This window comes from Panthera tigris, chromosome A3 (genome assembly GCF_018350195.1).
Source record: "Panthera tigris isolate Pti1 chromosome A3, P.tigris_Pti1_mat1.1, whole genome shotgun sequence".
Classification (NCBI taxonomy): Eukaryota; Metazoa; Chordata; class Mammalia; order Carnivora; family Felidae; genus Panthera; species Panthera tigris.
The window spans coordinates 95910777-95971724 of NC_056662.1; the positions used below are offsets into that span (position 1 = coordinate 95910777).

General features: G+C 34.8%; 2 long non-coding RNA genes across 2 annotated transcripts; both read right to left on the bottom strand.

Annotated features, from left to right (window-relative positions):
- Positions 1 to 25810: 25810 nt before the first annotated feature.
- Positions 25811 to 31006, bottom strand: LOC122237043. Its single transcript, XR_006215242.1, has 3 exons — positions 30876 to 31006; positions 28255 to 28393; positions 25811 to 25828 (listed from the first exon to the last, which is right to left on the bottom strand). It is a non-coding gene; the product is annotated as an uncharacterized LOC122237043 (long non-coding RNA).
- A 20323-nt stretch (positions 31007 to 51329) lies between these two features.
- LOC122237042 lies at positions 51330 to 60684 on the bottom strand. The gene is made up of 3 exons (XR_006215241.1): positions 60565 to 60684; positions 53765 to 53790; positions 51330 to 51640 (listed from the first exon to the last, which is right to left on the bottom strand). It is a non-coding gene; the product is annotated as an uncharacterized LOC122237042 (long non-coding RNA).
- Positions 60685 to 60948: the final 264 nt, after the last annotated feature.

A 60948-nucleotide genomic window follows, 5' to 3' on the forward strand; every position in this document is an offset into this window, starting at 1 on the left:
AGTGTTCAATTTTAACAACACCAAATTATTGCATAAAAAGACTTAATGGTAATACCATCAGACTCTTCCATTTATTTTTCTTTACAAGTTTTATTTTGAGTTTTTATTTAAGAAGTCGTTCTCTACCCTTAGCTTTTCCAGCTTCTAGAGTCTAACTGATTTTCTTGTTCATTGCTCCTTCTTTATACAAAGCACAGTACTCCAATATGTGTTTCCATCTTCAACTCTTTTTCTGAAATTGGCTCCCTGTGTCCCTCTTATGAGAAGCCTTTCAATTACATTTGACTGATGTGAATAATCCAGAATTATCTCTGAAATTCAGGATGCTTAACTAATTAAATCTGCACCATCACAAAGTAAGGTATCATATTCATAGGTTCTAGATGATAGGACAGAGTCACCTTCTCAGTACCATTATTCAGCCTACCACTCATTTGAAGTAAAAGATTGCAAAAAGGTCTACTATAAAATGCCTAATCATAAGAAAGCTTAAGTCAATATCTTAATATTATAAAGGAGACTTCAGGAGAATAAATATTACTAGGGAGAAACAAATTAAATAATAGAACATTCAATTTATGAAAAATATATAGTCCAAATGTATATGCACCCAATAGAGATTTACAAACACATGGAATAAGTGCTGACCAAAAAGAAATTGGAAAGAAGCAAATTACCAATTATATTTGGACATTTCAATATTTACTTCTAAGTAATTGGCATTACAATTACACAAATTTAAATTAATAAGGTAATTTAAGGGATGGTTAATTTATATTTACAATTACTAAAAATTTTTCTTATTAATTTAATTACAACAAAAATTAATTAGGAAAAGTATACTTGAAAAATAATATCCACCAACTTACCCTAATTGATATTTATAGAACATCCCCCTTCAAAAAAATCAAGATCAGGTAGGAAATTCATTAAGAAATTTAAGGCTTGGGAACATTCCAAATAAAGTTAAAAGTATATTTAACTAAAACAAAGAAAAATATAATTATTTCATGCAATAAAGGTAAAGTAGTGATTAGAGGGAAATTTATAGCTTTAAAGCTTTTATTAGGAAAAATGTAAGGAATACACACAGTGATTTATATTTGTACCTTAAGAAACTAGAAAGATGAAATTAAATTAAAACTGAAGGACTATATTTAAGGAGGTTATAAAGATAAAAACAGAAATCAATTAAAACAGAAGCATTAAAGGGAATCAGTGGTTCAAGAATTAGTTCTTCAAAAATATCAGTACAATTTATAAACCCTAGCCAAGCTGACGAAGAAAAAAAAAGAGAAGACACAAATCACCAATACTAGAAAAGAAAGAAGACATCAATACCAGTCTTATAAATACTACAATGATAATAAAGGAATATTAATAACTTAATATTGAAAAATTTAATAAACATATATAAAATGAAGAATTTCTGAAAAAAAATAACATCAAAGCTTCTAAAAATAAATAGATATTATGAAGAAAAAATAGATAATAGAAAATAGGCAATGCCTTATATGCATTAAAACAATTGTATTTGAAATTTTATTTTTTTAAGCACCCAAAGTAAAATTCAGAATGAGTCAATTTCAGGGGTGAATTCTACCAGTGTTTAAAAAATTAATTAAAAAAATAATTTTATACTAAATTTTTCAGAAACTGGAGGACAAAGATAAATTCCATTCATTTTATGAGGTCAGCATTTCTCTGAATCCAAAATCAAAGAAAATACAAGAAAAATCAGGTAGACACATAAGATAACAAACCAACAAAACTTCATGACAATATATTTTAAATAATTTTTGTAAAGTTAGGAAATATATATCAGTTTCCTGGTTACTAGCTCTTCCATTTATACCAGTATTTTAATTTGTCTTATTCTACATAATTAAAAAAAAATTTCCTGTTGACATACATAGCCATAATTTCCTCCACTGACTGAGCCAGCCAGGTGCCCCACGTAGCCACAATTCTTTTTTTTTTTTTTTAATTTTTTTAATGTTTATTTATTATTGAGAGACAGGGCGACATAGTATGAGCAGGGGAGGGGCCGAGAGATGGAGAGACACAGAATCTGAAGCAAGCTCCAGGCTCTGAGCTGTCAGCACAGAGCCCGACATGGGGCTGGAACTCACAAACCACGAGACCATGACCTGAGCCGAAGTTGGATGCTCAACCGACTGAGTCACCCAGGCGCCCCTAGCCACAATTCTATATTTTGCCCATCTATGAAATTCTATTTTGTACATATACAACAATAAAGCCATTTTTATTTCTCAAAAAAATAATAAAGTTAGGAAATATAATCCAGCAACATAAGAGATAATAATACACCATAACCAAATGTTGTTTATTCCAGGAATGGAAATTAGTCTGTAATGTGTTATTGCTACAATTCACAAGAATGGCTAAAATGAAAGATTTACATTTCCAAATACTATTAATGAAGGTACAATCACTTTGTAAAATATTTTCACACTCTATTGTGAAATGAAATAGCATTCATATGAGGTGATATCATTGCAGTTTTGAGTGGCTTTTCCCTGATGATTAGTGGTGTTGATCTTTTCTGTTGTCTGTTGGCTATTTGTATGTCTTCTTCAGAAAAATGTTTATTCAAGTCCTCTGACTGCTTTTTAATCAGGTTGCTTATTTTTTGATAAAAGTTGTATAAGTACTTTATATATTTTGGATGTTAATCCCTAACCAAATGTATGATTTGCAAATATCTTCTTACACTTGTTAGATTGGCTATTATCAAAAAGACAAAAAATGACAAGTGTTGGTGAGGATGTAGACAAAAGAGAACCCTTATACACTGTTAGTTGGAATGTAAGTTGATGCAGTTACTATGGAAAACAGTAGGGAGTTTCCTGAAAAAGTTAAAAATAGAACTACCATATGCTTTAGCAATTCCACTTCTGGGTTTTGTCTAAAGAGAACAAAAACACCAATTTGGGGAGATAAATGCACCCCTATGTTCAATGCAGCATTATTTACAAAACCAAGGTATGGAAGCAATCCGAAGTGTCCATTGTAGATGAATGTGTAAAGAAGATGTGTATATATTCAATGGAATATTATTCAGCCATAAAAAGAACAAAATCTTGCCATTTGTGACAACATGGATAGCCTCAAAGTGTATCGTTAAGTGAAATAAATCAGGCAGAGAAAAACAAATACTGTATGATTTCATTTGTATGTACAGTATAAAAAGCAAAATGAATGAACAAACAAAACAAAACAGAAACATACTCATAGATACAGGGAAAAAAAAAAACAACAAAAAACTGTTGATTACCAGAGCAGGGCCTGAGCAAAATAGATGAAGGGGATTAAGAGGCAAAAAATTCTGTTATAAAGTAAATAAGCCATGGGGATGTAATGTACAGCAGAGAGAACACAGTCAATAATATTGTAATAACTATATGGTGACAGAAGGTAACTAGACTTACCATGGGGTCATTTGGTAATGTAAAAAAATCCAGTTACTATGATGTACACCTGACATTAATAGAATATGGCATATCAATTATACTTCAGTTAAAAAAAATACAATATCACTTATACGATCTAGCAAATCTATTTTATATATTTAAACAAGATAAATAAAAAAGCAATCACACAAAAACTTGGACATTAATGTCCACAGAATATTTATTTTAAATTACCATAAACTAAAAAAAAATCGAAAAGCATAGGTGAATGGATAAACAAATTTTAGTATATCTGTGCAACAGAATAGTACAGCAATAAAAATGAGTGATATCCTGACACTCCAAAGCATATGGATGAATATCAAAACCATTATTCTGAGGAAGCAAAGGTAGATATTAAAGAGTAAACACTATATATTTTCATTTATATGAAACTCTAGAAATGAGAAGCCTAAAAAATAGTGGAAGAAAACATATCAAATGTTGACTTGGGCCATAAGTAGAAAAGTATTGACTGGAAAGGGCACGAGGGAGTTATTTTTGGATGGATGGAAATATTGAACACAACTTTGGTAATGTTGATAGTCACAAAGGTGTATACATTTGCTAAAACTGACCAATCTAAAGAGTGCATTTTATGTAAGTTTTATCTCAAAAAAAGTTTATTGTTAATAAAAGATAACATTTTTTCCACTTATAGTGTTCCTTTTTTTCATACAGGTTTTTGGCCCATTTAGGCTTTATATGTTTTGCTTAGGTGTGCATTTTGTTTAGGTTAGATTCAATTTGATTTTCTTCTATACAGTTCTTTTATATACTTCGTTGAGAATTTCCCTATTGCAATTGCAATATGTTGATTTGCAATTATTTGAAAACATACATTTTTTGTATACTGTCTAATTGCTTTTGTACAAAATTGAGTAATCTAAGTAAACCTTATTCAGCAGTCTTTTAGTTTATTTATTTATTTTGAGAAAGAGGGAGAGACAGCGTGAATGAGGTAGAGGCAGAGAGAGAGGATCCACACTGTCAGCATGGAGACCGACATGGGGCTCTAATGCATGAACCATGAGATCATGACCTAAATCGAAATCAAGAGCTGGACGCTTAACCAACTGAGCCACCCACGTGCCCTAAGCAATTTTGTTGAATTTGGACAAATGTATTAAAACATGTTTTAGTTTTCTATTGCTGATATAAAAATCATCACAACTCATTGGCTTAAAACAACATGAGTTTAACTAACTTATAGATGTCAAAAATGGCTTAGTGGCCTGCATTCCTTGTGAAGAATTAATTTCCTTATCATTCCCAGGTTCTGGAAGCTGCCTGCATTCCTTGGCTTAAGGCCTTTTCTTCCATCTTCAAAGCTAGCAACATAACATCTTCTTCCCCTCTGACCTTTGCTTTCTTCTTTACATCATCTCTTTCAGGCTCTGAACAGGATCACCCGCCCCTCCCTTTGACAAGGACCCTTATTAAATTGAGCATACTCAATTTAATACTCCCCGTCTTCATATGACGCATCTTCCCCCATCTTCATATGATTAACTTGATTCCACCTTCAAAGTTGCTTTACCATGTACAGTAGGATATTCACAGGTTTTCTGAGATTCAGAGTTGGACATCTTTGTGGGGGCATTATTCATCTTACCACATTTGCCTTGTACTTTTCAGTAAAAATGGAGTTCCCTTAAATACTGAGTATAATGGACAGTTATTGAGCAACTAACAATCACTATAGTTGGCTGTGATCCTAAAGCAGTATTTGCTAAACACACTCTTTGCCCACCAGCCCATGGTGACACACCTGAGTTTTAGTAAATCCACGTGTTCTGTTTAGTAAAAAGGTGTTCTGCAAGTCACGAAAATAGTTACTTTCTTCCAATTCAAAAAATATTTTGAATTCATGTGTTATGTAACTACAGAGAAAGCTTTGCATCTAATTCTTTTTTTGATGTAAGCATTCAGAAACCTCAGTTCTTTGTAATCAGTGACTACTTTGTCTAAAATAGGACCATCACTTTCACATATTTTAGTTCCGTGACACTGAGGTTGCTAAATGTGTCATCCTTTCTTACTCAGTTCTCCATTTACATCCTCTCCATGCTTAAAGCATCCAGAACTTGTGCACCATAAGAAACAAAAAATATGTCAGAAAACATTTAAACTAGACTTTGGAAGGTTTTGACTACTACACTGCTAATTTATAGTCTGTATTTGTGCAAATCATATAATACCTATGATTTTCAGTTTCTTCACTGTGAAATTAGGATAATGATACTATTATGCTACCTCTTAGCATATATAAGAGGATCAATACATGATAATAATTTACAAATTACAAAGTGCTCTACAAATGCGAATTACTACTAATATAAAAATGAGCTTCTAGGCACATTTATACTTCTGGGGAAACATGTACACTGGTAAAACTTCATGGAGAAATATTTGATACTTCCCTTTTTGGCCACATCGTTTTAGTAATAAGAATTTATTTTACAGATATCACAAGACTACACTAAAAGATTTATGAAAACTATACTTATCAGAGGAAACAATGAAAACATATAAAAATAAGTCATGGCACATCTATATGATAGAAAAATATGCAGTAATTTAAGTTCACAATTATCGGGGCACGTGGGTGGCTCATTTGGTTAAGCGTCTGACTCTTGATTTTGGCTCAGGTCATGGTCTCAGGGTCATGAGATCGAGCCCAGTGTGGGGATTTGTGTTCAGCGTTACAGCTTACTTAAGATTCTTTCTCTCTGCACCTGCCTCGACTCGCATACACGCACATGCACATACACATGCTCTCTCTTTGTCTTTGTCTCTAAAAAATAAATAAATAAAAATTAAAAAAAATTAAATCACAATGATCATAACTGTTACCATGGTGCCTATGTTCACATAATAAAGTTAGGTGAGGCTACTATAAACAGTCAAATCCAAACTTTGTTGCACACATACACATACAGGCAAACATAATAATGGACCACATTAAACTGCTGAATATTATTTTGCCTGAGTATGTTAGATTATGTATGTTTTAAAACTTTATTTTTTTTGGCATTTATAATTGTCTTCAATAAATGTTTGACTTAAAATATAGAGGGAAGAAATATATCCTTTAAAAAGTGGTTTCCATACAATCTCTTCAACACTAGTTAAGAAATTCACTAAACAAATGGATTTCTACTGTCCTCAACAATCAAAAACCCCAGCAAGTCCCGGGAAAGGGAAATATGACTTCCAGAGTTTCCATAATATATTGTTTAAATGTCTAGTTTTCAACCAAAAAATTATAAACCGTAAAAAAGAAGAAAGTATGACCATTCAAAGAAGTAAATTAAATTATCAGGAACTATCCTGAGGAAACCCAGGCATTAAACTTAAGGGAAAAAATTTTTTTAAATTGCCTTAAATAGACTTAAAGAGTTAAGGGAAAATATGAGCAAAAACCCCCACATGCAATTAGGAAAATAAGTATGAACAAAAGGAGTATATCAATAAAGAGATAGAAATTATACAAAGAAGTCAACTGGAAATTTGGATTGAAAGGAACAAAAACTGACATGAAAAATTCAGTACAGGGGTTCAAGAGCATATTAAGCAGGCAGAAGACAGAGTCATCAAACTAAGTAGATAAGAAATGAAATCATTGTGTCTAAGAAGCAGAGAGAAGAAAGAAAAATGAACAGGACCTAAGGATCATGTGGGACACCATCAGGTAACCAAGATAATTTTTATAGAGGTCCCAGAAGGAGAAGAGGTGATAGTAGGAAGGGAGTGGAAGGGAGAGAAACAGCTGAATCTGACACAGGGCTCAATTTCACAAATCCTGAGATCATGACCTGGGCTGAAATCAAGAGCCAGACTCTTAACCCGCTAAGTCACCCAGGTGCCCAGAAGGAGACTCACTTTAGATCCAAATCCACAAGTAACTTGAAAGTGAAAAGGTGAACAAAGACAGTCTATGCAAACAGTAACCAAAAGAGATCTGGTTAGCTATACTAATATTAGGAAACATAGGCTTTATGTAAAAACTGTTATATGAGACAATATGAATCATATGGGTCAATAAATCATGAAGATATATTAATTATGAATATATATGCATAAAACAGAGCCAAAATATGTTTAAAAATTGACAGAAGTAAAAGGAGAAATAGATAGTTCTATACTAATAGTTTGAAGACTTCAATATACCACTTTGAATAATGGATAGAATACCTAGGGTGAAGATCTTGAGGAAATAGAGAAGTTGCACAAACACCGTAAACCAAACAGACATAAAAGACTTACATATAGCACCCTATCTCACAAAAGAATCATATTTTTCTCAAGTGAAAATAGATCATTACCATAATAGATTATTTGTTAGTTCAGAAATCAGCCTCAATAAACGTCAAAGGTTTGAAATGATACAAAGTACATTCTCTGACCACAATGGAATGAAGCTTGAAATGCATAACAGAGGAAAATTAGAAAGTGACACATATGTGCAAATTAAACAACACAATCTTCTTTTTAAATTTTATTTTAGACAGAGAGAGAACAAGCAGGGGAGGGGCAGAGAGAGACAGAGAGAGAGAGAGAGAGAGAGAGAGAGAGAGATTGAGAATCTCTTGATCTCACAGCTGTGGGATAATGATCTGAGCCAAAATCAAGAGTCAGATACTCAACCAACTAAGCCACCCTTAGTGGCTTACTAACACACTCTTAATTAACCAATGTGTCAAAGAAGAAATTACAAGTGGAATTAAAAAATGCATACAAAAATGCAAATGAAAACACAACATACCAAAACTTATAGGATGCAGTGAAAGAAGTCCTCAGAATGACATTTATGGCTATAAATGTCTACATTACAAAAATAAAAATCTCATTAATAACCAAACTTTACACCTTGAGAAGCTATAGTTTACTATAAGAGAGCAAACTAAATCCAAATATAGCAGAAGGAAGAAAATAATAAAGATCAGAATGGATATGAACTAAAAAGAGGATAGAAAAACAATAAAATTCATAATACCTAAACTTTTTCCTTGGAGAGAGAACCAAATTGGAAAAAAAAAATTAGCTAGATTGATAGGCTAAAAAAAAAAGAGAGAGAGAAGACACAAATGACCAAAATCAGGAGTGAAGTGGCGCCTCAATGGCTCAGTCGGTTAAGTGTCCGACTTCGGCTCAGGTCATGATCTCCTGGTTCGTGAGTTTGAGCCCCGCGTCTGGCTCTGGGCTGACAGCTCGGAGTCTGGAGCCCACTTCAGTTTCTGTGTCTCCCTCTGTCTGCCCCTCTGCTGCTTGCACTCTGTCTCTCGCGTTGTCTCAAAAATAAATAAACATTAAAAAAGATTTTTTAAAAAAAATCAGGAGTGAAAATGGAGACATTAATATTGAGCTTATAGAAAATTAAAGATTATATGATATTATGAATAATTGTATGCCAGAAAATTAGATATTGTAAATAATAGAATTTATCAAAATTGGTTCAAGAAGAAATAGAAGATTTCAACAAATTTATAACAAGTAAGGAGATCGATCTGTAATCAAAACTTTCTGGAGGAGAAAAGCCCAGAACCAGATGGCTTCTTTAGTGTATTCTACTAAACATTTAAAGAAGAATTAATAATTCTCAGGGTGCCTGGGTGTCTCAGTCCATTTAATGTCCGACTTGGGCTCAGGTCGTGATCTCACGGTTCACGGGTTTGAGCCCTGCACCAGGCTCTGTGCTGACAGCTCCTAGCCTGTAGCCTGCTTCAGATTCTGTCTCCCTCTCTCTCTGCCCCTCCCCCCACTTGTGCTCACTCTCTTTCTCTCTCTCTCAAAAATAATAAATGAACGTTTATAAACATTAAAAAAAAAAAAGAATTGACAATGCTTATCTAACTCTTACAAAAAAATAGAAGGAGAAACACCTCCTAACTTTTTCTGTAAGGCCAGCTGTACCCTGATATCAAAGTGAGGTAGAGACAATAAAAGAAATTAGAGAATACCGAACATTTATGATACAGAGAATTGCAGAATATAGAATCGTTATGAATAAAGATTAAGTAATACTCAACAAAATACTACCACACCAAATGCAATAGCATATTGAAAGAATTGTATATGATTAACAAGTGAGATTTATCACAGGCATGCAAGGGTGGTTTAACATAAAGAAAATCAATCAACGTAATCCACCACATTAATAGAAAATATTACAGAAAAAATAATCATCTTAATTGATATAGAAATGCTATTTGACAAACTGAACACCCTTTTATGATAAAAAACAGCCTTTCATGATAAAAATGAAGAATAGAATGGGGGTTTCCTAACAGAATAAAGGCATTTATGCAAAACCTGCAGCTAACATAATACTCAGGTTAGAACTGAGAATTCAGAAATAAACCCACATTATTATGGCCAATTAAATTTAAACAAGGATGATAATCCATTTAAAGGGAAAATATAGTCTCTTCAACAAATGGGCGGGTGCAAATGGATTTTCACATGTAAAAGAGTTTCACATGCATCCTTACCTCACACCATAAACAAAAGTTAACTCAAAATGGATCAATGACCTGAATATGTAAACTAAAATTCTAGAAGAAAACTTAGGGGCAATCTTCATGATTTTAGATTTAGCAACATATTTTAAGTATGACCCTAAAAGCCCCTGTAAGAAAAGAAACAATATAGCTTGTAGTTGTAATTGCATTGACACAATCTTACCCAATTTATCAACAGACTATGTAAATCTCAAGTGGATTTTCACATGTCATATGGCAAACTCAAGATTCAGTACAAAGATGGAAAAATAGCTGAACCATATTTGATGATTGGAAAGGTTAATTTTGGCTGATGTCTGCCTCAGTGATTTGGAACATCTGTGAAATGTATGCTGTTAATGCTTTTGATGTGTTTGATTCCCAGGAGAACTGTTATAAATTAAGCAGAAGCCTAACTTTATTTTTGATCTTGGAATATAAATTTTCTAAGAATAAGGTAATTCAGAATGCAAGCTAGAATCAACCCCTTTTATAATGCTTTCTGATTTCACCAGCTATTGTGTGATCAGCTATTGTGTATTAGGCAATTACTGAAACACTGGGCTTCGGTCCTTGGAGCTTACATCCCACTCTTAATAAATTTGCTATGAGGGATAAAAGCTGTAAAAGACCTGCTTAGTTACTGGCAGAGAGCAAGCATGAGATTCAGTTGTCTTCTGAATCTCTATCTACAAAATCAGGAATATAATAGCTCCTTTAACTGTTGCGATGGTAAAGATGACATAATCTACATGAAAGCATGTTACAGTATCTTAACATTCAAAAATGGTAACTCTCACTTTTCAGTGCCTACCATATTCATGTCTTAAAATGAATGAATAAATAATACAATAACTTGTGAGTAGGAGTCTAAAAGGGCAAATATTATCAATAGATTTTAGTGTTTGGGGAAGAATATAAGACATAGACAAAACCTGAGCACATATGCTGATATTTGTGACTTGAGGTGATTTTTTTATACATTTATTCCATGCATGCATGGTCAATTTTCAAGATGTATGCTTTGGAATTTGTTCAGGGATCGGTGTAGCAAGAACTGTGTCCTGATTATTTAGGCATCCTTTGTATCGATGGGCTCCCTCAGAGATGCCTCAATCTTCCACCATGTTTCTTTTTGCTTGGATATTACTGTTTCAGCTCAACACTGCTTTTGCTCTCCATTTTCAGTAGTCATAGCTTAACGGCCACTAATGATAGCGAAATCACTTCGGTCTCTTAGGTACACATACCGTCTCCTTAGATCAATCTGTACTTCTCTCCTGCTTGATGCCAACTCCCCCAGCTCCAGCCAATCAAGAGTTGCACAGACCCTTCATTTTTCTGAATGAATGTTTTATAAAATCAAATCAAGTTCTATTAGGTTTCCTTCACCTTCTTTCTCCAACAAAATTAGTTGGATGGAAAAGAGGAAGTATTCCTTAGTCTTCAATTATTTATTCATTTTGTGTTTCCTAAACCCTTCAGTTTATGATTAAAAAGGCAGAAAAACTGTATGACCTTGAGAAAGTTATTTAACTTGTCTGTGTTTCAATTTCCTCATACACTTACAACATTTAAAATAATGTTTAGAATCTAGTAAGCACTACGGAAGTGTAATTAATTATTATTATGACCCAGCTTAGCACACTTCCTAAGAGGTCCTCTTCCCCAGTTGTAGCCACTCATCTCTATACAGCATGTGTGTGCATGCATGTATGTGTGTTAAACCCACTAGGTGCAAATAGGAAATATCCTCTCTTAATTACTTATTTATTCGAGAATGGGCTCATCAACCCTGCCCAAATGAAGAGAGACATTGAAGGCTATTCAAAATCAATGTGAATGTCAACACACTTAGACAAATGGCCAACCTGCTTTGTGATAAGCACAATGAACAAATCAATGAAACCCATTAGAAGGTACTGAAGAATAATAAATTATAAAGAGATAAATAACATTTCAGCAATGGTTTGGCCCTGAGATTTTGAATTGAAGGTGTCAGAATTGGAAACTCCTCAGATATTCCCTGTATAACTTAAGTCATGGCAAAATATATGAATCATTTTAAAAAGATCATAATTTCTCTATATGAACAAAGTGTATTGGTCAATTTGCATGTAAACATTCCTGTCTGTAAACTCACCGAAGCATGCAGCAAGAGCACTGTCCTGTCTGTCAATGTGGTCTCCCTCAATCCCACCTCCTGTTTATGGACATAAATGAGAAAATGTTGAGTCAGAAGACTTAAGCCATCATTACCACAAATGTACAAACAACCCAGAAAGTTGTCCTGAACTCGTGGTTGAGAAAAAGGTAGTATTTCATTTTAGAATATGTGTTAACTTCTAGTTATTTTCCCATAACCATCTTTTTTAGTGTGCTTATAATAAAAGATCTAGCAGTATGTGGTCAATGGAAGACCAGCTACAACTTTGGCTAATTGAAAAGGACTTAAATAGTTATTCATATTTACCTTGCTAAAACATCCAGGGGAATTTGCATTTCAACAGGGGATAAGACTTACATCACAGAAGTGAATCTATGATGTTACAAGTGGAGGCATCAGTGAACAAGTCAAGGAGGAACTGGGGCTACACAAGGCATGGCCACTTTCCCTGAAATCACATGTCTTATTTAGGTACCACATTTCTTCTTTCAATAAGGCTAGAGTAACTCTGGTTTTTGGATTAAAATGTTGTCAATCTGCACATAGCCTTCTGGAATTTTGTACCCAATTAAACCATCTGTTGGTGCCCTGGAGCACACCCACCTACAAATTTCTCAGTTAATGAGTTGCTCAGTGGTTTCAGTAAAATTTCTTCCTCAAGGACAATGCCTTGTGCAGTTAAAAAGCCTGAAACTACTGGAGCATAGAGAAAACACAAAAATATGCGCTTTTTATACTGTAAAAGGGTCAGTGTCAAAACAAGTGTGAGAAAAATAGATTTGTTCGGTTCAGCAAATGGGTGTTCTCTTCATGGCATTTCCAAATTTACCAATTTAAGAAAAAAATTAACACAGTCTTGAGACAGGATCCTCCATTTCATTGTAGAAGCTGCCTTCTCTGACAGTTATGAAAAATATGTCATACAAGTCATCTTCACAAGTGGTGAGATTCTGCTTACTGATAAATTTATGATGCACAGGAAGCAGGTGTATGGTGGAGAAATTGTTCTTCAGGTTTTGTGTATGAGGGTTCTGCAAAGAGTTATTGATATATTACTGAGAGAAAGTGTGTGAGAGAGAGGGACAAGGAAGGGTGTGGAGAGAAAAAGTAAAAAAAAAAAATAGAAAGAAGGGAGGATAGAAATAAAAATAGGAAGTAGAAGATATAGGGAAAAGTCTAGGAAAAAGGAATCACCCCTTTATCAAATTACTAACTCAAGCTTTTGTTAACCTAGGGATTTTAATATATTCATCTTATATTTAGGCTTAAGTAATAATATCTTTTTAAATTGAAGTATAGTTGACATAAAACAGTGTATTTGTATCAGGTGTACAACACAGTGATTTGACAAGTTTATATGTCATGGTATGCTCACCACAAGTGTAGCTATCATCTGTCACCATACAACACTATTACAATACCATTGATTATATTTCCTATGCTGTACCTTTCATTCCTATGACTTATTCATTCCATAACTGGAAGACTGTACCACCCATCTGCTTTCCCCATTTGCCCACCCCCCATCCTATCCCCTCTGGCAACTGTCAAATAATATCTTTTAATACATGTTTACCTTTCCAACACACAATTAAATGTAGGAAGGTACTTCTTAAAGACATCTTTTCTATAAACCAACTATTTAGCCTTACCTATTTTTTTTTTGCCAAAACTAATGCTGAGAATCAGTTCACAGATTAATGATTCACTATCACCATAGTTAGAAGAAAATTTTGTGACCAAAGAAAAATTTTCAGCATTAGGCTAGAAACCTATATAGACATTTATATAGACACAGGTTTACAAATAAGTTTCATCATATATACTAACTCTCAATTGTAGATAGTAGCTGACTGAGAGTTGAATTGGGAGAGAGACTGAGGTCAAGGACAAACACAGAAGAAATGACTGACAAGTCTTCCATGGGCATAAGAAGGAGAATTGTGCCATATGTCCCAGGTATTTGTGATCTGTTCTAGCACTGCATTCTCCAAAAGAGTAGCCACTAACCACATGTAGCTATTGAGTACCTGACATATGGCTAGTCCAAATTGAGACAAGCTATGTGTATAAAATTCTCACTGGATTTCAGACCTAGTACTCAAAACATGTAAAATATCTAACAATTTTTATAGTGATTACAGGTTAAAATGTTTTTTTTTAATGTGACTACTAGAAAAATTAAAACTATGTATATGGCTCACATTATAATTCTATTGGGCAAAATTTGCCCAGAAAATCAACTCAAATGGTGTTATTTTTTTAATGTTTATTTATTTTTGAGAGAGAGAGAGAGACAGCATGAGCAGGGGAGGGGCAGAGAGAGATGGAAACACAGAATCCAAAGCAGGCCCCAGGCTCTGAGGTGTCAGCATGGATCAGACGTGGGGCTTAAACTCATGAGTCATGAGATCACAACTTGAACTGAAGTTGGACACTTAACCGACTGAGCTACCCAGACATCCCAACCCAAATGGCCGTCTTATTGATCATGTCAAACACATATATAATTAATATCCTTTCATTTTTTCTACATGGGTCCCATACTATAAATACTATATTAACTTTTTTGTACTAAGAAGATCTGACTGCAGCATATATATATTAAAAAAAAAGATAGTTAACATTTGCTAAGCATTTATGATATCCCACAATCCTATATTATAATCTGATTGATAAATGAGGAAACAGGCTTAGTGTGCTTAAGTAACTCACCAAAGTTGTCAGTCTAATAAGCAGCAGACATGTGATCTAAATCCTAGTCGTCTGTCATAACTTCTGGGCTAGTCTCCCTGTTTTAGGCTTATAAAATGTGTAAATGCATTCAGTATTATAACGGATTCTAGGAAATTCTTAAATATTTCAAAATGGCACAACTCAAGTAAATCATGATTCCCATCTTGTGGTATCTGGTTTGTAAAGACTTTAGGACATCACATAAATGATTTCGTCTCAAAAAACTGTGAGAAATAAATTTCTGTTGATTATAAGCCACCCAGTCTATGGTACTTTGTTATAGCAGCCCAAACTGACCAAGACAATCACTAATAATTCCGGGTCAGTGTGGGCCTCTGTGTGTGTAACACTTGTCAAGGGTTAAATATAACATGTAATCTATGCTATAACCTAAAGAATTAAAACTTTGTTATTTTAACCCTTTTCCCCCCAAAAATTACCTCTAACTTTTCCCCTTAAAGCATATCTCACTGATCATAATCTCTTCATAAGTAAGTTAAAATTCATAAGCATTAATTATTTAACTGCATTTGCATATAGGTGAGCCTTCAAGGATCATTGAAATATATTAACATTAGCTTATATGAGTGAGAGGACAACTATCTTTGACAAAAGAAAATGGATGGGGGATTTGGCTAATAGAACAGGCTAACATTCTATCTTCTCTTAGAGTGACAAACCTCCACATACCTCTTCTCACCTCTCCCTCTCTCACCCTGCCTCAAACACACAGAGGTAGTAGTTCAGTTTGAATATCTGTCTTCTTGTCCTTGCCTTGGACTTATTATGCGTTGGTGGACATATCTAGCAGAGCTCATGATTCAATCATTTTTAGATAATAGTATATGTTTGTCAAAACTACTTGGCTTAAACTCTAAAATAAATTGTGTCACATTCACTCACTCACTTTGAGGTACCTGTGTGGAAATGAACCAGGGGTAGTTTCTTTCAATTTCCTTATTTACTGCAGATTTATTCACTACAAAAAAATATAGTCCAATATAAAATGTATCTATCTCAAATATGTCTTCTCTAAGTAAATAACACACTAATTTGAAGTAGGGAAGAAAGGCCATGATGTATTAACTCGTAGGTGGGTTTCCATGATGGTCACGTAGACATGGATATTCACTGTCTTACAGAAAGTGGCCTAGGCCAACACTGCAGAGTAGACGCCTTAAGCAAGATCAGAACCTTCTTCCAGAACATATAGAGAATTGGTGGGGTATCATTGCCATAGGACTAAATGTCAAAGAGCTGTGAAATTTCAGGGATTTTATACTTGGAAAATTTCAATATGTTGGTCTTAGATTGGTATGGCTTGGTATTGATAAAGGTGCTATGATTGGAGCTTGGAGTCAGACTCAAAATTCATACACACAAACAATCTAAAATGTCTAGAAAGTATTAACCTCCCTCACCCTTTAAAAAGTCCCAGGCTGGTTGATTCTCTTTTCTCCTCTATTTGCATTTTGCTACGTCTTCTCTGTTTTTCTCACCTTTTTCAAAAGATCTCACCTTTTTTTAATAATCTCTAATTATCCTTGGGGTGCCTGGATGTCTCAGTTGGTTAAGCATCCGACTTTTGCTCAGGTCATGATCTCAAGGTTCATGGGTTCAAGACCCACAACAGGCTAGCTGCTGTCAGCACAGAGCCCACTTTGGATCCTCTGACTCCCTCTCTCTGGCCATCTCCTGTGTTCACACATGTTCTCTCTCTCAAAAATAAATAAACATTAAAAAATAAAATAAAATCTCTTGTTATTTTTATACCAGCTTACTTTATCCTACATAATTGTTACTTAGGTTAGATCTTAAATATTATAAAACAAAACAGATAGTAAGGTCTAGTAAGTCTATAATCCCAATAGATTGTACAAAACTAAATTACTTAAATACATTGTGTCTGAAAATGTGGAGATGGCTCTATTCCTTAGTGATATCTATTTTCCTCAATCCTCATTGCTAAAGAGATTTTTATTATTTTTCATGTTACAGATATTTATATATGACCATTTAAAATTCAGTGTCTTCAGTAACTGAATTTATGGAGAGTTCTACTGTAGAAAAACTGACCTCACTTCCCCTGCAGCTAAACTATATTCAGATACAATTTGACTTTTTTTTTTCAAGGACAATTTACATTTATTTGCTGATGACTCTGACTAAACATACTTCAAACACAGCAGAAGTTAAAGAGTCTGTCAGGTGAACTATCCTTTTCTTGCCAACAGCTAAAGTGGTCAGTGAAGAGTAATCTGAGCATCATCTTCAAGCTGAGGCCCTGGTTCTGGGCAAACAGCTGGTGGGTGGACCTGGTCCTTTTGGCCTGGGTACGGGTCTCCGAGGAACTACTCCTTATTCCCATACTTGTGCTTGATGTGTTTCCACAGCTTCCTCTCGCTGATACGTTTGTAGATCGTACCCACACATCGGTTGAAGAGTGGTGGAAGAACAAGGCGCCCACCACTACCGTGAGGGCAAAGGTGGAGGTCCTTTGGAACAGCAGGGAGTATAACCTCCAAGTGAACATCGGCCGCCATGTTTCTCCGCTGTTGAGCCCCAGACGCAATTTAACTCTTAATGCAGTTTGCAAAAAGAGTTTATTTATCTGGCGGTGATGGTTGTCCGTATTGTATGGTTTGAGAAAGAGAAGAAAAGAATACCCCACCAAAAATTAAAAGTGCCACTTTTATGCCATAATGTGAGGAGTTATACTTAATCACTATAAGTGGTTACTACACTCAATTAAATATTGCCTTGTATGCACTCTTATTTTTGAACTGAAAAAAATAACCATTTATCAATTTAGGGTGCTGTTGTTGATTTCTATAAAACAAGAAGATTCTAAAATGGATGAAAGTATTGTTGCATACCAGGGCAGGGAAGAAATAGATATAATTTGGGGACCAAAAGGGAGTTCTAAACAATTAAACACAATTTTCTCCATTTTACTAAAGGAAAGTAAGGGATGGGTGAGGAAGTGGTTTGCTGTACCTTCATATATTTGCTGAAATATGAATGAAATCTTGCCATTTGCAATGACTTGGACAGAGCTAGAATGTATTATGTATGTAGAATGCATTATGCTAACACATAAGTCAATCAGAGAAAGACAAATACCAAAGAATTTCATTCACATATAGAATTTAAGAAACAAAACAGATGAGCATAGGGGCAAGGATATGTGGCAGGGAAGAGAGGGAAACAACCACAAGAGACTCTTAATGTTAGAGAACAAACTGTGGGTTGGTTAAAGGAGGTGGATGGGAGATGGGCTAGATGGGTGATGGGTACTAAAGGAGGGCACTTGTGATGGACACAGGGTGTTGCATGTAAGTGATGAATCACTGAATTCTACTCCTGAAACCAATATTGCACTGTATGTTAGCTAACTAAATTTAAATAAAAAAAAGAAATGGATCTTAAAATAGAAAGCTTGTCATTTATAAAAGACTACTTATGGTCTTGGGGCGCCTGGGTGGCTTGGTCCATTAAACATCCAATTCTTGATTTCGGCTCAGGTCACGGTCTCACAGTTGTGAGATTGAGCCCCATGTTGCGCTTTGTGCTGACAGCATAGAGCCTGCTTAGGATTTTCTTTCTCTCTCTGTCTCTCTCTCTGTCTCTCTTTCCTCACCTGATTCTCTCTCTCTCTCTCTCTCTCTCTCTCTCTCTCTACTTTCTCTCTTTCAAAATAAATAAACTTAAAAAGAATTTCTTATGGTCTTTCTTCGTATTTAAGATTTTAATTTTCAGGTAATCAAATGAGTCGACCTTTTATTTTATGGCTTCTAGGTTTTGTGTCTAATTTTGAGTGTTGCTATCACATGTATTTTCATGTATTCATAAATTATATCTTTATTTAATCTGAATATTTATCTTATGCTGTAAGACACATATTTTTTTGAACAGATAACAAATTGGCCCAAGATCATTTATTGAGTAACCATTATTTTCCTACTGATTAAAATAGACATTATCTTGTTCTAAACAATTATACAGACATGAGTTGACTTATGTAAAATGACATATTTTCTGTTGATATACTTTTCTTTTTCATAAACATGCTGTAACTCTAACATAAATTAATAAACTGTGATAAAGAATTGTGTTGGAAAAAATAAAATAAAATATCAAATTGCAACTAATGAAGAAAACACATTACTTTATATTTTCTTCAGTAATTTCTGTTGATAGATTGCTTCCACTCCCCTTTAGGTGGACTGATTTTTGCCTAGACTGACTATTACCATCTGCTATTTTTTCCTTTCCTATGAGCTGTTTTATTTTCAAGGCACCCTTTTCTTATGTTTAACTCCTTGGTAAACATAAAACACCCATGTCCAGTTGGCTATAACCCTGCTACCTTATACCTTAACACCTAAAGAATTCTACCTGTTTTCTCCAACTTTAGCTTCTGCTGGAGTTGAGAGAATAGAAGGAGGGGACATAAGACAATAGTTATATCCAGACTCCACTTCAAAAACAATCCCAATCACAAAAGAAGGGGAGAACTTTGTGAGATGACTTTCTCTTCTTGCATACAATTAACTTACAATTAAGTCATTTTCTCTGTAATTATTATAAAACCAGATGGCCTCCCAAAATGAGGACACCCTTAACATGAATGAATTCTATTCAAATTTCTTTCTACTCACAATGTCTATATTAAATTCATACCAGAGATCAGATACTATAATGGAAACCAAGTCTACGAGAGATTAAAAAAATTCAGCGCCTTCTCTCAAACTTTACAGCCTACTCGGTTGCCCAAATATGCAAAATGTTGGGCACACTCTCCAAAACCTTGGAGAAGGGAAAAGTGCATTTTCTGACTCCCCACAGTGGGGCAATTAAATTCTGTGTTCCGTATAGCCCATGGAGAATAGAAACTCACCCTTGTGGAGAAGCAGAGAAACAAGTCTGTCTTTGACACAATGAGTTCGAATGGAGGTTTGGAGACATATCAACTCTCAGGGTGTCTTAGTCTTCTCAGGATGCTAGAAGAAAATACCATATACTGGGTGAATTAAACAACAGACACTTATTTCTCCCAATTCTGGAGGCTGGGAAGTCTAATATCAAGGTGCCAGTGGTTTCAGGTCTTGATGAGGGCCCTTTTCTAGGCAGGTGGTCACCTTTTCGCAGTATCCTTACATGGGTGGGGGCATAGAAGGGAGGGAGAGGGAGAGTTAGAGGGGGAGGAAGGGAGAGGAGGAAGGAGGGGGAGAGGGAGAGGGGGAGGGAGAGGACGATGCTTTGGTCTCTTTTTCTTCTTACAAGGACACAAATCCCATTATGGAGGCTTCACTGTCCATGACCTCATCTAAACCTATTACTTCTAAATGGCCCCAAATCCAAATAGGGCTTCAACATATAATTTTGAGATTGGGGTTTCAACATATAAGGGCTTCAACATATAGTTTTGGATTGACAAAAATAGTCATTTCATAACACAAGGGTTTACCTACAACAATATAAGGCAATCCCTATGGAGCCACGCCAGTTTCATATGGAAATTATGTTTCTGCTGAGATTCAAAGGCAATTGAAATGATAACACAAAGAAAATTTACAAACTTATCCTTCTCAACCCCTATATCCATACTGAGGTTGAGAGTATCAAATGCTTGAAATTTGAAAATTTGGAGGGAACTTATCCTGCCCCCTTCAATAAAACTTAGGAAGACAGCTTTAACAACTCAAGGAAATTGCAGCAATATAAAGGGATATTTTTCTGAAGAATGTGCAAAAGCACCAGTTGGGAGTGAGTGAGAAAGAGCTGGTTTAAATGTCTACAAAATCCATAGAGTGCTCCACACCTAGATAACTAAAATCATTTTATTAAAACTTTCTTTATATATATATATATATACGTATATATATATATATATATATATACACGTATATATATATATATATACACACATATATACACACATATATACACACATATACACACACACACTCACACACACACACACACACACACACACACACACACATATGCATTTGAGAGAGAGAATATGAGTAGGGGAGAGGGGGAGAGAGAGAGAGGAGAGAGTGAATATCAAATAAGCTCCATGCTCAGGGTGGAGCCTAACTCAGGGCTCAATCCCACAGCCCTGGGATCATGACCTGAGCCAAAATCAAGAGTCAGATGCTCAACCGACTGAGCCACCCAAGCACCCCTACAAACTTTCTTAAATAAGAGTATTCCTGCTTCCTTGAAGAAGTCACAGCCATAGTTAGCAAGATGTAGAAGGGGGAACAGAAGTACTAGGTGAGAAAAGTAAGAAGCTAATCACCTGATCTTTTGCTGAACTGAACCCTCAGATAATCACCTGAACCTTTAGCATTAGACTTTATTGCGGCAATGGAGAAGTTTCAACTTTAAATCAAGGTATGATTTTGGAATATTCTGAGAAGATATTTTATTTAATAAGTTGAGACTGTGATTTGTACTTAAAGTGACTATGAAACTTTTATTATCTAAGAATAAGTAGAAATGTATGGCTCCTTAGTAGGAAAAAAATTCACTCTTCCTCCTGTGTCTCCCTTACTCTGACACGACTACCACACTCATAGCACTTCTGACACCAGGTGTGTGGAGTTTTTCCCTATCAAGCAATCCTGTAATAACAACTGGGTGTCTTACAATTTTATCCAATTCTGATACTACCTGTGGGATATAGCATTGGATTCCACAGGTTTAGGGCTTAGCCCCAGTGCACTGTCCCCCACTTCAGATGCCAATTGCAAATCCAGGTTGTCACCTGTTGCTCCTGAACAACTGGCTATAAATTGGAGATTCTCATAATCCCCTCCTCAGTTTGAATATTTTGGTAGAGCAGCACAGAGAATTTAGGGAAACAGTTTACTGTTTATTGGTTATTATACAAGGACATAATAAAGGATACAGATGACCATCCAGATGGAAGGGATGTTTGGGACAAGTTATGTGGGAAGGGAGTGGAGCCTCCATGCCCTCTCTGGATGTATGACTCTCCCAGAACCTTAATATGTTCACCATCCCAGAAGATTTCTGAACTCCACACTTTGGGGATTTTTATGGAAGTTTCATCACATAGGGATGGTCGATCATTAGCTCCATTTCTAGCCCCACTCCCCTCTCTGGAGGATGAGGGATGGGGCTGAAAGTTCCAAGTGTCTACTTTACAACTTGGTCTTCCTGTTGACCAGCCCCCATGTAGGAGCCCATGAAGAGTCACCTCATTAGTACAATAGGCATTCATTCTGGTCACCCAGGAAATCCCAAGGGATTTAGGGACACACACACACACACACACACACACACACACACACACACACACACGCACACACACACCATGTAAGGAACCTGGGTTAAAGACCAAATGTTAGAACAAAAGAAGCTTATACGGTCTTATTAGGAAATTACTGGAGTTTTAGGAGCTCTGTACCAGGAACCAGCGATAGAGACGAATACATATTTTCTTCTATTATTTCACAGCATCTTATCTGGTTTATATCCAGGGAATGAGGACAATCTAGTGCTTCTGACTATATTCAAATGGAGAGCAGGAATATACTCCTTAATAAGTATATCCCATAGATGGAGCTGGTTAAATGTAATGGCTACATATTTATTACTGCATCAGTAAGTCTAAAGCAGGCTGACCACAACATACCACTTGGTACAATTGATTTATTGAAGACTCACAACTCTTCACAGGTTTAAATGAGAAACCATTTGATTTTTCCAATAACTGCTTGGCAATTCTATATAAACCCCCTTCCTATTGATTCCTTTATAACTTGTGACTAAATTCCATAATGCCAGTCACTTCAATTGATTCAAACCATCTTATTTCAGTTTCAAAATCCAGTTCTGTTCATTTTTAAATTTCATTTAAGATACTTCTGTTCCTCTACCTGTATTTTAGGCGAGATCTGTCTGTGGTTTTAGCTGCTTGGAGTCTTGAGGTGAGGATGAAGTGGGGTAAGATAATTTCTTCACTTTCCTGATCTATTTTTCTGTCTCCCATGCACCCTTTCTGTAATTGGGCAAGGAGAGGGAAGAGGGAAACAGGTATAGATGAATGGGCACATTTCTTCCTTTGTAAAATGGATGGCTAAACATATTGTCTGTTTGGCCAAATGCTTGTGAGTTGTTTCAAGAACCCTAATGTTCCAGGTTTCTGATCTGAGGATCCAGTTTGTTACCATTCCATTTCAGCTCTTTGTTCGTGCTCTAAAGATAAATCCAATCCAAAACACTATCATCTGTATCAGTCAGATTCCCAGCATAGAATAGTCTCAAAAGGAGTAGTGAAAAAGTATAATGAATTAACTATTTACACACCTGTGCACTGGATTCAGGGAGCCAACAAGGATATTGATGCACCCAGGGATCTGAAAGCTGTTACCACCCCCAGTCCTGAAGAGCAAAATAAACAAACAGTGTTACTGAATTTCAGTGAGAGTTGGAGTTGTGCAGATGAAATTCATCTGGCAGGGGCTATGGCTTTAGTCCCTGGAAGAGACCTCTTAATAGGAGCTATGGTTTAGGTAGAGGAACACAGTCACTGCCAAACCAGATGTGACAGGCATGGTGCTAGGGGATAAATTTTCCTTATTTTAATTCTTTTTGCCTTCTTATGTCCCACAGATGCCTCTCATGGGGGGGAACTCACTTGGATACCAGAAGATAAGGGAACCTGTTTGATGCATTATGTCATATGCTAGAGCAGAGAAGAATAAAAAATGTATCTGGAGAGGTAAACAAAATACACATCTCAACTCTCTTCTTGTCTTATTCATTCCGTGAGTGGCTTACTTGGTAAATCAAAGTAAGATGGCTCAGCCCAGGTCATGATCTCACGGTTCATGAGTTTGAGACCCACATCGGGCTCTCTGCTGTCAGCACAGAGCCTACTTTAGATCTTCTATTTGCCCCCCTCTCTCTGCTACTTCCCAGCTCACTCTCTCAAAAATAATAATAAAAACATTAAAATCAGATGGTTCAAGTTCAGCTACTTCTGATGCTGTCCAATTAATTTGGGGAAATCCATAGATAAGCCACATCAGAGAGCACAGAGAGCAATGTGTGTGTCCTATTTCTTAACTCCTCCATCTCTCTACCTCAGGAGCCCAAGGTTCTCTGAAAACCCAGAGGTGCAATGATTTTCAGAGAAGGACACTTAAAAGACCTTGGTTTATTTCCATACACTGAGAGTGATTCTGTCCTGCTATTGGGGGAAGACAAGCCCTGCAATTTTCTCTCCAAAAGGGGGTATAATAAAAGGAGTAACTTTTCTCTAGAAATCTGCAAGCACATCCCACAAACTATTTGATTTCTGAATGCTGCCCGGGCATGAACCAAGGGGCAAGGGGGGTGGCATGGATGATGGAGTACATATTTCTAAATTGGAACACTGAAAATGATGCCCCTCCCTTGCTGGTGATCCAATTCATTCAAGATACAAGGAATGGCATCCTTGTTCAGGTACAATTTTCAGGCATCAGGAAAGAAGAACACTGTGAGAAGCCACACTTCTAGAGATAAGAAGGAGAGATCTGCAGGCTGAGAGATTCAAAAGTGGACGGTAAAGAAAAAGAAAAACTGGTGTAGGAACTTAGAACTTTGGACAGAAGCTATTTCTTTTCTGAATTCCATACTGCCTGCATCTCACTGCTATTGATATAATCATATAATGGTAAGTTGGAGTGCCCTTAGAGATACTCTATTTTTAAGACAGAGAAATTTAGATCGATCTAAAAGTTTATGATTGCATAATTTTTCTGATGAAGATTCTCACTCTTACAGCAAATATTTTATGACTTTTTAAGATATATATATCTTATACATCCAAGAATATTGTGACATCCTTGAAGGGAGAACGTTCTTCTTCCTGTGTGTTCCATCAGCCTTAATCTCACTCTGGGGAGTAAATAAGTGCTAAATAAAATTTGACCAACTGTATGTAATAGGCAGTGGGTGTACTGCTGATAATTCCAGTTTCTAAGAATTTAGAGGTGTTTCTTTATTATCAAATGTATCCTTATTACTAATGGCTCATCTTGCCATACTCGACTCTAAACATTTGGCTCTAACTTGGGGTCAGGAAACATCCTTATATTTTATACGGAAGTTTGCATATTTGTCTACTTTTGAGGAAAAGAAATTTGCTTTGAATCTTTTGTTTGCAATCATATTTCAAGGGAGTAGTTAATACAAAATATATAACAACACAATTTTCTAGTGAAAGAAGATTTTAGGGGTAGAAAACTGTATTAAAGTTTGAGAGACTGAAAGTCTATGATTCTATACTGACACTGCAACCAATTACCTCTGATTTTTGCATTTCTTTTGTTAAATAATAGCTTCTCTCTTCCTGACTCTTTAAATCTTTTTTTTTTTTTATGTTTATTTCTTACTGAGAGACAGAGAGAGACAGAGCATGAGCATGGGAGGGGCAGAGAGAGGAGACACAGAATACGAAGCAGGCTCCAGGCTCTGAGCTGTCAGCACAGAGCCCTACGCAGGGCTGGAACTCACAAACTGCAAGACCTTCAACCTGAGTCGAAGTCGGATGCTTAACTAACTGAGCCACCTGGGCACCCCACTCTTTAAATCTTCTAACTTGTGTCCCATCCTAAGAAATTTGCTTTAATGATTGTATACTCCTTTAGAGTGAAGGCATTGTCATTGCTATAATTGTATATGCTAAACTTGCATACTCACAGGCTGGCTCAGAGTAGGTGCTCAGAACTGAGTTTGTACAGAATCCGTGACATGGTGCAAGAACCAAAACTTCTCCAGTGAGATAAATAGATTTATCAACATTGGTCTTCCTTGACATCACTCAAAGGAATCAGTACTGCAGAAGTTTCGAGTTCTAGGCCAGGCTATTCTAGTAACATGAGTTCTGCAAACAACTTCTTCAACTCCCAGCTCTGTCTTAACTAAGGTGAAAACATGTCCAATACATTTAATGTGTCAGCCTCAATTTACCTTTGTATAACACTGAAACAATATTATCATTTAGTTTAGTTTTTGCAAGCATTGAAGAAGTTAATACATGTGATTTTTTTTTGTTTGTTTTTCTTGGAGCTGTGATCTGCTTGCATTAATTAATTAATCCAGGTTTCTGGAAGTATAATTGACAAATAAAAATGGTATACATTTAAGTATACATTGTTAAGTTTTGATATATGTATACCAATGTATATTACCTTATACAATTACCATAATCAATCTAATTAACATATCCATCAGCTCACATTTCTATGTGTTGAGAACACATAAGATCTATGCTTTTAGCAAATTTCAGTTATCTGATAGAGTATTATTAACTTTAGTCATCATGCTGTGATTAGATCTCCCGAACTTATTCATCCTCTGTAAATGAAACCTTGTACTCTTTGACCAGAATCTCCCCATTTTCCCCACCATTCAGACCTTGGCACCTACCATTCTACTTTCTGCTTCTATGAGTTTGACTTTTTTAGGCAACCCTTATCCACTATTGGTGGGACTCTAAACTGGTATAGCCATTATGGAAAACAGTATGAAAATCCCACAAAAAATTAAAATACAATTACCATATGATATAGTACTGGATATAATCCATGGAAATAATCCATGGAAATTCTGGATATAATCCATGGAAATAAAATCAGTATACTTTATTATTTATTTTTTTAATGTTTACTTATTTTTGAGAGCGCGAGAGAGAGAGAGCAAGTGGGGGAAGGGCAGAAGGAGAGGCAGACACAGAATCTGAAGCAGGCTCCAGGCTGTGAGCTGTCAGCACAGAGCCTGATGCAGGACTCGAACTCATAGACTGTGAGATCATGACCTGAGCTGAAGTCTGACACTTAACTGACTTAGCCACCCAGGTGCCCCAGAAATTAGTATCTTGAAGAAATATGTATGCTCTCTTATGTGCTGAAGCATTTTTCATGATAGCCAAGATTTAGAAACAACCTAAGCATCCACTGATGAATGAATGGATGAAGAGACTATCGTACATACACATACAATGGTATATTATTCAGCCTTAAAAAAGGAGATCCTGTCATTTGAAACAACATAGATATATATAAAGGACATTATGCTAAGTGAAATAACCCAGACAGAGAAAGACAAATACTTCATGATCTCACTTATATTTGGAATCTTAAAAAGTTGAACATGTGAAATATTCAAAAAGATGACAACACACAAAAAATACTCAATTTTAGCAATAATCACCTATAAAGGTCTCTGGTGGTTCCTAAATAATTTATCATAGAAATAACCTTACTAAGCCTGGGTGGCTTGGTTGGTTAAGTGTCTGACTCTTGGTTTCGGCTTAGGTCATGATCTCACAGTTCATGAGGGCTCTACACTGACAGTGCAGAGCCTGCTTGGGAATCTCACTCTCCCTCCCTCTCTCTCTGCCCCTCTACTGCTCACACCCTCACTCTCTCTCTATCTCTCTTAAGAATGAGTGAATGGATGGATGGATGGATGGATGGATGAATAAATAAATAAATAAATAAATAAATAAATAAATAAGAAGAGATAACCTTCCCTAGTACAGGACTAGCTTGAGCCATCATACAGCACCATGCAGCAGTGCTTAGACAAGAGGTATACTATTGGAGCAAGCAGTAGGAGTTCCCATATCAGAGCTTAAACTGAGTGGTTACATGACCTTGGCATTAGTCTCTTTAATGGTTAGACCCAGGCTTCTCTCCCATAGTGGTCATCGTACTACACTTGCACTGGATCTCTATGGCGGGTTTGATGTGATGATACTTGTGTAGCAATTACATTCCAGACTCATTTCTAAATCTAAATTGTTTCTCCTCAATCCTGTCTCAGAAGTGAGAATGAGTGTCTTCTACATGCTAGGCACTGTGGTGGCTGCATCTCTTAGGTCTCTTGGAGCCTCTCTTCTTGAAGTGAATAGGATGTTCTTTCCCTTCCTCTCTGTCCCTGTTTCTGTCTCTCTGTTTTCTTTTTTCCTGTGCCTTTCATGAAGAAACTGTGCAAAATGAGCACGTGCTTTCTCATTCTATGTTTCTTTTCTGACAAACACAAAAATGATATCACTTTGGTTCAAGAGGTTCCCCACTCCTGACTAGTGAATACTTACACATAATACCACTTTTCAAAAAATTCTAAGAGTTCCTGAACCCTATTTACAGGTTCTTGCTCCCAAATGCATTTCTAAGCAAAACTGCATTAAGCCCTCTCTATGCAAGTACTTTTTCTCTAATTATTATGTTTTTTTTCTTTTAATCTTCATTATTTGTCATATATCTGCCTTATTATTACTTTTTTAGCTCTCTCAAGCCTGGTTTGGGGCAAAAGACATTAATGGCAGAGAATCACACATTACCTTAAATGTACCTCCAGCAGCACTCTTCAAGGAAAATATGCACAATACAAAGTCAAGAGATTTGACTTTATTCCCAGCTTGACCACGAGGCTAGGTAATTTCAACCAGACACTTCCTCTTTTTGAATCAATTTCCTGATCTTCAGGGAAGAAATAATGGAGGGGAAACATTAGAGAAGAAATAATGGAGAGATAACATATTCTTTAATGGACATCAGTCCACATTGCCCTCCAAATGTATGCCTTGCTTAGCCTTGCTTAGCCAAGCCATCAAGTTATGTTTTTCAGATATAGGCAAATGTGTAGATATTAGAGGATAGGCTCTTGGTCCCTGTCTACCTCTCCTCTACATCCGCATAGTCTGTAAAATCTTAATAGTCAGAATCACCCTGTGTATATGTCATCCTTTCCCACAACCTACCCTTAAAACAAAAAACTGAATACTACAATTTGGAAATTCAAAAGTAAATAATTTTGTGTACAGATGAGGTATCATCTCAACTTTATTTTGTATTCTAATTACTTTTATTGTTTAGTTCAAATAGATGATCAGACCCTTGGTCAAACATCCCCTGGCTTATCTTCTACAATTTCAAGTTAATAGGCATACCTTGACTATCAACCATAGGACTATATTCTATTACATCCCTCTTGGCCTCTAATAAATTACAGCTCTGGATTCAGTTTTTTAAAGGATGTTTTTTCATGGTTAAAAATTAAATATTTTATATGAATATTATTTTTAAAGCACTCTCAGAAACTAATACAATCTTGAAAATTATAATCAATAAAATAAAATTTCATTAATTAAATGTATTTTACCCAAAACATGCAAAAGCATGAATTCAAAGGGACACATGCACATCTATGTCTATTTCACTATTTATAATAGCCAAATTATTGAAGTAGCCCAAGTGTCCACTGACAGATGAATGGATAAAGAAGATGTGATGATGGTACACACACACACACACACACACACACACACACACACACACAGGAATATTATTCAGCCATTAAAAATAATGAAATCTTACCATCTGTAACACATGTATGAAACTAGAGAGTATAATGCTAAGTGGAATAAGTCAGAGAAAGACAAATACGATATGATAGCACTCATACATGGAATTTAAGAGACAATACAAATGAGCAAAGAGGAAAAAATAAGAGAGAGACAGAGACCAACCAAAGAAAAGAGTCTTAACTATGGAGCACAAACTGATGGTTACCAGAGGGCAGATGGGTGGAAGGATGGGTGAAACAGATGATGGGGATTAAAAAGAGCACTTATCATGATGAACAGTGAGTTATGTATAGATGTGTTGAATCACTATATTGTACACCTGAAATTAATATAACACTGAATGTTAACTATACTGGAATTAAACAACTTATAAAAAAGGTAAATAAATCAATAAAATAAATTTTTATTAATTACATTAACTGCACCTAAACTAAAAAATTAATAAAAAATAAAATAAACAGTATCACATGAATCAAATTATACAGGGTTTTTTCATCATGCATATCATATTGTAGTCTAGTCATGTCTTATTTTTATATATATATATATATATATATATATATATATATACACACACATATAGATAGATAGGTAGATAGATACATAGAAGATAAATAGATATAGTGACTCATAAAAATAATGAAAAATATACCAACACAGAATGTTTAAAATGTTAAATTAATTTTATTTAAGTTTATAGAATAGAGGAAAAACTGAAGTGATTGATGGACTTCAGATAAATATTTCTTCTCAGGGTATATTGTATTATAAATCCTATTTCTAAGTTTAAGGAAAATACTGAAGAAAATAGCTAATATGTGTTTTAATTTTGAGTAGAATTGACTGCTACCTTGCATAGTAGGTAGTAGAATGGTCTCCCAAAGATAATCCATGTCCTAAATCCTGGAACCTGTGACTATGTTACCTCACAAGGCAAGAAGGAATGAAAGTAAGTAGATGAAATAAAGTTTGCTAACTAGTTGACCTTAAAATAGAAAATTATTTGGGCATATGCAGATAAGCCCAATCTAATGATGGGATGGTTAAAATTGGAAAAGGGAGGCAGAAGAGAAAGTTACAGAGATGGCAGCATGAGAAGAACTTAACCCAATGTTGATGGCTTTGCTGATGGGGATTTGGCTATTTTTCTCATGATGAGAATGGGTAATATGCTTCTGGAAGGAAAACTACAGAGGTCAAGTACCATTTTCATTACATCATATCAAGGATAGATACTGTCAATATACCTTTTTACTTTAATCTTGATAGCTGAGGTAGTGTTTGTCAGGTTTCCCCACTGTAAAATTACAGTTTTTCCCCTCCATTTCCATACTGGTCCCTTTGAAAGAAAGTCACCATATGCAACCCTCAACTGAGGAGTTGGAAGTTAGTCTACCTCTTTAAAAGTGAAGTTTCTACATAAATTATTTGGAATACTACATGGGAGATTTTTGTTTCCATTTTCTTACTTATACCAGTATGTATGTAATCATGCAAATTGTTTTATACGTCTGACTTTTAATACAATACTATTTGAATTTGTTGCTCAAATTGTTGTAGCTTGGGAGCTCTTTCAGTTGACTTCTTTGACATACCTCCATCAGTGTGTGTCTTGTTTTGCTTTAAACACTCCTTTACTTTCTGGTTCTGCAACGTATCATAAACACATCTTGTATATTCTCTGACCCAGTCCTATAACCAGCCATCTCTCCAGGAAGCCATGGTCCATTTATTGGAGAATACTATTAAAAATCAAGAAAAGATACCATTTGTTCTCATTACTCCTGAGGTGTCATTGATTATTGAATCTTTCAAGTGATAAAGAAATGTATTTGTGTAAACCAAACTGTGTATGTACACATAACTATATATATATACATTTGTAGATATATGTAAAACTTCAATTTAGACTAATGTCTCTAACTGTAATCCAGTACCACATGGGTCATTCTAGCCTTCCTGCATTGTTTATTTGTAAGCTGAGTCTAAGAATGAGAAACCTAGATCTTACCATCCATCATTCATTTGCTTAATACACAATTCCAGTATAAATGTATAGTGGCTTCATATTTATTAACCTACACCCTACTGGGCAACACCCTTACCAATTAAAGTACCGATTGTCTTTAGTCTCACAGTCTAAACTTACTTTTCACATTGCTTAGGTAAGCAACTTTTTCCCTATCTCCCCTCAGTGAGATTAGTTCCTGTACTTGTCATACAGTTTGAATATTGCCATGGGGTGTCTGAGGTCAGGTGAAATCATATCACTTGTGTGTTGTTTTATTTTCACAGACACCCCTGACACATACTTCTCATCTTTTTCGATAAATATCTTAACCACAGTATGTCTTACTGGCCATTTATATATCAATTTTTACCTTTATCCTTCCAAAATTCAGATCTCTTTCCTTCATTATTTCAGAGAATTTCAATTTTATTATTACTATGTACATATGCTTCACACCTTATTTACCATAAAGTATCAAACTTCAGTTACTAATCTCAAGTCAGTACTGAAATATTTACCATATTTCACTTAAAAACATTCTTTGTTTTAATGGTTATTGTTTTATTAATTTCACATTTCTGAAATTATTGCCCTTATTTTCATGATTAAATTCCACTTTTCATGATTGTCCATACATATTTATGTTGTTTTTTAGCTGTTCTCTGTACCTAAGTGTTAACCTTTTGGCATGATTACCTACTGCAAATGTCTGTCCTTTTCATTCAGCAACGACTTAGTGATAATTTGGACAATATTGGCTCCTGAATCCTTTGTATATCTTCAACAGAATGAGTCATATGTTAGAAGGCTCAAAGCTCCATACTTGTACTAGATAAAACTGAAAGCTTGAGAGCTCTGGGGATGAGGTCAATGCTCTTATGTTTCACCTCCCTAGACATCCATTGTCCATCTGGCCTAATCCCATCTGTAACTCATTGTTCTACCACAGAATGACTCCCCTTGTTTAGTCCTCTAAAGACTTTATACTATAGTTAATATCATTGCTATATCATTAAATGGGATTGGGATAATGTTCTAAGCAGTAAGTAACTCACCTGGAATGATTTTTGTGGAGATCTTACCTCAGCACAGTATCTGAGAATCCTGCCTTAAAAGATCAGCTCTTAGAAAACTACCTTCTTTCATGGGGCACCTGGGTGGCTCAGTTGGTTAAGCATCAGACTCTTGATTTTGGCTCAGGTCATGATCTCGTGGTGCGTGGCTTTGAGCCCCCTATCAGTCTTTGCACTGACAGTGTGGAGCCTGCTTGGGATCTCTCTCCCCTCTCCCTCTACCCCTCCCCCACTCTTGTTCCCTCTCTCTCTCTCTCTCTCAAAATAAACTTTAAAAAAAAGAAAAAAGAAAACTGCCATCTTTCAGAACATTTCAGGGCATATTTTTCTGTTTGCATACTACCTCCTATGCTAGCAAGTTTAAATTACTTGGCTAAGTAACATTTTGACTACTTACCATAAAATTAGCACCATCAATTACTCATAATTAATATTCATATAAATATTCATATATAATACATAATATATATATATATATATTAGAGTGTAGTAAATACTCAAATATCTTTTTTTTTTAGGAATTAATCTCTGTTTAAGAAAACCAGAATAAATCCTTCATTTTGTGATCTATTTTGCTTAACATAAAGTAAAGGATATGGACAGTGCAGAAAAAGAAGAAATAGGTTGAATAAAATATGCAAGAAGGAAGAAATAAAGCATTTAAAAAATACAGGAAGACTAACTTGACTGGAGCAAAGAACCCATATAAGAAAAAATGACTTTGAAAAGTTTTACTTCTTTTTAAGAAATGTGAACATCTTTTTTATGGGCAAAAATGTCAGTACTATTTTGGTTTCTGTGAGACAGAACTAATCCTGACTGCTATGGATCCTTTGTCTAATTTCAACACCACACTCTTCAATAATTGCAGAACCTGCATATTACAGCTTTACTTTTTACAAAGTGTTTTCAGTTTCTGAATCTGATTTGATGCTTAAAACTCTGTTAGAAAATAAGAATAGAAGAAAACTTCATTCCCCATTTGCAGAGGAAGGATATAAGATGCAGAGACTAGCTTGTGACATTTGAAACCTCAAGAAATGACCCTTTCTACCAGGCTGGCCAACCCTCTCAATGGGATTAAGTAATGGTTCTTCTTCTCTCACTACTTTCCAACATTGGAAAAAATTCACCTCTTCCAAAAAAGGACATCCTCATGCAGAACAATAGTCCATAATTACTGAGCAGTCAGACATCTGCACTGAGTATATTTTATAACTATCTATCATACTTTCCTGACTACTCTACACTGCTTGCTGGAATTCCACAATTTCTTTCTCATTACTTCAGTTTAGGGCAGGGGTTGTAATAAAATGGTAATACCACTGGTAGAGTTAACCTATTAAACACTGTCAGTCACTTAAACATTTTCCTGACCCTATCTTGGAAACAGATGTAGATAAAAGGGTAAAGAAGAGAGTATGAATGTCCTAATGTAGTCTGAGTCATACGTGACCACTCTGCCCTCTCTCCTGTTAGAGGAAAGTCAGGGTGATGTTAATGTATGCTTGCTTAGAAATGCCAGCCTGCTCCCTCCTCTCCACAGCCTGTACCAGCTGTAGCCCAATTAAATTCAACAGTTCACAGGTGTTCAGAGAAATGCTTTCAACATAAAACCTCAGTTGTTTTTAGGGCACTTCACTCTCTTTAGTACTCTTTAAATTTGAAATATTCTTCCACAAAACAAACCATGTTTACAAATGAAGAAAAAAATATATAAGGAATGATGATAAGGATGCTAATAACTATAAAAATGTTATTAATAACCAAAAAGAAATATTCTTACGGTGCCAGCTGGAATCCTAACAGATTTAGCCCAAATCTGAAGAAAATAATATTTTCTTGATTGAAATGGATAAGGGTGAGAGTGGAAGACCATCATGCTATATGTGTGACGAAGGTAAGAAAGAAAATATAAGAACTTATATTCCATCTTTTCTGGCATATTTAAATCATTCGCACACCCACTCCCTCCTACTTCCTGCATTTAGTCACTTACGTAATACATCACACACACAGACCCAGCCATATCTAGCCAGTGAATGCACCAAGAATACCTCTGTCCAGGTAATCTGAGCCTCAATCCAGAGAGAAAAAATTGACAGCTAATGATTACCTCTCCATTCACCATAACAAATACATTAACTTATTCCAAAGGACTTCGGAATTATTTCACAGATAACTAAGGTCAGAAACAATACAGCACAAAATATGTGTAATTTACACTACACAAATCTGACCCATATGTACATATCCATCACATGAAGCAGTCCTTGGTAATGTCTGAATTTGGAGGTTCACTGCTGTATAAGAACTTAGCACATACAAATTTTGCAGGAGTAAACCAGGATAAAACCCATTCATTTATTCATTCATTCAGCAAATATTTATTGAGAGCATGGTAATGAGCCAAACAAACTAAATACAGTGCCCTAGGGAATCTTACTGCAGGTAATAAACATTAAACATACTTAATAACTAAATTATTTATTTTAAAAGGCAATATGTGCATAGGGAAAAAGAAAAAGTCAAGCAAGGAAAAGAGAATCTGGAGTTCAAAAGGAGAGGGTAGGAAATATGGTAGGTTAATAAGAAGAAACTTCACCTACTTCATTTCAGAGATCCTTATATTTGTTGGATGATTCCTGAATTGATTTTAGACTACTTGTATTTACTAAAATTGGAATTTGGAAAATATAAGTTTTGTTTGGTGATGATGATGTTAACAACTAAACTTCCTTCAGCTTTTATTATGTGATAAACAGTACTAAATTACTTTACATGGATAATTTCATATAATAGCCACAAAAATTCTGTGAGATACCTAATGCTACTCCAACTTTAAATATTAGGAAAATATGGTAAAGAGAGGCAACATAATTCACCCAACTCCAATTCACTCAGCTCAATTATCAGAGCTGAGCTTTAATCTGCGTCTTGAATCCCAAGCCCATGCTATTAATCATTGCTGTAGATCCCAAGTCTTACTTGTTTTATTTGGAATATATTCTGAACTCACACTTATTCATTTTTCTATTTATACTTTTAAAAAATAGAAAAAAACTTTCTGGATCATTCATGGATTTTTTTAATGATCTCCTTTCCCCCCAAATAATAGATGCATTGTCTAGAAAATTTTAGAAAATGCAAAGAAAAAAAATTTGAGATCCTGTAGGTGTGAAATCATTTGTATATTTTCTTCGATGATTAGGTTTTTTCACTGAAAAATGTATCATGAACATTTCCTCATATAATTAAATACCTTTTGAGGACATATTTAATGAGTACAGAGCAATTAGCCATATGAACCTATGCTAATTTGTTTAATCTATTATCATTAGAAATTAAACAGGTTGTCCATTTTTTTCTTATTTAACCAAAAGCAGAGCATTACATATTCAGTGAAAATCAGTCATTTTCTCAAGATAGTACATAAATATGAAATGGACGTAAGAAAAAAATATAATTAGAGGTACTGATTTCCCTATATCACTAGCCTACCCCATAAAATTGTAATCATCTTACACCCCATAGGCAGCATGGCAGCACATTCATTTTCCAACACTCCAGTCAATAGTGCAGATATGTAGGTATATATACAATACATGCTATGATGTATTTATTGGTTTTTCAAGTTTTTCTACAAAAATCTTGCTTATACAAACATTTTTTTAAATTTATTTAGCCCATAAAAAGGTCAGCAGTTTTTTACATGCTTCAGATATATTAATTCATTTTAATTCTTGAAAACAATTTTATAAATAATAAATTAAATATTTTCTAGAAGTCTGTGCTGGGATGAATTAGTGGTTCTCCACTGACATACATGTCCTGATCCCAGGAACCTGTAAATATGTTCTCTTACATGGGGAAAAAAAATATTTTGTTTATGTGATTAAATTAAGGATCTTGATATTAGGATTCTATCCTCAATTATTTGAAAGGGTTCTATGTAAGGGTCCTTATAAGAAGGAGGCAGTAAGGTCAGAGCCAGAGACAATATGAAGCCAGAAGCAGAAGTTAGTAACATGGACCATGAGCCAAGCAATGCCAACATTCTCTAGAAGGTAGAAAAGGCAAGGAAATGGATTTTCTCTAGAGCTTCCAGATGGGACACAGGCTTTCCAACCCCTTTTGGACTTCTGACCTCCAAAACTGTATGATAACAGATCTGGGGTGTTTTAAGCTATTAATTTTATGGTAATTTGTTACAGGCATACCAGGAAGCTAATGTGGATTTTAGTACCTAGAAATGGGATGCTTCTATAACACATATCTAAAAATGTGAAAATGGCACTGAACTGGGTAATGGATAAAGGCTGAAAGAATCTTGAGGAGCATGACTGAAACTGTGTTGTTTGCCTTAAACAGCAATATAACAGCCTGTTAGCAGAAATATGGATGTTAATGGCTGTGCTAGTGAGGATTTGAAAAAACGAGGAGCAAAATAGAGAAAATCTATATTGTCCTAGAGAATAATTAAATCATCACAAAGACAATATTGGTAGAAATATCACTAAAGACACTGTGAGGATTTAGAAGGAAGTGAAGCATATGTTATTGAAAAAGAGAGGAAAAAAGATACTTGTTATTTAAATGCAGAAGTTTAGTAAAATGTGTCCTACAGTTATGTGGACAGCACAACTGAAAGCAATGAACTTGAATATTTAGCTGAAGAGACTTCCAAGCAATGTTGACAGCAGAGTCTTTTTTCTATAATACTTGTACTAAAATGGAGTAAATTGAAGGAACAACTTAAGTAAATACAAATCATGACCTGATGATTTGGGAAATTACCAGCATAGCAAGACTGCAAAAGATGCTAAAATTAAGAAATATATTGTCACGAAAGCATTTTCTGGAAAGAAAACCAAGGATCGAGCACAAATATTGCCAGGAACTTTGAAAGATCAAAAAATTATTCAGTCATTCAGAGGACTCTTTGAAGGTATTAGGCATGTGATTCATGGATCCCCTCAGCCATCTCAATAGCAGAAAAAAATGGAGACGGGATTATCTAGGAAAGACCTAAGAGTGTCTTGTTCACTGACACTGTACATAATATCTCAGCCAACAATCGACAATCAATCCATCAATCAATCAAAAAACTATTATGTTTGGGAAAGGTACTTTTTGTTTATTCCTGTTATGCACGTTGGAAAGTAGGGAAAAAATGAATGAGCTTGGTGATTCATTTCAGAGAAATTACAAATTATTTGAAGATTTGAACATTTTTAAAATATAAAATAAAAATAGAGGAAATAATATTAAATGTTTCACTGTGTGGTCTAACATTATAGGAGGAATTGAGCAAAAAGGAGAATACATGTAAAGGTTTGAGTCTTTCAGCAGGGAGATACAATTTAAATTGGTCTTTCAAGGATGGATGCTATTTTCATGGAGAGCAGAGTGGGAGACAAGCAGTGAGTGAAGAAAGAACTTCAGGATAAAGATAAAGTTGGCTTAAATTAGAGGAAGATTTAGTTTTGGGATTGGGGGAGATTATGTTATATGGGTAAAGTGTGGTCAGAATATATTGAAGGTAAAGTTTAGGTATTCTTTTTTATTAGGGAATCACTGAAAGGATGAACCTACTGGAGGCTTGAATCAATCATACTTGTGTTTGTTTTGAGTTAAAAAGCTTATCTTTTATATCTCACAACCTACCATATTGAATAAATAAATACCTGAATTATTGAATTTATAAAAGTAAAAACAAAAAAAGGTAGTCTTTTTTATACACAAATGCATTTAACTCATTTTATGTGATATTTATACATGAATGCATTTATCTTTGTGCACGTAAAACATTAACTGTGTAAAAATTCCAAGTCTATTTATGAAGGAGTGCAAATAATTATGTTGAAGTTCTTGTACAGTAACCAACTATCAAGTCTGTGTCTACCTAGAGGTGAAATGTGTCACAATTACAGGTTTTATTTGTTCTTGTTAAGCTCCAATTAATTTTTTCCTATTCTTTTCTGTTTTTAATAAATTCTTTCATCAAATTATGTGTTTTTTCTGGAAGATTTATCTTTGCCCAATTATTTTATAATTACTCTGACTTTAAAAAAAAAAAAAAACAACTGTCTTAGATTCATAGACATTTTGAAGTATCTGAAACCCAACTTGCTAAAAAGAGGAAGATAATAAGATCATTAAGCTTTGTTTCCCATTTGGGATAGACACATTATTATTGGTTTAAAATGTACTAATTAAGCTAGTTTCAGATCCTTAAGGAGTTAGAATCTGAATAATCTGATTTCACGGTCTTTGGTTTTCTGCCTCTTAGCCCACATCTGCATAAAATAGAACCAATCATGTCAAGCATCATCTCCTACTTTTACCTAATGTGGTTACTCTACTACAAAAACTTTAGTTTTGTTAGAGTCACACGTTTACTACCACTCCTATTCCTCTCTCTCTCTGTTGATTTCACTGTGCCTGGATTACTGTCTACTTTCTCTCTTCTACTTCAAGTTCTTCAATAATATCATATTCCCAAAAGTAACTCTATGAAATTGCTCTCACCTCTTCTAATGTATTCTTTTAATCCATATATAAAAAATTCTCAGGCATATCGACAAATTTTTTAATTTGTGAGTTGTCTTGTTGCCTTATATTTTTTATGTAGTCTAAGGTTCAAGCCTATGGTTATTAACCTTCAAATAAAATGTTATGTAAAAATAACTAACATATATAAAAAGTAATGCAATGAAACAAAATGAAGTGAAAAATTTTAGTTCTATAACAGAGCTAATTTGTACTCCTCTTTCTCCACCACTACAATCCCATATAATTCTGGATAAAATAAGACAATTTTTAAGTCAATGAACTTTAAACAAAGACAAGAAAATCTCCATGTATTAAAATAAAGAAGACAACCATAACCAGAGAGGTAAACAGACTGCTTTACAGTGGGCTAACTTACAGGACTAATAGCCTTAGAATATATCCCGGGGAATGGATATACTGCCCAGATGAGTAAAGAAATCAGTTCTTGCCCCATGGTAAAAGGAAAAGTAGAACTGAGCCAGTTTCACATGCTAAAATTACTCTCTCCACATTAAAAGGAGATAAGAAAGAAAGAAATTACCCTTCTTGCTGCCCAAGATAGTATAAAAGCTACTCTTCATATTTGACATGACTCTGAAAAAGTATTTTCTATGAGAAATCAAAAGTATAGTTAGTTACAAACTGCTGTTTGTGACCGAGATGGAATAACAGGACTTAAATTTCTCTCCTGCTCTTAACAATTATAAAAAGAAAAAAGAAAGCAAAAGAACAGATTTTAGGCAGTGAACATCAAGCAGCAAATGATAGTGAACACTGAAAGAGAGGAAACAAATGAGCCATCTGATTGCTATAGTTCACTGACTAGAAGAAGTTTCTAGACTGCAGTGCAGGAAGAAGAAAACACTTGAAGTCTGGCAGTCTCCCTAAGTTAAGAAGACAGATCTGGGAGTCCCACTAGATCAAAGCAGTCAGAGCTTATAGGGCAGAGTACTAAAGAAGAGGGTGCAGTAAAGAGAGAATGAAGGCTTTGGAGATCTGCATAAGGTCCCCCTTGATGTTAAAGCTGAACATTGATCAGCACATACACATTAGGAAACTACCCAGGCCCTGAAAAGACCTACCCAAAAAGAACAGATAAAACAATTCCCAGGGATCACACAGTGCTGGAAGTTTTTCATGTTCCCATCAAGTAAAGGAAAGGTCTTATAATTCACTGGGCACTGGGTTGAGTAATAATTAGAAGGGAACTGCCTTAGTAGTAGAACAAAGGTAGTCCCAGATTACATGAGTTCTGGCCTTGCCTAATAAATCTTAAAAAGAAAATCTTGAAAAAAAATTATATTGTTTTAAAGTAACTTAACTGCATCCCAAAACAAAGCTCAATAATTTTTATAGAAATGTGAAAACATCTAAAACCTAACAAGACAAATTCACAATATCTAGAACATGATCAAATATTACCAAAAAAATGAAGAGGCAGGAAAATGTGATCCTTCACAAGATAAATAAATCATTACAAAATGACACAGTAATGACACACATTTTATAATTAGAAAACAAAGACATTAAAACAGTTGTAATTCTATTCCATCTTTGCAAGAGGATGGGGGGGAGTAAGCATATAAAGTAGGACATTAAAGGAATTTAAAACAAGGCTCAAATTGAACTTCTACATATAAAAACTCCAATATCTGATAGAAAAATATCCTTGGCCATATGAATGTCAGATTAGATAATACAGAAGAAAAGATTAGTGAACATGAAAATGCAATAGTAGAACTAACAAAACCAAACACACCGAAAAATAAAAAAAAAGAGACATTAAAGGGATGAAGAGAGCATGGGTGAAATGTTGAATAATATCAAGGAATATAATACATGTATAATAGGAGTCACTAGGGGAGAGGAGGAGGAGTAGTCAAATAAAACATTTAAAATGATATTGAATAAAGAATTTCTGAAATTTTATTAAAACTATAAACTCACAGATCCAAGAAGTTCAAAGAATCCTATGCATATTTTTGAAGAAAAAATTACAGAAGAACATGATGTCAAACTCCTTAAAACCAGAGAAAAAGTAAATATTTTAGAATCAGCTAGAGGGGAAACAAAAGATATTTTACACACAGCAAAAGAAACGGAAGAATGACAGTAGAGTTCACTGGAAAAGTAGGAGTCAGGAGACAATAATGCAGTATCTTTAAAGTATTGGAAAAAAGTCAACTTAGAAAAAATACCTTCCAAAAGCAAATAAAAACTTTTCCAGATATAATAAAGCTGAAGAATTCTTCACCAGCATCGCTGTACTAAAGAAATGCAAGAGCAATTCTTAAAGAAAGAATGAAAATGATATCAATTGGAAATCCACATCTAGCCAAACAAATTAGGAGCACCAAACAAACATCTATGTACCCAAAGGTGGGTAAATAAAAAGCAGAATGTTTTTATCTTGATTTTGAAATCTCTCTAAAGATACTGTTTCAAACAAAAACAATAATGATGCAATATAAAGTTTATTAAAGTGCATTACAATATTATAAAATTCTCCAGGAGGAAAAACTGGAATTGCACTGATGTGAGTTTATATTTTCATGAAGTAGTACCTTATTACTTTAAGGCTGACTGTGATAAATTATAGACATACACTTAACCTCTAAAGCAAACATTAAAGAAAAAAAGAGCTATAGCTAATAAATAACTAAAGAGGTAAAATAGAATTATTAGAATATATACAATATAACACATGGCAGAAAAGAAGAAATGGGGGAAAGTGAAGATATAAAACTAAAAGAAATAAATACCGATATAGTATATTTAAACCCAAGTAAATCAATAGCCACCTTAATTGAAAACAGTTCAAACACTCTAATTAAATGTAAGAAATACACCAAAGAAAAATCTACTTAAAATTTTTTTAATGTTTTTATTATTTTTTAGACAGAGGGAGACAGAGGATGAGCAGGGGAGGGGCAGAGAGAGAGGGAGACACAGAATCCAAAGCAGGCTCCAGGCTCTGAGCTGTCAGCACAGAGCCTGATGCGGGGCTCGAACTCACGGACTGTGAGATCACGACCTGAGCTGAAGTTGGACGCTTAACCGACTGAGCCACCCAGGCATCCCAAGAAAAATCTACTTTAGAATAACATTATAACTAGAAAAAAGTAGAAGGATTGGAAAAGATACACCATGTTAACACATAAAAAATAGATGGAGTACTTATTTACTTGTCAAATGCATTTTTATAGCTAAAAATATTACCAGGAATGAAGAGGAACAATTCTTCTTGGTAATATAATTAATTACTCAAAAAGATAACAATCTTACATATTTATGTACCTAATAATCGCACTTATAAATACCTAAAGCAGAGTTTACTAGAACAAATAAATGAAAAGAAATACACAAATCCAGTTTTATTTGAGCATTTTCTATCTTTCTGTCAATAATTAATACAAATAGAAAAAAAAAGTAAGGTATAGAAGACATGAACAACACTCAATGGTAAAACAGTCCTTAGTCAAAAGGATTAAATCCATACACAGAATCTTTTCTCATCACAATGGAGTTAAATTAGAAGGTAATAACAAAAAGATTTCTGGAAAATCTCTAAATATTTGGAAACTAAATAACATACTTCTTAAAAAAATTAGACAAAAACAGAAACCAAAGAGAAATTAAAATCTGTTATGAACCAAATGCTAAATAACACAAAAACATATCAAAATTTGTGAGAACTTTGTGGGAAATGGGTAGCCATTCATATACGGTATGTATGAATGGACATAAGGACACATATAAGAAAAATCTTTAGTTACCTAAATTCCCACATTAAAAAATTAGATTAAAAAGGCAAATAAAACACAAAATGAACAGAATAAATTAAAAATGAACATAAGATTATGAATTAATGAAACAAAAACATAGGAAATAAATAAAATCAAAACAGCCAAAAGTTGGTTTTCTCAAAAGATCAGTAGGACCCTAGCAAGACTTACCAGAGTGATACTGAGAAAATACCTACATGACAAATGAGAGAACTAATATCAAAGCACACTCCATGATAAACAAATAACCTGAACACCTTATATGTATTAGATAATGTGTAAACAACTTCCCAGAAAGAAAATTCTAGACCCAGATGGCTTCATTTTTTTCTAACAAAAAATTAAAGAAGAAAAAACTAAAAATAACTAAATGCTAAAATACTAATTGTTGGTTAGCAAACTTGGAAGTTTCCTGGGTGAAATCTGAACCCAGCCCCCACACAGAGGGCAGGGAGAGACCAAAGAAAGAAGGCCACTTGAGATTGGGAGGTGGATGATTTAATAAGCAAGGGAACTTACCCCTGTGAGGCTTGTCTTGGATGGCTACATGATGAATAGATACGCATACCCTGTGGCCAGAATCTTAAAAGAGTTTATACAGAGGTTTAAACAGGGTTCAGTCACGTATGTATCCATATGGTCTCAATAACATATGCTTTCTCAAGGCTGCGACATTAAAAATGACTCTGGCTGTGGGATTGGTGGGCTAAACATACATTCCGAAGACAGGGCAGCAGCTACAGAGCCTCTGATTGTCTGCGCCCAGCTCCCGGGTCACTAAAGAGTCACTATCCCCTGAATGACCACCTCAAACACTAATCTATTAAAATAGAAATATAAAAGTACTAAGCTTTTTTAAAAAAATGTGGTTTTGATGGCTGCACAGCATCTCCGATAATAGGTAGAATAAGTATGGAAAGCTTTAACATTTTAAAAGATTTCAAATATTTATCACATAGATAAAAATGTAATTGAGATTATTTCACACATCTAAATGTGCACTGTCATTGTTGAAATTCACTTATTTTGTTTAGTAATTGTATTTTCTTTCCAAAGGGTCTCTTTAAAATATGCTTACAAATGGAAGGATAAATATATTTGTTAAAAACTTTATCTACATCATCAAATTATTATTTGTATGAGCAAAGTACATATAGTCAAATAACTATGCTTTACTGCCATATTAGTTGAAGATATTTTAATGGATCCCTTTTCTCTAAGATAGATGGAAAAAAATCCCAAGTATGCTGGAGAGTTGGTATAAATTCATAAATAGACAACCGCATTGGAGAAGATTTTATCTTTGAAATCAAGGGGAAGAAGCATAAAAATGATAATTAGGTTGCACATTCATTTCCAAAAGACTAAATAACCTGTTCACTCCAATCTTTGCTTTGTTACAGAGCCCTGTAGCTACATTTACCATGGTAAATGTTACCAGACTTTTTTTTGGGGGGGTGGGTGGCAAATTGGGTGGTGACATCTAGTTTATTCAAAAGATAGCATCTGAAATTAGCCCATCAGGGTTTGAATCCAAATTTTGCCTTGTCTTGTATCTTTGGACAAAAATATTCACCTTTCTGAGTCTCTGTTATTTCACCAATAAAATAGGGATATAAATAGAGATTGCCTCAAAGGTAGAGAGCAAGGATTAAAGAAAATGCTAAAAGAACTCAGAAGAGTCCCTGATATTCTAAGCATTTAATAAATATTAGTTGTGATTGTCATCATGGTAGGTACCTTTGTGCCCTGATTCAAACTTTGAGTCTATGCTGTTTCTTGCTGATCTCTAGTCTACTAGTCTTATCCAGTTAAAATACTAGTATCAAAGAATTAGGATCAATAGCCAGAGTTCCTAATGAAATTTTAGAAATGATCTTTAAAAAAGTAACCATTCTTGAAACTTTTAAAGAAAACTCAAAAATAGGTTTCATATGTATATTGTTATTAAAATCATATGGGTTTCTCAAAGGTATCAGAATTCTTTCAGCTTAATCCCATTAAGATGAGAAGTTTATTATGATTTTTGGCAAATGTGAAGCTGACATAGATAAAAATCAAATGAAACTCTTGCTCAAGAGGTTTACAAATTTATTTGCTTCAGAAGCAGCAGACAGTACAGTCTTTTTTTAATTAAGAAAATCTAGGTCAACAAACATATTTACACATAAGATTTAGTGTAATTTTATCTATTTGGGGATTATATAGTGTACTTAATATACTTTATTATTATCTAATCCTTTCTAATTACCTACAAATTCCTTTGTGGAGTTTTTGTTGTCTTACTTTCAGCTTTCCATGCAATTGGGGATAGATATATATCTTGCATTGAATACTAAGCCAATTCTAAAATGTCTGTATTCTTTGGAGTGAATTCTTTTTATTCAGTAGGTGTTCAGATGATGTCAGGATATTTATTTTAAAAGCAATGAGCAGCCATGATGGAGTGAATGGTATTAGATTTGTCCTCCTACTCTAAACCACAACTCAAAATATATGAAATGATTGTTTTCAGACAATGTATACCAGGCAGCACAGCCTCTGATCCTCGAGACATGGAAAACAAATTAAGTGAGCCCTTTTATCCCTCTGGTTTCTGACTTGCCCTTTCTTTCAAGACCATGGAGAAGCAAGAAAGGAGGTTTTGCTGAACTGAGGAGACAGATAATAAAGTTGAATAAAGTTACAATGCAGATTATCAGGGCTTCAGAAGTCTGTTTAGAGTTAGTTCCCCATAAGTTTTTGGTTGAATTTCAAACTGTAATCTTTCAGGTCAGCTACTCAGGGCCAGGCAAATAACAGTTACTGGGGAAAGAACAACTACCAGGTAGCTATAAACTGATGACGTTTTAGAGCTCACTGGTTTACATTTCCACTGAGAGGATTTAACATTTGTGTTGCTGCATATTTTTGACAATATTTGTTATTTTGACAACTTAAAAAATAGATACGTGTCTGATGAGTATGATATAGAGACATTGTGTTGTCAGCCAGAGTGGAAAGATCCCATGAAATATCTGTGGCATTCAGTATTATCTCCAAAACAGCCATGCCTTATTAGATGAAATTAAAAGAAAAAGACTTAAAATCCATTACAAATATAATGTTTAAAGAAAAACATGAACATAATATAAAAAAATGGAGGGGCATCTGATGGCTCAGTCAGTAGAGCATCTAGCTCTTGATCTCAGGGTCGTGAGTTCAAACCCCATGTTGGGCATGGAGCCTATTTAAAATTTAAAAAGGAAAAATAAATAGAAATTATTAAAAGAAACCTAAAGAAGTACCTAGATCTAAAAACAATGCAAAAAATTTTACAAGCAAATTTACAAAATGACACTAAAGAATGTGACACATAGTAAACCAAATTTAATAATATTAAAATTTAACTGAACTCAATATCCTTCATTGTTTGCATTTTCCAACATCTTCCATGCTTGGCATAATTCATGACTTAACGGCTCCTGTGCTTTGGCTTATACTTTGTGACACATATAACTTTAAAAAAAATCAAACTCTTTTAGGGATGCTTGTAAACTGTGTGCGAAGTAAATATAGTGCATATATTCTTGGGGATTTTCTTCTAAATATATTCTATTCTCTCTCTCTCTCTATATATATATATAAATATATATAATGCAACAAAGTTGACATATGTGCTTCTATTTTATCAATGTTAATTGCTACTGTATGAGTGTACCATAGTTTTTGTTTTGTTGATTGATATTTTTGTTTGATTTTTTTTAATATCCTAAAGATATTTTTTTGTAAATGTCAGCATGTGCACATATATGAAATTTTCTCTAGGTTATATGTTCTGATTATTGGGTCCTAGGGTATACAAATCTTCACATTTTCTAGTTTCTTCCCAATTGTAGACTAGGTTGATTGTAGCAATTTACATTTCTTCTTGTATAGTATAGCAGTTGCATTGTTGAACATTATTGGCAATTCTTGTTATTTTTACAACTTAAAAATATGTTTGTTTAATGGGTATGAAAGAATATATTTTTATGTTTTCTAGCTGACAACCTTCCGTTTAATAGCAAAGCTGATCATCTTTACAAATATTTATTGGAAATTCAGCTATCCTCTTTTGTGGTTTGTCTGTTATTTTCTTTTGCATATATTTCTTATAAATGTTTATGTTTACATTATGGTTTTTAATTTTTATTTATATATTATATAATTTATACTAATTAAAGCTGATTCAATGTATTATAATTATCTCTTTAGGGGAAATAGTTTTATTTTAATTTTTCTAACTGCCATCACACAAAATATTTTTAAATGTAGTCAACTTACCAACTTTCAATTATAACTGAGTCTTCTGTGTTAATAAATCATTTTCTTTTCAGAAATTAACAATATGGTATTGCATGTTTTATTCTAAAAGTTTCAAGTTTCCTTGTAACAGCTTATATCTCATTCACATGTATTTGAATGGTCTGCAGGGTATGAGGCAAGAATCCAACCACATTGTATTATCATCCCAGCAGCATTTACTGGCCTATTGTTCATCCTTCTCACAGTGGTTTGCAATATCAGACACCTAAACAGAATGTCTATTTTTAAGACCCTTATTTTGTTATTTCAGTTCATTGGTTTAGCTGAGCATCACTTTTCTTCTGTGGACCACACTAAGTTAACATTTTTCTGGGGCTATCTGTGATGACAGAAAGATTAATGCAAATAAAAAATCTGTGTGAGGGCAGGTAAATGCTTCTTAATTCTCAAATGATACTTTTTTGAACACATAGCCCATTTCATTGAGAATATCATTGGATGGGTTCTAGTTTTAGGTGAGTGTCCAATTTCCTTCTTTGCAGGGGACACAACCATGTTTGCTGCTGCCTGAACAACCACTAAAATATTCTCTTAGTTATCAGTGTCTGCATAGGCTCCAGAATAACTTCAAATCCACAGTGGTTTCATCTGTGACCTCTTTCATCTGTACCCTTTTTCATCTGTGACCACTAAGATTTCTCTTACTTTCTTGAGCATTAAGGAGTGGCTGAAAACAAAACAAAAAAAATAAAGAGAAGCCAAATCAACCAACCGAATAAATTTAAAAAACAAATTTAATATATTCAGTATTCATGGGTATTGTGTACTAGGAGATCCCCCCCCCAGGGCATCTTATACATTGCAATACTAGAAACAAAAGTCCAGACAAGTATTTCTAGTTTTGATACAAAGGATAGTAAAAAAAAAAGCAGTTGTTGGGCACCATTTTCCCTACACAACGTATTTAAAAATATATTTTTTATAGTGGAGTATAAATTTCTGTAGATAAAGGATGTGCTCTTCAGTCCTCTACAGTTTGACACTCTCCCAATTATTTTACATACCGCATGCCTCCTTATGTTGTCTTTCTGATGCCTAAAGAAATTAAAGCCTGAAATATCTGATTGAAGTATTTAATTCTTTCTTTTCTATATTTATCCCACTCTGAAGTTTGAAGAGCTTTGTATTTGATGATGGTAATAGAAGAAAAATTAGAATAGGACAGTCTCCTTTGTCTTTGACTTTATTGAAATGATAGCACCTGCCTTAAGCAGGTTGACCTCCTTTCTGCTTATCCCCCCACTGCAAACACTGACTGAAGAACCACTTACATTCAACATTCTCACAAGCCACAGCTCATTTTGAGTTCAGGTCTTCCTGACTCTTCTATATTTTTATCACATTCTTATATTCTTCCTTGGTTGTATATATTTCTTCTTACCTCTTACAAGGAAGGAAGGAAGGAAGGAAGGAAGGAAGGAAGGAAGGAAGGAAGGAAGAACTAACATCTAGAATTTTGCAAAAGGTCTTTGGGCTTGCTTGCTATGCATCTTATATGGTTCTCATTGAATTTTCTCTTGTAGGCTATTTGCAGGAATGTGACTAGAATGTTATTTTTTTAGGTGCCAGTTAATTTCGTTGTATTGCTTTATAGGGTTTCTGATCATTGGATCATTGTTATAATTTAAATGTAAAATTTTGCTTTCCATAAGTTTATGAGACTTATCAAACCACGCTGAACATTTCTTTATCACCATAAGCTTGAAAATGGCCCAGTTACATCTACATCATGACTATGTCATTCTTGTTGATATTTTATTTTTCCCTTATAGTTCCATGTAATTAAATATATCAGAAAGTATTATATAAGCAAAATGATACTTTCAAAAACCATTGGGATCACCCAAACTCTCCAAACTATCTAATATTTTCTCTGTGACAGAACATTTAGAAAAGAGTAGATGTTTGATAAATATCATTTAAATCATTTAAATATTGAATTTAAACTAATGCAAATTGAGGGATTTGATCAAAGATATTCTAAGCCACTAAGACCAATATTTTATAACCCTTCTTGCTACATTTCCAGTTGTGTGGTAAAAGTCCTTAGTGTTCAGAATAATGACACTGAGAACTTGGAAGACCTGAGTTTGATAAGTGATTTTAGTACACAGAAGCCACTGATCTGCTACCATGACTTTCAGGAAATTTTAGGAAATTTTCCTAAAATGTAGGAAATATTCCTAAAATATAGGAAAATTTTGTAAAAGAAAGCTTGAATTTGTTTTTGTTTGTTGGTTTGGTTTTTTTGTGTGACTTTTGCTTCAGATTTTTGTGTGTTTGTTTTTGCAGTCACCTCTTGCCTCAGAGAATTTATTTTCCTGGCTACTTGGATTTCCTAGGCATTTTGTGTGTGTGTGTGTGTTTCTAGGAATTTTGAAAAAGCATCAGTTCATCATTATTACATATGATAATTACATACACATGAGCTTTAGAGTGTGCTGATACACACACATATAATCTGTTTTGAGGCATTAAAGTTCAGGGAAACTGAATCAACTACAGAGCTGTCTTTATAAATTAAATTACCACAGTAAATTATTTAACCTTTCACATTTTCTATTTATCCCTTAGTAAAAGACATTTCAAAAACATCGCTTCATATGCAAATCTTCAAATGCAAAGAATTTTAGTGTTGGCTTCTCTTCTTAAATTTGAGGCTGAAAGGCTAGCTCTCACCAGTGTCTTATTTTCTTTCCTTCCTACTGAGCCCTTATGACATTAGATTTTGTTGTTCTGGATAAAAGTCAACCAGGTGAGTGGTAGCAACTTGTTCAGGATTTTTAATGTCAGAGTGAGGCTTTTCACAGTTGATTAGCTGAGAATAAACTATGTTACACTCAATAGTTTAGAAAAGAGGTCTAAAACAAATTTTAAAAATTATTTATGTTCAAGAATATTTGAATTTAGTTGGAGTGATACCAAACTCTTACTTGAAAGAATACCTCTGAAGACCCCTTACAAGCAGTATGTATCTTATTTTTCTCTTAGGTATAATATACTTATTTCACTACAAAGATGCAAAAAAAACCATAAATGAAGTATAAAGTTGAACTAAATTGACACCTTTCCTCCACCTTCCAATACATTCTTGACTGGCAGTTTCAGTTTACAGGTGAATGGCTGTCGTGAGTAATGGGTGAAGGGCCATGGAACAGCCATCCCAGGAAACAGCCATTACCTATGTCTGAGATGAGCACTCTGAGGCAGGGAAAAGCAGATCAGCAAACCCAGTGGTATGCCTCCTGCAGCAGCCACCTCACCTTCAAGTGCTCCTCACTTGAAGTAGCCAGATTTCAAGGTTAGAATAGAGGCACAGCCAGCAGGCAGCTCACTTCCAACAATTCTTGCCTGCAGCAATTTGAGAACAATAGAGCAATTAGAAAGCCCTTGCTTATTAGATTTTCCACCAGGTTGCACTTTTATTTTTCAGGTCAACTCTTCAGGGAGTTTTGTTTACTCCGGGCAAGGGTGGGAAGTTATTTCAGATCAGGAGGCCGGCTTTCTGGTAGAAAAGTGTGTAGAATGCATTCAAGCAAGGATTAGAATATCTAGTCTTTAGAGTTACAAGACATCCTTAGGTTTCATGACTTGGTGAGTTTGGGTACCATTAGCCAGTTTCCCAATTGAGGCATCAAAGCCCATATGACTAAAAACCTAAACCGTGGGATATAGTCGATGCTCCAGAATCATGTCACATCACTTCCTCCAAAAGTTGCTCAAACATATACATTCACAGTGTTGGTGGGTAACACCAATGAGTGCTGTCATTTTTGTCATCTGTCTCCCTCTATATGTATATCCAATGCTACCAATTCTACCCCATAAAATGAATTCAAATATCTTCAGTTCTCTTCACATCATGGTCATTACTTCTGAACAAGCCAACATTATTTTTTTTTAATTTTTTAACGTTTATTCATTTTTTGAGAGGCAGAGAGAGAGAGGGAGAGACAGAATCAGAAGCAGGCTCCAGGCTCTGAGCTGTCAGCACAGAACCCGACGCAGGGCTTGAACCCATGAATCATGAGATCTTGACCTGAGCTGAAGTCAGATGCTTAACTGACTGAGCCACCCAGGTGCTCCCAACATTATTATTTTTTTTAACGGAACAGTACAAATGCCTAACTGGTCTGTCAGTCACCAGTCTTATTCCTCCTCCACTCCCTTCTCCAGAGTGACCTGTTTTAGAAATACACAATGTATCATGGCATACAGCAGTTTATAAGCTATCCAATCACTTTCATGAATTCTGAATGTAGTCATGTGGCATGCATGCAAGCTCCAGCCCTTGCTTAACTCACCAGCATCAATTCCTCTTGCACGGTGCCATCCAGATCTCTAGCCATGTGGCCATTATTTCCACTCTTAGTTTCTAAATGGGTCATAATCTCACATTCCTTCTGTCTTCCCACATGTCTCTCTTTGGCCTGGAACATTGCCTCCCATTTCAGCACCTTACCCTTTCATTATACTCATGTGCTGCTTCCTTAGGCTGATGCCTTCCCACTTTTCAGTTTTTAGTTTAGAAGATCTTCCTTCCAAGTGTTATTTCTTGATTCTCTCAACCTGGGAACAGCGACATTTTCCTGCAAAGGGCCAATAGAAAATATTTTAGTTTTGCAGACCACATCAGGTCCCTGCCGTATACTCCTTGTTATTGTTTTGTTTTGTTTCTAATCCTTTAAATTGTAAAAGCATTCTTAGCTCTCAGGCCATCCAAAATAGGCCAAGGCAGCATTTTGCCTATGAGACTATAATTTGCCACCCCCTACTCTAGATACTTCTTTAGATGTGTTCTTAAGAGCATGTACTAATATTGTAATAATTGAAAACTGTTTTAAAAATTTAATTAATTAATTATTTTGAGGGGTGGTGGTGAGCAAGCAAGTGCACGAGTGGGGCAGGAATAGAAACAGAAGGAGAGAGAATTCCAAGCAGGCTCCACGCTGTCAGCACAGAGCCTGATCCGGAGCTTGAACTCACAAACCGTGATATCATGACCTGAGCTGAGATCAACCCAGGTGCCCCAAATTTTCATTTTTAAGTGATTTTAAGTTTATAGAAGAGTTTAGTACCATATACCCTTCACCTAGCTTATCCTTATATTAACATATAACCATAGTACATTTATTAAAACTAGGACATTTAAATTAGAACATTGGTAACTAAGTAAAAAACTTTATTTGGATTTACCAGCAAGTAGTTTGTCCACTAATGTCTTTTGTATATGTGTGTGTGTGGTTCTAGGATCTATCAATAAAGAATAAATCTATCACTGCATTTAGCTATTGTTTCTTTTGTATTTTCTAATTTGTTACATTTCCCTTACCTTTATTTTTTATAACTTTGATAGTTTTCAAGAACAATAGTCCTATTTTGATGTCTATCAATTAGACTTTTTTTTTCCCCTGATGTTTCTCAAGATTAGATGTGCTTATGGATTTTTAGGAAGAATACCACAGAGGTGAACTTAATTTCCCCCTTACTTCACATCAGGAGGTACACAAAATTAAGACGGCTTATTCCTGATGATGTCAGCATGATCACTTGGCTAACGTAGTGACTGTCAGGTTTATCCTATATAAAGCCCCTAATTTTCCATTTTTGTCCTTTATCCTTCAAAAGCAAGCCACTAAGTTTCAATCAGCAGCCCACTCTTAAGAGAATGGGAATTATACATTTTATTATTTGACTCCACTACTGAATTTAAAGAGCAGAAACTGTTAGGTGGGAAACTAGGCATGAGTGACAGGAGGATGGACCTTAGACGTCCTGATGGAGAGCCCCAACAGAGGACCGCCCAGGGACCACCTCATTCCTCCCATCTAGCAGTGGGCTTGAGGTTACAACATCCTGGCAGAGGAAGAGTTAAGTTTGTCCTGCTTGTTGCACTTGTGCAGAAGGCAGCTGCTCGTCCTTATTTGACCTATGTCCTTAGAATAGAAATAATGTTGCAGTTTCCCAATCCAGGCAGGCATTTCCAGTGCATCTTGGGAAAGGACATGAGTAGTTGGCTAATTATTATAGAATCTAGCCTGTCACTCTAATGATGACACCCTAGGACCAGTCCTAAGGAAAAAAAATGATATAAGCCCACACCCTGGAGTTTCTGGGGCCATCCTCTCTCTTGACTGACCCCCTCCTCCCTTGGAATGTACTTTAATAAAACTTTGCTCTGCTAATAATTTTGTTTCACTGTCCTGTAATTTTTTACTGTGGCAGGGAAAAGAAGTGAGGCTTTTTTTCCTTTTCCATCTCTCAGTAACAAAACCTTTTGTTTTTTGGTTTTGTTTTGTTTTGTCTATTTCTATATACCCAGCATGTTATCAGGCATAGTGTTGATTAATTTATGTGGAGTAAATAACTTGTTATGACCATCTGACTTTTTCTTTCTACATTTTTCCATAGCTTATATGGCAGTAGGGTAGAAAATAAAAAGAAAGCAAGGAAAAATAACCACCAAGCAAATAAAGAAACAAACAAAAGCCTTAGCCTGTAGTTAGAAGTCATGAAATTTTAAAATTCATTCCATTTATGAATTGTATATTTGGGTAAGTAGTAGCCACTTTAAATTTTTGAAATTTAATTGTTGCAAAAGGCAGGGAGATAACAAGACTACAGTATTATGTAGTTTTTAAAGTGTCAATGTTGGAAACCTAACTGCATTGGTTCAAAGTGACCAGCTGTATAAGTTTGATCAGGTTACTTACCCTTCTCTGATTCATTTTCCTCATCTCTGAAATAAGGATAAGAATAGAAGTTCATAAATTCTATTATTTACTTCATAAGTTATCTATTTTCTAAAATTATTTTTAGGACTAAACACCCTAACATATACAAAACCCTTAGGATTGCTCCCAGATCTATAAATGTTAGTTAATATTGCTATTTATTAGTATTAGTACTATACTCTAAGCACAGAATTAGGCAATTTATATAAATACAACCTTTATTTAAATTGTAAGATTTAATACAAATATCCTATTAGTAAGAAAGAAAAACCCAATATGGTTTTTTTGAGAAAAATTCAAAATTCAAAATAATGGCTTCCTTTGTGAATAGCAGAGTCCAAGTTAGAATCATGTGGAATTCAGTGCATGATGAGGGATACGAACATTAAGAAAAATCTCAATTTGCCTTTAAGTTTATCTAAATTTTATAGTTAAAAGAAATTTTCTATTTATTATGTATTAAGTAAATTAAAGACATGTATATTGATTTCTCATAATATATTGAGAGATTTGGAAGATTGGTAACCTGAAAGTAAATACAGTGGCTGAATAGTCATTCCCAAGAACATTCTGATATGAAAGTTCAGGAAGAATTTTTCTCCCTTTTTCGGCACTTCATTCCAGTCCTACTATATTCGAATCTATATATTCTGATCATTTCTTACCCAGCTCAGCTATCTTAACGCTAATCTGTTGCAGATCCATTCATTGCCATATTCCAGAACCCTATTTCTAACAGTGTCCTAGGCATCAAACCTAGATGTTACAAAAGCCTACAAACATATTAAAATTGAACATACACAAATCCTACCTCTCATGCATATTGGCAGTTATTGTTTTTTACACTATTTTCTCTCTCATAGTTAATATTATAAAAAGATTAAACAGAGCTTCTATTATTCTTCTTAGGATATGACTCACTCTTGTACTGTTTGTACTGGTATTTCAGTAAAGCATATCAAATGAACCACAGGAAGAGATTGTCCTGTACATCTTGTGAATTTCATACGTGATTCTGGAAATGGAAGGTGGGAGTAGAACTGAATTCACTACTTCATACCGAACAATGAGTGACTAGAAATACACAGAGGAAATATGGAAAAGAGAAGAGCCTCTGGCAAGTCTATAAATCCTTTTTTTTTTTTAAAGACTGGACATTCTATGGGGGTAAGAATCATGGGCAAAAATGAAATGAAACATGGTTCACCCTGCTAAATACTTTTAAAGAATTTCTAAAAATTTTTCAATATCTCTCCTTGGTCTTCAGTAAATCCTATACTTTCCAAGAATGATTCTGCAGGTGTATCTTTCAGAGATAATTTTAAGAAATGCTGAATTATGTTCAAATGGGTGTTAAGAGAAAGTGATATAGCTCAGAAAGAACCAAAAAAAATAGGGAAAAGAGGGAGATATGATGACTTCTCAGTTGTGTAATATTAAAATTCATCCAAACAGGCCAAAAGCCTGAAATCAATTCCTTTGTCTTTGCCACTTCATCTTCCCTATCCAGCAAGATCCTTGATACATCGTTATAAATGTTCAAATCTATTCCACAGCCATAGTCATGATATAGAATATCATCATCTCTTCACCAGGGCTACTGTGATATTTTATGCTAACCTTTTTGGTACTGAGCATAAAGTGAGTTACTGCTTTCAAGCATGGCAACTAGTGACATACAAGGAGTGTCATGCCATACCAAGGAGGGCCAGTTTCCATCCTGAATCCCAGGTAGAAACATATTTCTTTCAGAGTGGCTTACACTTCTTTTCCCCACCATTTCATTGTGGTAAAGAATACTTGAGGGACAGAAAGAACCCAGACACACAATCGGGAAGTTGTATTAGAGGAGAAATATTGCAGGCATGTCATTAGGCAAAATGGGCCAACAGTGTCTTATTGATTATATACAGAATTAAGCAATTTTTAGAAATTAAACATTAAAAACATTATCCCTAAGCATAATAATTACAGCAAATATAAATTATTATGTGTCTATTTTTGTCAGTCATCTTAGTTTCGGAGCTTAACATCTACCATTTCCCATAATCTTCACAAAACTTATGAAATTGCTATTATTATCCCTGTTTAATGGGTGAAAAAGAAGGGCAAAAGAGGTTAAAACAATTGGCCTAAGGTCTTACAGCTGGCATTTTTTAGAGCCAAAACTTGAACATAGGCTTAACAGGCTGTAAGGATTATGCTACACCCCTCTCACAGAGTGAAACAAAGGCCAAAACCTTCTAATCTGTAGCTCTTACACAATTTTGCCTTGACAAGACTTATGTTGAATGAAGACACTTCATCAACATTCCTGTCTCTTTGAAACATCCCTCAGTCTAAAGGGTCTTCTACAGTGTTACTTGAATTATCTTCAAATAACAAATGGCATTACATCACTTTCTTATTAAAAACTCCCCATCCAAGTACAAATATCATATGACTTCACTCATATGAGGACTTTAAGACACAGAACAGATGAATACAAGGGAAGGAAAGCAAAAATAATATAAAAACAGGGAGGGGGACAAAACATAAGAGACTCTTAAATTTGGAGAACAAACAGAGAGTTACTGGAGGGGTTGTGGGAATGGGGATGGGTTAAATGGGTAAGGGGCATTAAGGAATCTACTCCTGAAATCATTGTTGCATTATATGCTAACTAACTTGGATGTAAGTTAAACAAACAAACAAACAAACAAAAACTCCCCATTAGCTGTGGCATAGCCACAGTTTGAGAGAAAGGTACAGAGATTTACCACATATCCTTGATCCTACACATGCATAGCCTACCCTATATCAACATTACTCACAACAGTGGTGCATTTTGTTACCAAGGATGAGCCTACATTGACACATCATAGTTACCCAAAGTCCATAGTTAATATGAGGATTCACCCTTGGAACTGTACATTCTATGATTTGGATAAATGTATAATGATATGTACTCATCATTATAGTACCATACAAATTATTTTCACTTCCCTAATATCCACTGTGCTATCTCTTCAAAATCCCCTTCCCCACCTCCCAGGCAACCACTAATCTTTTTATTGTCTACATGGTTTGGTCTTTTCCAGGATGTTATATAGTTGGACTCATACAGTATAGAGCCTTTACAGACTGGCTTCTTCTACTTAGTAATAGGCATTTAAGTTTCCTCCATGTTTTTTCATGGCTCGATAGCTCACTTTTTTGTAGGAATGAATAATATTCCATTGTCTAGATGTACTATACTTTATTCATCCATCCCCCTACTAATGGACATGTTGGTTCCTTTTAAGTTTTGTCAACTATTAATAAATTAGTTGTTATAAACAACCCTATGCAGGTTTTTGTGTGAATGTTATTTTAGAGCTCCTCTGGGTAAATACCAAAGAGCATGGCTACTGAATTGTATGTAAGAATATGCTTAGTTCTACAAGAAACCATAAACCTGTCTTCTAAAGTGGTTGTACCATTTTGCATTCCTGCCATCAGTAAATACATTCCTACTACATTCTCACCAGCATTTGGTGTTGTCAATGTTTCAGATTTTGGCCATTCTAATAGGTGTGTATCTTACTGTTGTTTTAATTTGGTTTGCTCCAGTGACATATGTGGAACATCTTTTCATATGCTTATTTGTCATCTGTATATTTTCTTTGGTGAGATCTGCTAAGGTCTTCAGCCCACTTTTTTAAACCAATTTTTTTCTTATTGTGAGCTTTAAGGGTTCTTTGTATAATTTGAATAATATTCCTTTATAAGATATGTCTCTAGTAAATACATTCTCCCAGGGTGTGGCTTGTCTTCTCATTCTCTTGACATTGTTTTTCACAGAGAAAAAGTTTTTAATTTTAATGAAGTCCAGCTTATCAATTATTTCTTTCATGGATTGTTGTGGCTTTGATGTTGTATCCAAAATGGCATCACCATACCCAAGGTTATCGAGGTTGTTTCCAACATTATCTTCTAGGAGTTTTATAGTTTTGTATGCAATATTTAGGTCTGTGATCCATTTTGAGTTAATTTTTGTGAAGTGATTAAAGGTTTGTGTTAAGATTAATTTTTTTTTTGCTTGTGGGTATTCAGCTGTTCCAGCTCCATTTGTTGAAGAGACTATCTTTGTTCCATTATTGCCTTTGCTCCTTTGTCAGAGTTTCAGTTGACAACAGTAATAGTAAGAGGCATTTAGGAGGTAGTATTAATAAGAGTTGGTAATAAATTGTGGAAGTGGATGTTTGATGGCTGGAGAGTATAACACATTTTCACACATTCTGTAAATAATATTCAGATTTTCCTGAATCAGCATTCAATGGAAGCAACTGTGGTTATCTCCTGAAGCAATATATGGATGTTTCTTTGAGATTCTGGGTATCTTCTTTATAATCATTTATTTTTGATTGTGAGGTGTCAGACAAAAAATCTCTCTGGTGCTTTATTTTTCAGGTGAGTTGTGAAAGGATAGAAGTCTTTGTTTTCTGCACATTTTCTCACTGAATTCATGACCTGAGTGACATTTTTCAAAAAAAGTTTAATATGGATTTGCAGTTTCAGTTTTCCACAACTATGGAAATATGGGGTTCACTTTACTTTAATGCTTCCTTTCTATCCACTTCTAAGGTCACAAGCAATCTACCGAATGCCTCCATTGTCACTTCAGAAATTGCTCAATCTCTAGGTTCTGTTCTCCATTTGTAAATATTTCTCATAGCTGGTTCTTAGCCTTTAATCTATCGGCCTTACCCAAGTTCTTCCTCTCAGTTTAGTTTCTGTGTTTTGACAATTCCTTGCTTATGATTTAGAATCTCAGCAAACTTATTCTTTGGAGAACACTTCTCAGATTTTTTTTATATAAGTAAAAGATGGGAAGATCTTATGATGAAGTTATAATTGTGGGATATGTCAATTGAATTTGGACCTCCATAATACGGGCTTACATTGTTTTTTCCCTAAATTTATAGATTAGGACTACTAAGGGAGGATTAACAATGAGTCTTCATTAGCATATTTGTAAACAGTAGAAGAATCCAGTCTTGCTGCTGTTCAAGATTAGCTTTAAGATGCAGTGGCAAAGTAAAATTAACAAACATCCAGGTGATGGGGCACCTGGGTGGCTCAGTCAGTTGAACATCCGACTTCAGCTCAGGTCATTATCTCGCAGTCCGTGAGTTTGAGCCCCAAGTCAGGCTCTGTGCTAACAGGTCAGAGCCTGGAGCCTGCTTCGGATTCTGTGTCTCACTCTCTCTCTGCCCCTCTCCTACTCATGCTTTGTCTCTCTCTCTCTCTCTCTCTCAAAAATAAATAAACCTTAAAACAAAATAAAACAACAACAACAACAACAACTAAAACATCCAGGTGAGTCATACCTGCAAAATAGACTGATGAGAATGATGGGACCTCTGTCCTGCAGATAATTCCTTTCTCTCTCTCTCTGTCTCTTATTTATTTATTTATTTATTTATTTATTTATTTATTTATTTATTTATTTATTTATTGCTTTGAAAAGATGGCATAGGTGGGAAAAGTTTAAAAGTTTAGATTTCAGCGGAGTAGGCTGGCAGATCCAGGTTTGAATGTGTGCACATGAAAAGCCTAAATGCAGATCCATACGGAGGCATCTACTACTAGCATACATCCAAGAAAAGTATTGCAAATGGCCTTCAAGACCTGTGTGATTAACCTAGGGATTTTCAGTACATAAAACCGCATAGAGTGTGATATATTTCAAAATAAAAAGTAATTCCTGAAGATTAAAAAAAAAAAGCAGAAAGATTCGTTCCGTTGAATAAGCTGAAATAAAGACATTATTCCCTTTAAAATATCACCTGACATGGAACCTTCTAAAACACCCCAGAATACACAGACAATGAAAGCAGTTTGCATCAGTGATAACTAATGTGGACTTGTTCAGCCAGCACATCAGGGCAAGCTCAAACTGTCTCACAAACAGACAGTAACAGCATCAGAGGCTCTTTGTACCACTTCATCTATATATTGTCTTCTCACTATGAGACCCAGAATCTCTTGCACCCTGAAAATTAACTAGCCTGCTGTATACACTGTGGGTAGTGAATATGGCCTCGGTACACTACCATCACCCTCATCTTTTCAGTAAAAAACAAAAAACAAAAAACAAAAAAAAAAAAACTCTGAGGAAACAGTTAACCAAGAAAAAAGGTGGAAGGCCAGTAATGATCTATACCATGAAAAAAAAGGAACTCACTGTTCAATTTCTTCAGATAAAAACTGTGACGAGACAGACTCAAATACCAGACCATACTGTAATGTTTCAGAAATTTCATTCTTTTAAAGTATCAGTGAACTAATTTAGAAGTAGAGTTAGGGGAAGGAGTAATTTTGGCTTTGAAGGAAAACTCCAATAAAAAGAGCATATAATAATTTGAAGCAGTTGAATATTTACGGAAAATAGACAAAAAGACGATAAGCAAAACAATAATTTAAAGTGGAATAATATTAAAGACCAACATCTCAGAACTCAAATCACTGAATCTGGAACCAAGATACTTTAAAACACAGAAACATATGCAAAGTCTCTCATCACACAAAAATTTCCCTCTTAACTAATGAGTAAAACAAGAAAGTAAAACTCACATCACAGAATATTTGGAAAACAAATTATTTAAAACTCTAAAAATCCTACCCTGGGAGAAATGTCTAAAGTTATAATGAAAGCAACATTCACAACCTTAAATACCCACGTTATTAGGCAAAAATTAATGTAAGTAAGCAGTTAAGCCTAGCAGAAACTAACTTGTCATGGTGACTGACAATACCTTTGGAAAGTTTGCTTCAGTGAATCCAGGTTTGCAATCAACTCTCAGGAAATTGTACTCGTCTTTGTTTGCACCGGTTAACAGGACCCGATGAGCAGGCAAGCACAAGGCCAGGGTGTCCTGAAGAGTTGCACACTAGGGAAGGAGAAGAATAAAGAGTTCTTTGTGAAGCAGTGGAAGTCAAGTATCTTCTATCTATTTTTTTAGAAATCAGAAACCCTGAATGAACTGTATTATACAAAAACATGGATAAGTGAAATTACTTAAGTGAAACATAAAAGGCTTATTGGTAAGAGGGTAGAGGAAGAGATAAACAGTTTACTGACAATCATCTTTTCTCTATGGCACTACAAAGACACCATCATCCTTGACCAAATGACTATG